Source organism: Pinus tabuliformis, chromosome 8 (genome assembly GCF_031772625.1).
Source record: "Pinus tabuliformis cultivar Carrire ecotype Pingquan chromosome 8, CPIR1, whole genome shotgun sequence".
Taxonomy (NCBI): Eukaryota; Viridiplantae; Streptophyta; class Pinopsida; order Pinales; family Pinaceae; genus Pinus; species Pinus tabuliformis.
The window spans coordinates 825,840,177-825,912,265 of record NC_142294.1 but is presented as its reverse complement, the minus strand read 5'-3'; the positions used below and the strand labels follow the sequence as shown (position 1 = coordinate 825,912,265).

Below are 72,089 nucleotides of genomic sequence, written 5' to 3'. Positions count from 1 at the left end.
CATTAGCTTTCCAATAGTGATGTCCTCCACAATCTCCCTTATGGAATTCATCATTTACTTTATCAGCTTCTTCTTCAAGGAGATAATTTAACAATATCCCTCCTGCATCTTTCCAAAACAAATTTTGGTCATACACAAAATATCTTAAAGATTTCAGCTTGACAAATTGGGCTTTGGATTTTGAAAGATTAGCAGGGGTTTTATTATGCTGCAAAATAAATGCTACATCCTTATACCATTCTAAAACCAAGAATTTTTCATTTATTTGGACCAAATCCTCTTCATTTTCAGAAATTTCTGAGATCTCTATACTCAAGTTAATGTCAAGACAGTCCAAATTTGATTGTGTCAGTAGCTTGGCTAAGCCTTGAACCTTTACCAACTTCGTGGGTTTAATCTCAATGTCATACTCTAACAATTTTTCTATCCACTTGCCCCTTTTTCCATCCAGATCAGTCTGTGTTAGAATATCCTTTATAACAGCATTTGGAACATAGGCAACAATGTGAGAATGCAAAACATAGATCCTGAAATCCTTTATTTCTTTCACCAAGGCATAGGCTTGCTTCTCTAGGATATTATACTTCAGTTCAACATCTGCTAATGTCTTGCTAAAGAAAGAAATAGGTTGTTCAGTACCTTGACTTCCCTTTTGCAGCAGATCTCCAGCAATTGTATCCTCAGAAGCAAATGTAAAAATAAGGAATTCTTTGGTAAAATCAGGGCTGATAAGTATTGGTGCTTGTGTGAGTGCCTTCTTGATCTCCTCAAATGATTTCTTTGCTTCAGCTGTCCACTTAAAGTCCACTCCCTTTTTCAACATCTTTGTTATATTCTTGATAACTTCAGCAAAGTTAGGAATGAATCGTCCAACAAAGTTGACTTTTCCAAGGAAGGATTGAATTTCTTTCGTACTTCTTGGCAGATCTAACTTTTGAATTGCACTAACTCTATTAGGATCAATTCTAATTCCTTCTTTAGAAATGACATGACCAAGAAGTTTGCCAGAGGTTAAAGAAAAAATACTTTTAGTTGGATTAAGAGAAATACCAAACCTTCTATATTTCAGCAAAACTCTTTCAAGGTGCTTCAAATGATCTTCTTCTCTCTTTGAAAAAACTGTGATGTCATCAAGATAAACCACCACTGATTTGTCCTTTTCTTCAGCAAAAGCAATATCCATTGCTCTCTGGAAAGTGGCTCCTGCATTCATGAGACCAAAAGGCATCTTAGTGTACATGAATGTTCCCCATGGTGTTGTGAAGGCTCTTTTCTCTTGATCATCTGGATGAACAAGGATCTGATTGTACCCTGAGAAACCATCAAGCATAGACATCCTTTGTGAACCAACAATGTTTTGCAGAATCAGATCCATCTTGGGAAGAGGATAATTATCTTTCAATGAAGCTTTACTCAGATTTCTGAAGTTTATACAAATCTTGATCTCTCCATTCTTTTTCCTAACTGGGACCAAATTAGCAAGCCAATTTGAGAATTTGATTGGAACAATAATCTTAGCATCAAAAAGTTTTTTCACTTCATTTTCAATCAATGGCATAAGAAGAGGATTAATTCTCCTTAACTTCTGATTGAAAGGCTTTTCATTTTCCTTAATAGGAATGGTATGCTGTATAATTGAGGAATCATATTGTTTCAAGTCAGCATAGCTCCATGCAAAAACATCAATGAACCTTTTCATCATCTCGACATATTTAGTCTTCATATCAGTTGAAATAAATTTTGAAATCTTGACCATCTTAGGCACAACTCAATCTCCTAAATTGCAGCTTTCCACCTCTTCCGTAATTTTGGTGCTTTGAATACATCGTTTTGATCAAACAATTTCTCAAGGGGAATGAGACCTTTTGGAATTAAGTTGTTCTTTAATTGTAAGACTTCAAACTTCTCCTTTGATTCCACAAACATATTTTGCTGATCCATTTGAGTGCTCTGAAATTATTCCTTTAACTCAATGAAATTCCTCACCTGTTGATCATCCTCAAAGAGCTTCCAATTAATGATGTTATCTGGTATAACTGGTCGGTGACGAACCTCCACGTCATATTTTTCAGAAGAGTGTATAGGAATAATAGAAAGGCTGGCAGAAACATCAAGAGGGTCTGCAATAGAGTTTTGGTCTCTGGTTTTGATACTAAAAGTATGAGCCTCCTTAGCCTGAGAGGGCTCTCTCAAAGGATTAAAGGTTTTTTATTATGATCAAGATGACTAACTCTTGTGAAACAAATAAAAATGAAAATGGTGGAAACAAAACTAACAAATATCCATTGGGCTTATGGAGTCATATATGATTCAGTATTAACAGTAGGGTTGGCTTTGCATAAAAGTCAAGGCATTCATATTTCAACATATGTAGAGCATACCAAACACATAGAGGGCAGTTTACGAGTATATGAAGGAAATTAGAACATTGTAAGTGATTTCTAAGTAATCAAATACTCATAACAATGTAGATAACACGAAAAGACAACAAAAGAAACTCATACATTGAACTCTCTATGATTCTTGAGAAGCATAAGCCAGCACTGTATTACCAAAAAAAATAGAGTCTTTACAGAAGCCAAATATCAGAGCTTTTTTTTATAAATTTCCAACCTTTATTACATTTCTCTTTCTCCTATATATAGAGCTCTTCTACCTAACTGAGATTCCTCCTCAAGCATGAGGGGAACTCGAAATCTACTTCTAATGACACCTATTCAAATTTTAACTGCCTATTAAATGTAACAAACTGCTACTAGACTTTCTAGAGATCTAATCAAATAGGAGTCTAACTCCATATTATGCTAATAATAGCCTTAATTACAATCATTCTTGTTCTTTGACAAGTGGTCTTTTTTGTTTGGCTTTGGTGGATGTTCAAAGCTCCATACTAGTCCTCAATGTCACATTTTCTTCATTGCCCTTGAAAAATAGAAAACTACCCTTGTTTATTGGCCTTTAGTTTTCCTCAAAGATGTTCAAATCCAATGAACCATGCCCTTCATTTTTTATTATACAAAATATATCAAAATGCCACATCCTTGATGTGTTGTCAACCTCTTCCATGTGTGAAGACAAAAGCTCGTCCAAGCTGTCTGACATATCTTGGACTGTAGTAAATGTGATCACTTTATAACAAAAAGTTTAGAGTTGGATTCGAATATATGTTTCCTCCACCTGTCTTGACCTTGTTGAAAGTTAATACCTTTAGATGATCCCTTGAAGATATTCCTTTTTCAAAAAAAAATTCCCTTTGTATTTCAAAATCGGTTGACTGAGTTTAGATTATGTAACTTCAACAGTTTCGTAGCGTGCTACAAAACTTTTGTGCGTTAGTCATCATCTTCAACAGTTTCGTAGCGCGCTACGAAACTGCTGTGTAATTCCAAAAAACATAGTTTCAACCAAATTTTGCTATTTTGAGACTCTTGATATTTAAATATCCTTTTCAATTTCTCCAAATCTTTTCAAAACTGAATGGAAAGGTATGATTCTTCAAGAAGGATTATAACAAGGAAAACCATCAAAATTTGAAACGTAACCTTACTTGATGTGTGACTGCTTTAAGGAAATTCTTTCTATTGGCTTAATTGTATCTTTAAGTCTTCAATTTGTTTCTTCATGACTCTGATCCCAGCTCTCAGGTTTGTATTGACCTTTCTGATAAACTGTGCTTCTTTTATTGCAGGGATAGTCCAGCTACGGAATTGAACATTACAATCCACCACCTCGGGTATTTGAAATGTTTTTTCCTCCCACCGAGCTTGCATTTGGTTAAAATAAGCCTCTTTAATTGCAAATTTCCTGGAGGCTTTCTTCAATCTAGCAATTTCAAAGTTTGCCAATTCCAATCTCCTTTTCAAGTCTTCCACACTATCTTCTTCTTGAATGGTAACTGCTTTGCCTTTATCCTTTCTTTCATGAGGCTGTGTCACCTCCCCTGTTTCATCTGCTCTTGGCAGTACCTCCTGTATTTGTTTAAACTTCCTCGTTATGGGTCTTCTGGGCTTAAAGACAAATTGATCAACCTGATCATCAAACTTGAGTTTTTTCGAGGCTTTGACTCTCTTAGCCTTGTCTTTTCCTGACTCTATCAAATCTGCTTGAACTAGGGGAGATTCTTCAATATCAATGGCTTGCAATAAGTCATTTAAGTCTCCCTTTGAAACAGGGCTTTCTTCAATAATCACTGACTTTCCTTTTTCTTTAGCTACCTTGCTCCTAGTCCTTCTTCTTTGAACTCCTTCACCTGTGCTTGATTCATGTGCACCTTCTTTGACCTGAGCTTTCTCTTTAAGGGACTGCTGGGGTGTATCCTGGATAGTCAGTGGCTTGGTGGATTCTCTTACTTGTTTCCTAGCCTTCAACTTTGAAAACCTCCTGGATCTTGTTTCTGCCTGATGACCAATTGTTGTTGGAAGATCTTTTGCAGCTTGAGGACTGAGACCGGTCTCGTTCTTGAAACCAGACATGAATATGAATGTGGGCCAGTCCCTACCTACTCTCTGGAGTTCATGCAAAACAATCAACTTAATTAAACCGTGGTGAAACAATGAAGTCTCGCAGGCTTCTTTTCTTAGCTGCACCTTATCACACATTTTACTTAAGCTACGAAATAAGTAAAAAGGTAGATCAATGGATATCTTTCCTGTGAAATGTAGCAGAAGCTTGAAATGATATGAATACACCTTGTTATATCTGCCTTCACAGGTAAGGTACCTCTGTATACAGGTAAGCAGATTGGCATATGAGTCTTTGACATAATTTCTAGGCACAGACTTGTTTAAATCTGAGTTAATGTATTCTGGCTTCAGAAACTCTTTGCAGGGAGTCATATCAAATTCGAAATTTTTAAACCAAGTTTTTTGTCCCCTTGGAATCTCAGTAACTGTGGATATTACCTCTGGTGAGACTTGCAATTCGAGCATCCCAACCTTTGAATTCAGCCCTGTGAAATTCAAAGCAAATTCCTTGGTGGTTTGTGCATGACCTCCCTGTAGTTTCTCACAAAAATTCTAACATCCAACCTGCTTGAATGCATGCTCAACTTCTTTGTGTTTCAAGATAATGTCTACACCTTCAGGTTCGTTTCTCAAACATCTTCCTGATTTGTGGTCTTTTCTTTCTGCCGATCCCTCCATGAAGGTTCAGTGTAATGGAGGTTTGAAATGCTAGCGCTGCTCAAACTTCAATCTCTGCCTCGCTTGATAACAATGCATTCAAATTGAAAACTTGTAGACTTGTTCCTCTTGCAACGAATACAATCATCATTAAGACTGTGAATACCTGACTTTTCTTGGAACTTGCAAACCGTGTATACCAATGTACCTAGCGGCTGTAATGATGGAGATAAGTGGTTGGACATGATATGTGGAGTGTGAAGCTGACAGTGAATGATGCAACCATAACTGAACTTGACAGATTTGACAGTTAGGAAAGATTCGCTGCGGATTGCATGAATCTCCGATTTCGTAGTGCAGTCAGTGTAAATTTTGAATTATGCGCTGCCAAAATCACCTCAAACATGTTGCGCTGCGAAACTGCTAAAAATGATTTATGTGCTGCGAAAACACTTCAAAATGATTATATGTGCTACGAAATCACCTAAAGAGCTTTGTGGCACATAGTAACCTTTGAACAAAACTAACACATGGTTATGAGACCGGTGATGAATGAGAATGACCGGTGATGAATGAGAATGAATAGTTGACTCAAGACACCTAAGACAAACAAAAATCAAACTTAGACTAGCACCGACCTTTACCATCAAAATAATGTAAGAAATTTGGCATTAGAATTCTTAAGTGATAACACTTTCCATTGTAATGTGCTCTTTTTTCTCAAATTCTCACATACACATGATCACCGACTTGATGCTCCTTAAACTTCCTTTTCTAGTCAGCAAAGTTCTTTTGCCTATCCTGAGCTACCTTTAGATTGGACCGTACCTTCTTAACCATTTCCTGCATCTCCGTAAGCATTTCATGACCTAACATCAATCTGTCTTCTGGTCCACCCCAGCTTGAGGGCGTGTGACACTTCCACCTGTACAATACTTCAAATGGGCTCATTTGCAATGATGTATGATAGCCATTATTGTATGCAAACTCGACCAAGTGTAGATAATCTTCCCACTTAGTTGGTTGCTGCATTACATATGCTCTTAACATGTCTTCCACCACCTAGTTCACCCATTCAGTTTGTCCGTCAGTTTGAAGGTGATAAGCTGTACTGAAATTCAGCTGAGTCCCCAATTCTTCAAACAATGTTTTCCAAAAGACAGATGTAAATTTTACATCATGGCAGAAATTATTGTTTTTGGTAACCCATGCAGCCTAAATATATTCTGCATAAAAACATGGGTGATCTGCACAGCTCTGTAAGTAGATTGCACAGGTATAAAATGTGCTGATTTACTTAACTTGTCCACCACCACCATGATGGAGTCGTTATTTCTCTTTGAGTTGGGAAAACCCGTTATGAAGTCCATAGAGATGGTTTCCCACTTCAATTTTGGAATGGGTAATGGTTTTAATAACCCCGTAGGGTGCTGGTGTTATGCTTTAATTTGTTGGCACTCCAGATAACATGCCAAGTATCCAGTCACATCTTTCTTCATACCTAGCCAATAATATTCTTTTCGGAGTGCAATGATCATTTTCTAATATCCTGGGTGTCCAGTGTAGTGACTTTTATGATATTTATGTAAAATCAAGTTTTTAATGTTGTTCTGATTGGGCACATACAGTTTTTCTTGTAATACAGCATTCCAGCAGCATCCAAAGCATAACTTGGCTATTTTTCCTTGCTGGTTGGGTGCTGAACTTGCTGTTTTATTTGCTGATATGCGGTATCTTGTTCTGTTGCCTTTTTAATCATTCATTCGAATGGGCTTTTCCCTTCACTGCAAGAAATCTCATATATACATTGTAATTTCCGACTTAAAGCGTTTGCCACCCACTTCTCTTTCCCTTTCAAATGCTTGATCTCAAAATCAAAACCACTTAGGAAATTCACCCACTGTGCTTGCCTAGCATTTAAGGTGCGCTGGCTAAAATAATTGGTCAGACTATGGTGGTCTGTCAGTAATAGAAATTTTCTTCCCATAAGATAATGTTGCCACATTTTTAAAGCGTGAATGACGACTGCCAACTCTAGATCATAAGCATAATATTTATGCTCATGCTCTTTTAATTTTCCTGACTCATAAGCAATTAACTTCCCTTCTTGCATTAACACGCCCTCTACCCCTTCCTTGCGTCCGTGCACACCACATAATCTTTACTAGGATCAACTATGCTTAAAATGAGTGCGTTGGTGAGAAAATGTTTATGTTTCTCAAAACTTTTTTGGCATTCTGGGGTCCACTTAAAGGTTCTTCCTTTTTTCTATAAGGAAGTGATTGGATATGCTACTTTCGAAAATCCTTCTACAAACCGTCTGCAATAACCTGCTAGTCCCATGAAGGATCTGATGTCTGCCACATCCTTTGTACTGGGCATTCCATTATGGTATTTATTTTTTTGGGATCCACCGCAATCCCTTCTTTAGTGATTATATGCCCCAAATATTATATTTGTTCCTTAAATAAATCACATTTGCTGAACTTGGTGTATAATTGGTGTTCTCAGAGGGTTTGCAGTACCAATCTGAGGTGCTCCTTATGCACCTCCATAGTTCAGGAATATATCAGTATATCATCCATAAAAATTAGTACAAACTTATTCAAATACTGATGAAATATGTTGTTTATTAAAGACATAAAGGTTGCAGGGGCGTTGGTTAACCCAAAGGGTAACACCACAAGGTCATAATGACCATACCGTGTTCTAAAGCAGTTTTAGCTATGTCTTCTTCTTTAATTCTGATTTGGTGATACCCTGATCGCAAATCAATCTTTGAGAATACCGTTGCTCCTTTTACTTGATCAAAAAGTTCATCAATACAGGGTAGAGGATACTTATTTTTTATTGTCAAGTTATTCAATTGACAATAATCCGTACACATGTGAAGGGTCTCGTCTTTCTTCTTAACGAACAACACCGGGGCTCCCCAAGGTGACACACTGGGGCGAATGTAGTTTTTGTCTAATAGCTCATGTAATTGCATTTTTAACTCTGTCAATTCTGGTGTGCTCATTCTGTAGGGTGCTCGGGACACCGAGACTGCTCTGGGCACCAATTTGATTGTAAAATCTATGTCTCACTTGGGTGGCTATCCGGGAATATCTTCGAGAAACACATCAGCAAATTCTGGTATCACAGGAATGTTTTCCAATGTGGCTGTTTTATTTTTCGAGTTGGCATAACCCACTTGGATAGCATAAATCTGACATCCTTTCCTAATGCATTTTTCCAACTGAGAGGCGGTTATTGGCCGAATCTGAACTCGCCGCTTAATTCCTTGCATCTCTTACTTTGCTCCAAGCTCATCTTTGTAACAGATAGTCATAGTTTTACAGTTAATTATGGACCATTTTTTTTCTAACCAGTCCATACCAATCAATACATCATACAAAACAAGGGGAAGCATGTTTAAATCTATCATCACTGGCTGTACTGCTACCTTTAAAGAGCAGTTATTGACTTTAGCAAGCACTCGTCTCTTTGCCCCTGTTGCCAGCTATACTAGCCAAGGGTCCTTAAATTTAATAGGTTGCAATTTACATTGCTCCACAACCTTAGAACTAATATAACTTAACGTAGCTCTAGGATCAATTAAACAGTTACAGCAAGGTCTAAGAGCTTACCTTCAAATTCCACCATGGTCAGCTGGTCCTTCACCTAACGATCTTCCAAGGCAGCATTAATCTTTGGTAAACTCCGTCCTATATCTCCAACTGTAGATGCTTCATAGATCTGGGAAACCTGTTCGGTTCCTTTTTTTTTAGGGCAGTTTTTTTACATAATGAGGTCCACCACAGCCCCAACATTGCACTGAGGGTCTTACTTTCCCTTCATTGTCTATTTTTCCAGGTTGTTCACTAGTTCTGAACTCAATGGGTGGCTTTAATCTGAGCGGATTATTCTATATATTTCTGTTGTTTTGCCCCTTGGCAAATCCTTTGTTACCACCACCTCAATTTCCTTTAGTATTTCCAACCAATTTGTTGCTTTTCCTATCAACCCACTTTTTACCCAGGATTTCTCCCTTCTGTTTTCTTTACTGGTAACAAATCTGGGCTTTACGTATCACCTCGTCCATCATCTTTGGGTTGTCAAACTCAATTCTTTACCTCATGTTCAAAGGTAAACTGTTGATAAACCTCTATACTTTAGCCTTTTCCTCTCGAATATAAGGCACATAACGGAGCAATGAAGTAAAACAAGTGATAAATTCTTCCATAGTTTGCTGTCCTAGTTGCAAGTCATGAAATTCTCTTGCTTTTTCATCATAAAAACATTCGTTCAGGTATCCTTCCTTAAAGTATTTTTGAAAATTTTCCCAAGTTATATTCCGTTCACTTACTCCCCTTACCATCTTAACTTCTTCCCACCACACGGTGGCTTTTCCCTATAATTGGAAAATGGCTTACCGTGCCTTGAGGTTGTGATCGTATTCATATCATTAGAAGTATTTATTCATATTAATCAACCACACCTCAGCTCTTTCCTCTAGTTCTCCATCAAAATGTTGCAGTTTGGTCTTACGAAATTCCCCTTGCAACTCTATCCGTTGCCTTTTTGATGTCTATTGTTCGGAAGAATTATCAGATCGTTCCTCCTCCCTTCCTTCTGACTCTTTTGGTTTTGTGTGGTGATTCTGCTCCTCCAACTCCCTTTGCTGCTCAGCGCTGGGATTCAGTGGTTGCTAATTCTGATTGTCAGATAGACTCTTTATGATCCTTTCTTATTCCATGGTTAACCTTGCGTTATCCTCCCACAATCGGGCCATTTCATTTTTCAACTCCTGTACTGTCTCTAATATTGCAAGATTCGTATCGCAAGCCTCCTCTCCAAGTTGTACCTATAATTCTGGGTTATTTTTAGGGCCGGTTGCGAGTCCCTGGCCCACCACAAACCTATGTGAAGCACTGTCTTCTCTTCTCATATTGACAGTTTTCTATTTTCTTGTACTTAACATAAGAAAAGTAACAAAAGAAGGGTCAACGCATTAACTGTTTTTCTTTAACTACTCAATAGAGATGAACATAAAATGAATACACTTATCTATTTTATTTCCCAAAGGCCACAGTTTTTGACACTTGGCTCTAATGCCACTTGTAATGTACCCACCTACTTCATATAATCTTACCATGTTTAATTTTTTTTTTACATATAAGTCAAATGTTCAAGCCCAACTTGCATATTAAATTTTACATATTAACTTTACATAACTACTAAATATCAAATATGACATTCATGTAATATCAGAGAATTTGTGTGTGTTGATGGAAAAACTTTCCGGTAGAAGTTTTGACGATGGCATTAATGCTGGGTACTCTCACCCCTTTGCCGTCAGCTACTGGCGCTGTCTGCTCTTAACATCTGGCTTGGAAATTTATTTTTCACTGGCTCTGTCACGTGATCGGGTATGGCCAGCGTACACTCTGACTTTGCACCACTCGGGCTTCTCCCATCATCGACGATGTGGATGCATCTACGCCCATCCGAGGGTTGTGCTTAGTTCAATGTACTCCACCCTTGTTTATCCGGCAACGTGGAGACTCTCTATCCATTTGCATTGGGTTTTGTTTCAGCTCTGCCTCTTCCTCTTCGCGCCAAATGGTCTAGAAATCCTTCGCGTTGAATGAACCATAAAGTCTATGGACACTGCTGAGCTCAGGACTATAATCAAACTGGTTCTTGCGACAGTAGTGTTCTGGTAAGGATTTATAAATGCAGAGTTCTTAAATTCTTCGAATTTTTCTTTCTCTTAGGTTATCATTATATTTTATATCCAAATCTCTAACAGTTTCTTTGTTTTCCTTTGTCCTATGGTTGATGGGACATGTTTCCAGCCTCCAGAAGTCACCGAAGGTCCTATACAATGCTACCCAGGTTCTACCCCTTTAGTGCTGGCTATCGGGTATGCTTCCTAAAATTTTTCTCTTGAGGGTTTCGATTTCTAGATCTGTTGAGAGCTGCAAATTCTGGGTCGTTGAAAAGAAGGGGTTCTTCCAATTTTTCCAGAACCCTTCAACCCGTGTGTTTATGATTTCTACTTCTTTTATTTTATCAAATTGCTGGCGAATTATATAATGCCAGTCAGGGTTTTCTCTACGGCCCTTTCCAGGGCTAATGGAATTTGTTTCCTAGTTATTTATCAGAACCGTGGCCTTAGTTATCCTGGCACACCGTCCAACATGACATGCCCTCGGGCTTGTTCCTAAATTTTGCTGCTACACTGTATATTTCATCCATTATAAATAGGAATTGCTATGGATTTAATTTCTGGGTTGAACCCATTATAGCTTACTCTAGTTTCCCTTTTTCGCTTTGTACATTCTTGTATTTTCCAGCTTTTAATAGGGTCCTTGAGACCCAGGGCGTATGATAAATTTTTAAATGCAGGCCGAGATATAAGAGAACCCTAAGGCTTCTCTTTATGCTAAGTAATGATCCGGACTCCATCAGGACTCTTTAAGTTTAAATTTTCTAAAGTTTACTGTATATTCAAATGCATAGTTCATTTCCAAGAAATATTGTCTTGTATATTCTGTGTGTTTTATGAGGTTTTTGGGTACGCAGTCTTTAGCACGGTTAACGATGGTTTTGGTTTAATAGCCCTTGTTAAATATGGTATATGCTTTTGAGTCTGAGCCTTATGGTACTGCTAATCCTCTTGAGCGTACAACTTTCACGTAACCTCTTATGCTTTAATCCGCTCCTCGGAGCTCTGGTTATGTTATTTTTTTTTATTCTAACTTTTCTCATAACTTGCTTCACTACAGAATGTTAATATAGCTGCATGATTTACTTCGTTGTCAAATGTTAATATAGCTACAGGATTTGCTTCTCTACTGAATGTTTAATCTAGCACCTGATTTACTTCGCTATCGAATGATAAAATAGCTATAGGATTTTCTTCTTTGCAATTTCCTTAAAATCTTTCATAATTGACTCTCTGTTGATTGTGCTTCGAGGGTTTGGATCTTCCCTCTAGATTTTTCTTGCATTTCTTTGTGTTTTGGCATAGTTAAAGAAAGAGCTCTTATATGGTCATTCTGTTAATTAACTATATGGATTCTTGTCTTCTACGAGGACAGTCTCTTGCTAAACCTGAGTCTTCTATATTCTTTGAACTCTCTACAAATAGTTTATGGTTAGTTATCTACAGACTTCTCTTGCAGTTGTTTCCAGTTCATAAATAAAAAGAAAACTGTTACACAGACTACTAACTCATACATTTTTAAAGATATACAGAAGAGGACACCCATCTCTCCTCTCGAATTCCTCTACTATTCACTATAGAGAAAGCCTTCCACACCTCTTTTAATAGAAGTATGATACATAATAAAGTTCACACAATAGTTTCCCTCAGAGGTTTCTTTACTTACCTAGTTCTTCCAGCTGGTAAAGATCTCCTTGAAGGTTCACCCGAGGTTGGGACTCCTACTGCCTCTCAACTGCCCGACCATGAGATTCGTCTTCCAGGACCAGAATCTCCCCCCTAGCTTACTTGCTAGACAACAGTCTTCCGCAAGTTACTTGCACATTGTGCAAGGCTATCTGATCATCACCAGACTTAGCCTCTTTTCTCTTTCTCCGCCTGTCCCTACAGCGCAGATTTTCGTCCCCTCCCCTCCTTTTCTCTGGAAACTCTTCCAATTAGAGGAGGTAGTTAAGGTTGCAATCACAACAACTTTCTTTTCCCAAGAGAAAACTTCCTTCTTGAGAAGTTACTAGCTTTTTAAAAGAAAACATTTGTTATCTCTCATAATAAAAACAAATATTATTAAATTTCAAATAGATAATAATATCATATTCAATTTGTATTTACCATATTAAACCAAATATTTACATTTTTCCCGGGGCATTACATCTCCCCCTCTTGAAATTGGACATCGTCCCAATGTCTTTTGGCCATGAACAGGCTTGGATAAGCTATTTTCATGAGCTCTTCATCTTCCCAGGTGGCCTCATCAGGCCCAAAGTGCTACCACTGCACTTTAACTTTGATAATAGCTCGTTTCCGCAACATTACTTCTCTCCGGTCGAGGATGTTCAGCGGCTTGACCAAGAATTCTCCTTCCGGCTCGACCTAAAACATGCAACATCTTAAATCAGTTAAAAAAAAAAAAAAACTCATTGAGATTGATCTATCAGAGCTATTCCTTACCTGTATATCCTGCCAGTTGATTACATGCTTAGGATCATAAACATATTTTTTAACACTGAAACATGAAAGACATTGTGGACCCATATATGACTCGGCAGAGCAAGCTGGTATGCTACCGGCCCAATTCTTGCTAAGACCTGAAAGTGTCCACAAAATCGGGGTACAAACTTAGTGCACCCGCTCCATTGTAATGTGCTCTTTTTTGCTCAAATTCTCACATACACATGATCATCGACTTGACACTCCTTAAAATTCCTTTTCCGGTAAACAAAGTTCTTTTGCCTATCTTGAGCTACCTTTAGATTGTACCATACCTTCTTAACCATTTTCTCCATTTCCTTAAGCATTTCGGGACTTAACATCAATCTGTCTTCCAGTCCACCCCAGCTTGAGAGCGTGCGACACTTCCGCCCGTACAATACTTCAAATGGGCTCATTTGCAATGATGTATGATAGTCATTACTGTATGCAAACTCGACCAAGTGTAGATAATCTTCCCACTTGGTTGATTTCTGCATTACATATGCTCTTAACATGTCTTCCACCACTTGGTTCACCCGTTCAATTTGTCCGTCAGTTTGAAGGTGATAAGCTGTACTGAAATTCAGCTGAGTCCCCAATTCTTCAAACAATGTTTTCCAAAAGACCGATGTAAATTTTACGTCACGGTCTAAAATTATTGTTTTTAGTAACCCATGCAACCTAAATATATTCTGCATAAAGACATGGGTGATCTACACAGCTCTGTAAGTAGATTGCACAGGTATAAAATGTGCTGATTTACTTAACTTGTCCACCACCACGATGATGGAGTCGTTATTTCTCTTTGAGTAGGGAAAACCCGTTATGAAGTCCATAGAGATGGTTTCGCACTTCAATTTTGGAATGGGTAATGGTTGTAATAACCCCATAGGGTGTTGATGTTCTACTTTAATTTGTTGGCACTCCAGACAACGTGCCAAGTATCCAGCCACATATTTCTTCATACCTAGCCAATAATAGTATTTTTGGAGTGCAATGATCATTTTCTGATATCCTGGGTGTTCAGCATAGTGAATTTTATGATATTCATCTAAAATCAAGTTTTTAATGCTGTTCTGATTGGGCACATACAACCTTTTCTTGTAATACAACGTTCCAGCAGCGTCCAAATCATAACCTGGTTGTTTTTCCTTGCTGGTTTGGAGCTGAACATGCTGTTTTATTTGCTAATATGCGGTATCTTGTTTTGTTGCCTTTTTAATCATTCCTTCGAAGGGGATTTTCCCTTCACTGCAAGAAATCTCATATAGACATTGTAATTTCCGACTTAAAGCGTCCGCCACCCAGTTCTCTTTCCTTTTCAAATGCTTGATCTTGAAATCAAAACCACTTAATAAATCCACCCACCGTGCTTGCCTAGCATTTAAGGTGGGCTGGCTAAAATAATTGATCAGACTATGGTGGTCTGTCAATAATAGAAATTTTCTTCCCATAAGATAATATCACCACATTTTTAAAGCGTGAATGATGGCTGCCAACTCTAGATCATAAGCAGAATATTTCTGCTCATGCTCTTTTAATTTTCTTGACTCGTAAGCAATTACCTTCCCTTCTTGCATTAACACGCCTCCTACCCCTTCCTTACTTGCATTCGTGCACACCACATAATCTTTACTAGGATCGGCTATGCTTAAAATGGGTGCAGTGGTGGGCAAATGTTTAAGTTGCTCAAAACTTTTTTGGTATTCTGGGGTCCACTTAAAGGTTCTTCCCTTTTTCCCTAAGGAAGTGATTGGATAAGCTACTCTCAAAAATCCTTCTACAAACCGTCTGTAATAACCTGCTAGTCCCATGAAGGATCTGATGTCTGCCACATATTTTGGTATTGGGCATTCCATTATGGTATTTATTTTTTCGAGATCCACCGCAATCCCTTCTTTATGATTATATGCCCCAAATATTGTATTTGTTCCTTAAATAAATCACATTTGCTGAACTTGGGGTATAATTGGTGTTCTCAGAGGGTTTGCAGTACTAATCTGAGGTGCTCTTTATGCTCCTCCGTAGTTCGGGAATATATCAGTATATCATCAATAAAAATCAGTACAAACTTATCCAAATACTGATGAAATATGTTGTTTATTAAACACATAAAGGTTGCAGGGGCATTGGTTAACCCAAAGGGTAACACCACAAACTCATGATGACCATACCATGTTCTAAAAGCAGTTTTAGCTATGTCTTCTTCTTTAATTCTGATTTGGTGATACTCTGATCGCAAATCAATCTTTGAGAATACCGTTGCTCCTTTTACTTGATCAAAAAGTTCATCAATACGGGGTATAGGATACTTATTTTTTATTGTCAATTTATTCAATTGACGATAATCCATAGACATGCGAAGGGTCCCGTCTTTCTTCTTAACGAACAACACCGGGGCTCCCGAGGGTGACACACCGGGAAGAATGTAGTTTTTGTCTAACATCGCATGTAATTGCATTTTTAACTCTGTCAATTCTGGTGTGCTCATTTTGTAGGGTGCTCAGGACACCGGGGCTGCTTTGGGCAAAATTATATGAAGATGGGTTACACTTTTGGGCCAAATGTGGCGATGAAATTTCAAGTTTTTGATGCCCTCAAAATTCATATCAGCTCAGTGAATTTTGATTCATAGTAAAAAGACAAATTGTCAAGAATTATGTTGTTTTCCTAAAGATATTTAGTGTGGTATAATATGCCAATTTTCTATTAAATGAAATGTGTGTCCTTGCAAATTTTCACACATTTTCAGAAGTATTTGCGTATTCACGAAGGCATGGATATATATATATATATATATATATATATATATGGAAATAGCTAAGTTTTTCATGTTAAATTTTTATTTTTTCATGCAAAATTATATTTTATTATATATATATATATATATAGAGAGAGAGAGAGAGAGAGAGAGATAACTAAATTTTCATATTATTATTATTTTTTTTTTATGCAAAATTATATTTTTTATTATTTTTTGAAGTTGGCAAGTAATATTTTAATTGCATGAGATTCATCTTTCAAGACCACAATCTCCCCCCAGCGTACTTTCTAGACAACAGTGTTTCGCAAGTTACTTGCACATTGTGCAGGGCTATCTAATCATCACCAGACTTAGCCTCTTTTCTCTTTCTTTGCTTGTCCCTACAGCACAGATTTTCTTTCCCTCCCCTCCTTTTCTCTGGAAACTCTTCCAATTAGAAGAGGTAGTTAGGGTTGAAATCACAGCAACTATCTTTTCCCAAGAGAAAACTTCCTTTTTGAGAAACTTTTTAAAAGAAAACATTTCTTATCTCTCATAATAAAAACAAATATTATTAAATTTCAAATAAATAATAATATCAGACTCAATTTGTATTTACCATAGTAAACCAAATATTTACATTTTTTCTGGGGCATTACACCGCAACGTTGGACTTGGAAAATGAAAGTTTGGAAATAATCATTTGATTTAAATTGATTTTTTTTTATTTTTGACAGACTGCCACAGCCGCCGGCTGAAAACTTGCTTTGTATGGGGAGCAATATTTAATTTGCCAAGGAAAGTTTGATCTTGTGAAGTCTTCTTTGGTTGCTTTGCCAATTACGCAGACATCATCTCGTGGTTTTGCCATTGATCAAACATATTTATGTAAACAGTTCTTTCAGATGGATTGATAAACATATTTATACTTCTTTCAAATGGATATATAAACCGGTTCGTTGACCACAACGGTTACCACCAATCTCTCAATGTACCAAATGGTATTAAATAAAAGCTGGTTGTTTGTAGTTGAATGCTTTTGATCCATTCAGGTTCGGAATAAATTATGAATTATTACCCATATATATGTTCAATAAAAGTGTGAATGGTCAAAATCCTAAATATATTCGAAAATAAATATGTTGAAATAAATGATGAATTATTACCCATATATGTTCCATAAAAGTGTGAATGGTCAAAATCCTAAATATATTCAAAAGAATGTGTGGAAATAAAATAGGAAGGTTTTATCAGCAAAATAATTTACTATGTGATTTTTAGGGAAAACTTTTTTACTTAATTTTAATGTTATATTCAATATATTTAACGTACGTGTTATGAGGATTTTTCATAAAAGGTTTCGTTAGTTTCAATGTTTTGTGTTTATTTTATGTTTACGTTTTATTTATTAATAGATAATTCAAAAAATAATACAAATAATTTAGTAAATTTTGAAGATATTAATTATTTGGTGTGTATTATAATTTTTTATATGAATGTGGAAATATTGTTTCAAAAAAATTGAGTTTTGAGTGTTTAATATTTTTTTAATGGTGAAAATAGAATCAATCTTTTCGAAATATCGAAAAAAACAAAAACAAACCAACTTTTTACTATATTTCAAGAAAATCATTGAAGAAAAATATGGTTATTAAAATTAACTATTAAATTTGAATATATATATTTAAACTAAATTCAATATTGTAAAATATTTTTTAATATTATTAGACATATTATATGTAATATATGGAAATTGAGAGGTTGGTTTTTCTAAAAGTTAATCTTTATATGAAAAAGCTATTAATAGCAATTTATAATACTTTTGTGGAGGTACTAGAAATTATTATGCATTTCTATTTCAAACAAGGGCAGCATGACAGTGTAGTTACTGCCACACTAGTTTAGAAAAAAGATATGGACAAATCGTTAGCATAAAACCAAATGATTACAAAAGTATTTAATTCAATTTCATATATGGATTTATGTGAATTCAATATTTATGATTTTGTGTAGTTGATTTACAAAGAGTTAAATGAACTTGAACTATGAGTGATATAAGCACTGCTCATAACATTATCAAGATTATTATGTAAATCTATGGAAAAAGATATTACTTAATCATCAGCATAAACCAAATGATTAGAAAAGTATTTAATTCAATTTTATAAATGGATTTATATGAATTCAACCTTTATGATTTTGTGTAGTTGATTTACAAAGAACTAAACGAACTTGAACTATGAGTGATATAAAAACTACTCATAAGATTATCAAGATTATTATGTAAATCTAGTGAACCATGCAATCCAAATTCTTACACCTAAATCCATGTATGAAAAGTGCTTATAAGATTATTATGATAGTCTAGTGAACCATGCAATCCAAATCCTTGCACCTAGATCCATATATGACAAGTATTATGCAAAAATGATTACTCTGTTGTGTCATTGAAAAGTTTATTTGTTGCATATTTCTTTCTTACATTCCACTCATATTTCTTGCAAATTTAAAACTAAAAAATCAATTATATTTCTTGTGAATTAAGAACTTTAGTATCAACTATGCTATTATGTTACCTATGCTTCCATGATATGTAATTTGACTAATTTTGACTTAGCTCCATCAAATGATAAAAGAGTTTGTATTTTTTTTATTAATTAAACAAAAGATTGATTAAAATAAGGAATATGTTTTACGAATAATTATTTTACTTTTTGATAAGTTATTATTTACATTTTGTAGATCCTTGAAAGCATATGCAATTAATAAAATTAAGATGATGGTGAAGGTGGGTGATTTCAGATAATGGCTACATAATTGGAAACCACTGAAAGCATGAAGATGGGTTACACTCTTGGGCCAAATGTGGCGATGAAATTTCAAGTTTTTGATGCCCTCAAAATTCATATCAGCTCAGTGAATTTTGATTCATAGTAAAAAGACAAATTGTCAAGAATTATGTTGTTTTCCTAAAAATATTTAGTGTGGTATAATATGCCAATTTTCTATTAAATGAAATGTGTGTCCTTGCAAATTTTCACACATTTTAAGAGGTATTTGTGTATTCACGGAGGCATGGATATATATATATATGGAAATAGCTAAGTTTTTCATGTTAAATTTTTATTTTTTCATGCAAAATTATATTTTATTATATATATATATATATATATATATATAGAGAGAGAGAGAGAGAGAGAGAGAGATAACTAAGTTTTCATATTATTAATTTTTTTTTTTATGCAAAATTATATTTTTTATTATTTTTTGAAGTTGGCAAGTAATATTTTAATTTCATTTTGCAAATACTTTTTCAAGTAAGATTTTTTTCGACTATTTAAACAAATTGAAAAACTAAGAGTAACATTTTGAAGAGGACTCATAAACAAAGATAGTGGTATTTTTTGAAAAAAAATTGTTTTGTACACTTTATAATATTATTTTTTTATTCAACCTCTTTAAAATTGCTCACAAAAATTTCAAGCATTATGTTTAAAATAAATTAGATGAAAAATATCATATGAATTCCAAAATGTCCAACTCAAATGTCATTGGACAGAGGATTTGTAATATCCCTATAAATTGCATTTACCTTGACCTTCACAATGGAAAATATTATTTTTACCATGTTTAACGAAATGGTTGAAAACAAGAACCATTATGATTTAGTTGGCAATTAATTTGAATCAAATAAAGAAAATGATAACTCATTGAGAAAAAAAGGTTTTATTTTCATCATGTGAAGTCTAGAGGCGTTTATCATCACAACTGAACATGAGGTATGCACATGAGACTTCGTGGTTATTGCACACAAAAGATAAGTAACATTGACTTCTTTGGAAAGAAATTGAATGTGTTTTGTGTAAAGAATGATATGTTATTTTATTAATTCAAAATATTTCTCTAGACTCTTGAAAGTGGCAGGGATTTTTGTGTAAAGGAGTTAATTATTTTATTGGAAGGTTCTGCATGGTTTCTACGCAATAATTTTCTAAAAGCATGCATGAGAAATTTACATATTAAAAACAAAGAAACCATGTTGTTTTATTAAAAAAATATATTGCAGGGATGTTGTTACTATTGTAAAGAGAATGCATGTGAATCCTGCAAACAAAAATTTATAAGAAGTCACACTACTTTTCATAAAGAATGCATGTGAACTTTCCATGATAAAATATAAACAAATTATATTACTTTTTTGAAATAAAATTACATGGTAAAAGATAAAGGAATCATATTACTTTAGTAAAAGAAAAATTGCATGATAAAAGATAAGTTAGGGATGTTGTTTTCTTCGAAAGAAAACACACATGAAACCTGCACACAATGAGATTAAATAAATCATGATATGTTTTCATGAAAAAAATGTATGTAAACTTTGCTTATGAAAAGAGAAAGAAAATGAGTTATTTCATTAAAGGAAAAAAAAATGTATGTAAACTTTTCTTATGAAAAGAGAAAGAAAATAAGTTATTTCATTAAAGAAAATATTGCAGATAAAATTTGATTATTAATTTTCTTGGAGATACTAGCATGATTCCAATAGAATCTTAATATGAATATGGGCACAATGATAATATCCACTATATTGGAATTCTTGAAATAAATTCCTATCTTAATTTTTGATAAACAAATATATATTACTTGCATGCATAATTGTATTAGATTTCGAAGTGAAATGTCTTTGCATACAAGAAAAGTTAATTAAATTAATTTTCTTGGAAGGGTTTTGATGAATCTATATGCATATGTTACCCATGTTGTTTATTTAAAGACTGCAAGGATTTGAGTGCAAAAAGACATGCATAGAAGTTTTGTGAATGAATTGATGAAAAGTAAAGATTGTTTTATTAAAACACGCATATGAATCTCATTCATACAAGAACAAGAACTCATTCATACAAGAACAAGAACAGATGCTGGATTATGGAAAATGTTATGTGCATTGAAGTAAGGGTCATTGTGTTAAAAAAAAATGCATGTTGCATGTACAAAAGGGTAGTCATTGCGATATAGAAAATATTTGTTTGCATGTATATACTGAAAGTTATTATGTAAATATTCTTGAAAAGAATATTCTCTTGAAAGTATTGTCTAGCCAGATGAATTGTGTTGGTTTCTTGATTTAGGTGCATAAAAGTGTTTTAAGCATAAAAAATGGTTAGTTGTGGTAATTTATTGAAAGGGAAACATGAGAAACTTGCATGTAGAAAGATAGAGAAATCAATTTATATTAACTTCTTTTTGAAAAATATGTATTTGTTTACATGAAAATAATAGTTAATGACGGTATAATTTGATGAGCCTCAATATTACATCAAAAACGATGCAACTCCCAAGGCTACCAACTTTAATTATCAACTTAGAGTTCTTAAAACCTTAAGAGGTATCGACACTATGTGTGCAGCATACATTGTGTCATTCCATCGTTGTCATGATGTAATAGAGTGAATGTAATGAAATCAAATCCTAAACTAATTTTAGAAAATGAAATGATCGAAATGGAAACCTTAACATATTGCAAGAAATAAAATGCAAGGAAAAAAACCGATTCTAATTGCATAAAGTAAATATCATGAACTAAATGTCAACCATTACATTCCAAAGAGTTTAGATCCATTAACGAAGTTCATTGGATATGGCAATCAAGAAAATCATCATTGTATTATCCAATTCATAAATTTGTCCATTAACCCAAATCGATGAGATTTTTTGCATGGGTAAAAAGGCAAGTCCTAAGTAGTGTTTATCCCTCTTAAACCATTTATTTAGAACCGAAGGGTCATGATTCAACCCTAAGGGACAAAAACCAATATTTTTGAGGAAATATGGGCAAGTATATACACATTGGAAGAGTACTACAAGAAATTACAAGATGTTACAGATTTACAACAGGAAGTTATAATTCATCAAATGACCAATAAAATCAAATCCAAATGGGATGGGACAATTTTTTTTTGTTGAATAGGATGTATTATGTCTACATTCCAATTTTAATCACTCACAAATACCTTTGTTAACATATGCTAAAAAATAATAGAAAATTACTAGTCTAAAATCTAGAAATTCGAGAACTAGTGAGTTAGTAAATCTATCAAATGCCTAACCTAATCAAGTGAAAATGAAATGGGGTAATTGTTTTTAATAAATAGAATTATTTCTTAATATAATGCAAGTGGAATCAACTTAATTGAAGCTCGTTAGAATTTTTTTTTAAATAGCATAAATTTATTGTTATTTACCACAAGGGACTTCAAGAAATCTAGATTTGGGAATAAGAAAACTAATCCAAGTAGCTCAATGATTACTGCGACCTTACAAATTTGTTCCAATGATGAAATGATGTTTTTGATCCTGCAAAATATCTTACTTCAACTGTTTAACCCAATCCTGCAACAAGAAATCATCAATACTAAATGCATAAATAGTAAAAAACAATAACAAGATATGCATGTGAATAAGAAGTGGAAGGAAGAAGAGTAAAAGATACAAAATGGATCTGAGGCTCTTGGATGGCCAAGCCCAAGGAAAATCAAAATCCTATGAAGGAGACCAAGATTTAGACGCTACACATGGCACCAATCTTCGTTATTTCCATCAATACAATTACATCCCTGCAAGAAATGAAAGTGGAACTGCAAAAATATGAGTTCTCTCAACAAGAAGACCAATAAAAATTGACCCCTAGAGGAAAATTCGACTTAGTACTTATAAAAAATGGTTAGGAATCATACCCCATGAAAGGAGGAAGCATTCCCCACCAAAATTCCTCAAATAGTGGATCTGGTTCCCAATACTAAGAATCTGTATTAAATGACAGGGAACACATTCCTAGATTTTCTCAATCATTGGAGCTCCAGAATCTATCCAATAATTTTAGAATATCTTCTTGATTTATTATCTAATATTGATCCTCCTGTAGGAGGTTGTAAATCCATCAATTATCTCTTCCTTCAAATCTTCATAATTTTCCCAATATTCTCACTATATTCCACAAAAATAAATAATATTAGGCACAAATATGCACTTATCCATAAAACTTCCTAATGAACATATTAAAGTTAAAAATGCTTTATCTAATGCAAAAATAGAGGTTTAATGTTCTTAAGGATGGTCAGATGGGCCTTAATTTATGTCTAATTTGGAAGCCCATCATACCCCCTACTAAAAGTGTTACTCATCCTCTAAGAAACTTAGTGACCTCATTATGCCTCATTCATGGCCCTGGTGGCATCTTTGATTTGTTAATTCCTGTCTTTTTTCCCTTATGCAATATGGGTTTTGTAAGATTTTTCGGCTTGCAAAAGTATTCCACATGCTTTTCCAATCTCCTACTACCTTTTTCCACCATTTGGACACCTCTGGAACCCTCAAAATTCCCTTAGATGAGATCTTGTAATAAACTAGGACATCTTGCAGTAATTCTTGTAGTAACTACAGTAAACCCTATACCAACCTGTTTAAACCTATTTTGAGTAGAAATGATAGTATGAGCCTAAGGTAGGCCCTCAACAAGACTTATATGCCCCTCAATGCCATTTGGGACCAACTTTTCCATTCTTTTCTCCCCTTTTTATAACATCTTTTAGGCCTTGGACAAAAGCTAGGAAGAGATTAGAAACCCCTTGGAAAGCCTCTTTTCATCATTTCAATTTGAGTTCTATTTTGATGGTGAATGCCTTCTTGCCTTTTGTTGCCTTCTTCTTCTCTTTTTTGGCCTAAATGATTACTTAATGGGATTTAGAGTTCTTTTTTTTGAATGGGTCTCTCTTATGCCATGCCATTTTGGTTTTTAGCACAATTTTTTTATTTCTTTCTTCTTGTACTAGCATTATGCCTTCCTGTAGCAGTCATTCCTTCTCTTTCAAGGTCTTATAACTGTATGGCAGTGATGAGAAATGATCTAGAGGGCTTGGAGGATGATGCTAGGGCTCAAAGGAAGTAGTGTAGGTCTGTGAAAATGGAGAGGATGTGCCCTGTGTGTTTTTTCAAGAAATTTTCAGGGTGAGATAGAGTGTAGGGTTTGTTCTTGAAAAATGTTAATTTATTTCTTATGAAATGAAATGGATGAATGATGGATAGATAGTGGATATGAAGTGGATGGAGGGCTTGGAGTTCTTTGGTGATTTGGCCTTTACACAAATTTCGTCTTCTAAATATTGTCCTCACTCCTCAAAATCATCGCCCTTCCTAATTTGGTTTTTCCACATTGCATGAATGAGGGAGTTAGTTGCAATTAACTATTTAAGGGTGGCCGAGATTGCTAACCCATCCTTATCTTTATAAAACCTCACCTCTCATGTATTGAAAACAAATTTCTAGCTATAATATGCTCAAACGAAGAGGTCAAGAATATTGCATACTTGTACCTACCTGATGGTTGTTGGAGATGCATGCATGTTGCTGCTGAGTTAATGATTGATCCATGCTTCCCTAGAGGTGCTAATTTTATTTTGTTGCTTCTACACAGGTCTTCATAGTTTTCTAATTCTTTGACTTATAAGGTTGTTGCGTGCAAGTTTCTTTCCAGTGCCTAATCTGTTGGTGGTGGAGCTTTAGACAGGAGTCACAATACTTGCAGGGATGCTGGAGCTCACTATTTTCATGGGTGGTGAAGGATAATGTAGAAATGGTCTATTATTGTTATAACACATGTACAGGGGATCTTGTAGTTAGTACAAGAAACCCTGTAGTTGCATTTACTTCATTATTTTTTTTCTTTTTTCACTTAAAGGGAGGCTGGGTGGAGGTGTAGGAGTTGAGAAATGGTGATGAAGGAGATGGAGTGATGGATGGATGAGGTCCATGATGACGTGTCCTCTATATTCTCCATTTTTTCTATATTTTTTCATATTTTCCTGTGTTTTTTCTATTGATGGACACAAGCGTAGGTACGAACATGAGTGGATGTGGGAAAGATATGGTGAGATATAGAGTCCTCTTTTTCATCCTAGAATATTCATGCATAATTCTTTTCCAATCAGAAATCCTTTCCTATAGGATTTTAGGACATCATGTAGTAATACATGATCTTTTTGTAGTAGTTAAAGGAAATCTTGTAGAAATATTGTTTTATGCATATCTCTCAAACAATAGACTAGATTGACCTAAAATTTTCTTATCATGTTGACATCATCCTTATGCACCTCCCCATAAAAACACTTGGCCAATGGATGCAAGAATCTCGAGAAAAAATAAAAATGGTTGTAGGTGACGGAGGTTGATTTCTCAGAAACTGTGCACTGGAATTTGCTGAAATTTCTTGGGCAGGTTACCATCATCCATATGCATCTCCCCATAAAATAGATTGGCAAATATATATGCGTTTAGAAAATTTAAAAATGGATGTAAGTGATGGAGGTCAATTTTTGGAAAAGTGTGCACCGAAATTTGCTGAAATTGCTTAGGCATGTTACTATCATCTATATGCATCTCCCCATGAAACAACTTGGAAAATAGATGCATGGTTTTTAGGATATCACAAGAATAATTTTCTACTCTATGTATTTTTGTTTCCTGTAGTAACTACAAGATCTTCTTGTAACATTTTAGTACATCAAGGAAAATCAGTGGTAAAAGCTTAGGAATGATGAGTGGATGGTGGAAATAGATTAGGGTGATGGATTGGCATGGCCATGGTCCTCCTGGAGTATCTGAGAAAATGAGGAGAAATTCCATGTTTGACTTCTTTTGATTGGGCTTTTGATCCAATTTTCTTTTGGTGGCTAACTTATTTTTGTTGCTTGCAGAGGTTGGAGAGAACCTACATTCATGAAAGAGAGATACATGGAGAAAATATTTTTTATTTTTTCTCTTTTTTTTTTCTTCTATGCCTACTAGCCACCCCAATTAGGTTTTCAACTAGTAGGTCTGCCTACTAGCCTCAAAGGAGGTTTTTAACTAGGACCTTTTCTTTTTCTCGTTTTCCTCTTTCTTCCAACCCATTAATTGCTTCATGGAGGTTTTCAATAAATGAGCCAATCTGAGGCACCTAAAAGGAGGTTTTCGCCCAAGATTTTAGTTTTTCTTTTTATTTTTCATTTTTTTTTCTACCCTATTCTACTTGAAAAAAAAAATCTCTTTCAAGTATAAGAATACTTCCAATGGATCCATCTGCACATCAAGATGACAAATGAACTGATGTGTAGGCTTGAAATGAATTCTTTGACATGTACCTGAATGTAAGAGCCCAAATGCTTTCACTGAAAAGAGATTAGGAATTGTTGAAGAAGAGTGTGTTGATGCAACTTAACACTTTTCTGGAACCATATTTCAATATAGTTGTGATGCCCCTGGTCCACTTGCTGATTTGGATCATCTTGGATGTCTTCTTCTTCCATGAAATTTAGATCTTCTTCTTTTTGTTGATTATTCTCTTAAAAACATAGAGGATCTAATGGTGAACATGAGGGAACTTTCTCAATCTTTGATTCTGATGTCTAATCTTCATCAAGTGCAGCCCATGATCCTTTGGTCTTCTCATTTGAATCTTCTTCTTCTGGATGTGGTCCTTCAATGACATCAATAGAATATCTTTTTTGCAATACCTTTCCTGATATAAGATGAATACCATTTAGATCAAGAGGAGATGTTTGGAATTTTTGTGACTCAACATTGTAAGTAGGTTGAGCTATTTCCTTGTGTGGGTTTGGAAATGGTAGCACAGGTAGTTGAGTGGGAGTGGATATTTGAGATGGATATGGTTGGGGTTGTGGTTGTGGTGGAGGTGGATGGTAGGGATAAGAGCTGAGTATGGAGGATATTGAATAAAATATCGAGGATATTGTGGATGGCTACCATATCCTGGACAACATTGCTTCTAAGATTGTTTTTGGGGTTGATATGGCCAAAGTTTCCAAGGAAATGGTGGTTTCCAATTACTTTGAAACATATGTGTCATATCAGGTTGAATAGGCTGCCATGGTCCTCTTGGAGCCATATAACATAGCTGCATTGGCAACTGACTTGCTCCATTATTCTATTGGTAAACTTCCTTCAACCTTGGTAATGAGGGGCAATATTTAACATTATGTGATTCTACATGGAAAACAAAAATATCAACATCTTCTTTTTGCTCATTTTTTATTCTTAACATTTTTACTTGTTCACTTAGATTGCTATGAATTTATGTTTTAAAGTTAACAAGCATGTTTCCAAGTTTAGCTTGAATTACCGATATTGATGTTGATTGACTTACACTTTCCCTTCCTCTTGATATGTGTTTTCATGTTTCACAAATTTCTTCCAATGATAATTGGTATACATCACCTCTACTCATGAGATCAAGGAGATCAATCCACTCATCCCTAATTGTTCTAAGTAGGATGGTTTTTAGTGTGTCAGATCCTAAATAATGTAATTTTTCCCTCTTAACATCATACATGAAGCTCTCTATTAGATCCTTAAGACTCATCTTATTTTTCATTCATTCGAAAGATTTCTTCTTTAAGATCATGATTTTTATATTTTTCTAGAAATATCTTTTGTATACCATTCCATGATCTTATTGAATTAGTCCTTAAACTCAAGAACAATATAATATCTCTATCCTTAAATGTTGTCGGAAACAATATCAAATTTTGGGTCTTTAATAAGTAGCCATAATATCTACAAAGGATTTCAAATTCAAAGAGAAAGGTTTCCAGATCCTCTGACCTTAGACCATGAAAGTTTGGAAGAAAAGATGGAGGGATGTTCTTCATATGCACACTGACATCAATATCTTGAATGGGAAATCCAAGAAGATCTTCTTCATTGTAATCATTTCCATCCATTTATTCTTCCTTCTTTGCCACCTCTTCTTCTTCTACCTACAAAAATGAATGGTGATGTGACTCTTACTGCACCACATGATCAAATACGCGGGGGTTGGTGTTGGAGAAGTATTTTTTTTAATAAGAATGTTAATGCAATGCAATTTTCTATTTTTGAAATGAAATATACCTAATGAAATTTTTTTGTTTATGCAGAAAGTAAAAGAAATGAATCAACTAGGGAAGAAAACAATGCATAATTTGACACCTCCCCAGTAACGATGCCAAAAAGTGATGAACTTTAGTATTGCAGCAAAAATGCTACAACTCGCAAGGCTACCAACTTTAATTATAGACCCAGGGTTCGTACAAACTTAAGAGGTATCGACACTTTGCGTGCAACATACATTGTGTCATTCCTTTGTTTTAATGATATAATGGGGTGAATGTAAAGAAATCAAATCCTAAACTAATTGCAGAAAATGAAATGCTCAAAATGGAAACCTTAACGTATTGGAAAAAACGAAAATGCAAAGAAAGAAACCTATTCTAATTTCATAAAGTAAAGATTGTGAACTAAATGTCAACCATTAAATTTCAAAGATTTTATATCCATTAACAGAGTTCATTGGATGTGGCAATCAAGAAAATCATCATTGTATTATCCAATTCATAAATTTGTCTATTAACCCAAATCGATGAGATGTTTTGCATGGGTAAAAAGGCAAGTCCTAAGTAGTGTTTATCCCTCATCAACCATTTATTTAGAGCCTAGGGGTCATGATTCAACCCTAAGGGACCAAAACCAATATTTTCGAGCAAATTTGGGCAAGTATATACATGCTGGAAGAGTATTGTAGGAAACTACAAGATGTTATAGACTTACTACATGAAGTTATAATTCATCAAATGACCAAACAAATCAAATCCAAATGGGTTGGGATGATTTTTGTTATTGACTAGGATGCATTAGGTCTTCATTTTAAGTGGAATCACTCAAAAATACCTCTGTTAACCTGTGCTAAAAAATAGGAAAAAATTACTAGTCTAAAATCTAGAAATTCTAGAATTAATGAGCTAGTAAATCTATCAAATGCCTAACTTAATCAAGTGAAAATGTAATGAGGTAAATTTTGTTATTAAATAATTTTTTTTTAATCTAATTCAAGCGGAATCAACATGACTGAAGCTCGTTAGAATGTTCTAAAAAATAGCAGAAATTTATTGTTATTTGCCACAAGGGACTTCTAGAAATCTAGGTTTGGGAATAAACAAACTAATCCAAGTAGTTCAATTATTACTATGACCTTCCAAAGTTGTTCCAATTATGAAATGTTTTTTTTGATCCTGCAAAATAACTTACTTCAACCATTTAACTCAATCCTACAACAAAAAATCATCAATACTAAATGTAGAAATAGAAAAAAAAACAAGAGATGCATGTGAATTAGAAGTGAAAGGAAGAAGAGTAAATGATACAAAATGGGTCTGAGGCTCCTGGGATGGCCAAGCCCAAGGAAACTCAGAGTCCTATGAAGGAGACCAATATTTAGAAGACGAACATGGCACCAATCTTCATTATTTCCATCAATACAATTACATCCCTACAAGAAATGAAAGTGGGGCTGCAAAAATATGAGTTTTCTCCACAAGAAGACTAACAAAAGTCAATCCCTAGAGGAAAAATTGACTTGGTACTTATACAAAATTATTAGGAATCATTCCTCGTGAAAGAAGGAATTTTTCCCCACCAAAATCCCTCAAATAGTGGATCTGGTTCCCAATATTACGAATTTGCATTAAATGACAGGGAACACATTCCTAGATTTACTCAATCATTAGAGCTCCGAAATATATGAAATAATTTCATAATATCTTCTTGATTTATTATTTAATATTGATCCTCCTGTAGTAGGGAGGAAGTCCCTAATTTATGTCCTCCTTCAAATCTTTATAATCTGCGAAATATTCTCATAATATTATACAAAAATTAATAATATTAGGCACAAATATGCAATTAGCCATTAAACTTCCTAATGAGCATATTAAAGTTATAAATACATTACCTAATGCAAAAAGAGAGGTTTAATGTGTTGAAGGATGGTCAGATGGGCCTTAATTTATATCCATTTTGAGGCCCATCAGAATTCTAGAGAAGGGAATATGTGTTGTGTACATTAAAGAAGGGTTATAATGATAAACTCTTGTATACACAAAGAATAGTCATTGTGTTATAGAGATACATTTTTTTCATGGATAGAAGAACTATTGAGCTATGTTTTTTTTTTTTTTTTCTTAATTATATGTGATTATTTTTATGCTATCAGAACTATTATGTTAGTTTCTTTTGGAATAAGATCACATATATGCATGCAATATTTTTATTAGATTTTGTTGGAAAGAATATACATTTGTATGTGGGAAATGATAGCATGTTGTGTTATCCTACATTGGAAAAGATTCTTTGGGAAAGAAGATGAATTACATGCTCAAAAACCATAGTAATGTATTGGTTTCCTTGGAATATATATATGGGTAATGTTGGTATAATCTTTGGAACATAAGACATGTATTTGTATGATTTATTGCACTAGTTTTATTGAAAATAAAACATGTTTTTGCATGCCCTGTTATGATATATTTTCTCAAAAAGGAAACATGTGTTGCATGCTCTATTGTGTTAAGCATTTTTTTGCAAATTATATGCAATTGCATGCATATGAACACCATTCGTTGTGTTAGATTACTTTACGTATTTGCATGCAACAAAAGTAATAGTTGAAGGGCTAGTTATTTTAACTAAATTTATGTAATTCACGTGCACAAATATTATCACTGATATTGTAGATTCCTTTCAAAGAATGTCTGGACAGTTGTAGCGATTTGCCTTGTAGGAATGTGGCCTTATGTGAGGGGAATATTAGTTAATGTGGTATTTTTTTATAGAAATGCATTAATGGTTATATGCTTATAACTAATTCATATGCAGTGTTAAAGGAAGCATGTTGCGCTATTTTGTTTGAATTTCATGAATGTACATGAATAGATGATGAAGCACCACTTATGAATTGGTTTGATTGATAATTGGTTTAATCATGATATCAAAGGTTGTTGGCAATAACAGTTGCAAGAAAAGGTTGCAACATATAGAAATGGATTAAGTTATCATTATGGCGGGAAATAAGTTAGTGAAATTGAAGGAATGTCGGATGTAGGATAATCCACTAAGCAAGAACTAGGCCCTAAAGACACAATGCTCAAGGGTTTGTGGGTAAATTATTTCATGATGATTGTAATATCTTATAACAAGTTATGATGCTTTTGACATGATATTCTTTGTAAAATTTTATAACAATGGTCAAGGGATGGAATCCCTTATAACCATTAAGTGAGGGGTGAACACCCTCATGAGTGTTTAATAATAAAATTAAACATTTGTTGGTTTTCACCCTATGGGATTTCTAGGGTATATTGGTGTTCAATGATGTGATGGCTCATTGTGTCGGTTTGATAATGATGGCTCCTTGGATGATGTGACGTTTATATTATTAAGAATATGATTAACCAACTGAATTAAAAGAATCATGGAATTAATGCAAGGTTACATCAGAAAGTTTATGTTAATATGCTACAACAGTGGTTGTTAATGGTTATATAATCTACTATTTCATTACTAAATTTACTCTATTTAATGATGAAGATTATATCTAATGATTAATGAAGAATCTGGAATTGTAATTTGGATAGCTACCTGTGGGTAAATTGTGTACAAATTTCTAACTCCAAACATTCTCATGCGAGGTTACCCGGTAATGTCACATGATTCCTTCATGAACCCAACATGATCAAGTAAACCACCTAAGCATAATTTTTTCCCTATGTATGCTAGGGTACAAAATGGTGTTGCAGAGAAATCTGCAGAAGAGGAGCTAAAACTCTATTTTTTAGGTCCTTAACACCTCAATGAAGCACTTAAAACACTCGCTATAGTGTTTGAAATTCAAATTTCAAATAGTTAATTCAAGGATTTAAGGTTAAACAGAGGATCAATCGCTCCATCGAGCCTATAGATTGATCAAAATATCATAGTAATCTTTAAGATAAAGAAAAAATAAAAAATGAAGCCTCTCGATATGAAAATTTATTTATTCAACAAATATTTTTTATAAATATTCAAATATATTCCAAACTCCAAATTTCAAATTTTATTATATTTTACCAAGAAAATAATTATAATATAAAGATAACTTTCTATAAAATATTTTAGCTTTGTTTTTTCAAATTTGAAATTCTTTGTTTATTGTTTTGATTTTAAATATAAAATATTTTATTTATGTAGACATATTCAATAAAAATAAATCAAATTATAATAAATAAATAAAACTAAATTAAATGAATTTTTATAAGATTATTATTTTAAAAACAATTTCATACGTATATTTAAATCTAGATTACTCAATTTCAAATTAGTAAAATAATGTTTAAAAATTTATGAATTCCTTATGTTTTTAGTATTTTAAAAATATATACTGCAAAATCAAGTCAGGAGTAAAAATTTCTATATATACTTCACACTTTTGCACACTGAGGACAAAATTGAGTGCAATCACATTTTACAGGTTGAGAGAGATTATATTTATAACGGCGGATTCCATTGCAACTATTCCAACTATATTAATTATAACTTACAACTCATTTGATGGGACCATCCCTAAACACCTACAGTTTAATTATTAAATGTTGATTGTGTTTTTGATAGTTGTGTGGTTGGTTGACTTAATGGCGCGGTACTATGTTTTAATTGTTCTAAGGACAAGTGTCCTGGTCTTGGGGCTCGCTCCTCCCGCCTCTTACTATGCCCACGAAACCCTAAAATTGGTCATTTTGATGCTGTTTCACTCTGTTGCTTCGCGAGGTGAGGTCTCTAGTTCTAGTTCGGGTTGTTTCACAAAGGTTTCACTTCGTCGGTTTTGGGCATGAACTCCCGTGAGGGTTTCCACTTGCACGCGTTGGCGATGCTTCTTGTTCTGAGTGCGATGTTAAGGTTCTGGGTATGGAACCCCTGGTCTTTGTCTTTGATCTCAGTCTTGTTCGGCCCTGGTTATGATTTTGGTTGTGGGCTTTTGTTGTTTTTTGGCTTAATTTATGTTGTTGTTCTCACTATGCTTTCTCCACTAATTGGTTATCTGCTTGGCATTTATCACAGGTCATGGTTGCGTGGTGGCTCAGCTCTCCGCTCTCTTTCAGCGTTCAACCAGGGGTGAGTTTACTTTCTTTGCTATTTGTTTCTGCCTCGTTTTCTTCTGTCACTAACTGTGTTTGCTCCTTGTGGGCAATGAGCACTCTGTGGCCATGACCTTGGAGCGTGGCTTCCTCCCTAGTGCGCACGGGCTCAGTTCCTACGGTAAGTCTCTTCGGTAACCCTTACTTCTATTTGCAGTTCTTGTTTTTGTGGTCCTATTTGCTAGCTCTAATGGCCTGTTGGTTGGCCGTGCAGGTATGCGATTGGGCTCTCAATTCACTAGCCTCGTACCCTGACTCCTATGCTCTTAACGGGTAGGGTCGATCCTTATTATTCCTCTGTCTGTCTATCCGAGGTGTTAGCTGTTGGTGGTGTTCTATGGGTCTGTAGTTAAGGGTTTGGCTTCGGCCTTGGTGTGTCTTGGCCTTACTATGGATTCAACCTCACTGTATATTTATGACTCTAGCTATTTAACTTATGAATTGTAAGGTTATGGTCCTATGGTGACCTCGCAGTTGTTCTTAGCACTGTCAACTCTGTTCTCATGGTTTGTTTGTAACTAGCAATTATATCTTGGCCTGTTGATATTCAATTTTGATATATATGTATATACAGTGATTTTTGTTGACAATTAAATAGTATAAAGGAATTTATATGAGTTTTGTTTGGTACGTGTAACTATGCGTTCATTCCTTCGACAATGATTTATTTGATTTGTCCGGAAGTTCACTCCTCTGTTTGTCGGAATTTGTCATCGTACTCTGTTTGCTCATGTATTATCTAATCATTCCCTATCTTCGTTATAAAATAAATCAATGGTCTTTTTAAGTTAGAGAGGAAATATTCAAGCTGTAGTATATGGATTTAGATTGTCAAGACAATTTCTTGCTTGTTTCTATTCAATGCTATGATGGTCAAAGATTACAGTAACTATTTCCTTCCTCTGTTTTGTAAAGATTCACTGTATAGTTATTAAACTATTAGTAGTTACATTTAGTTATTCTTTGACAACTGTTATTTCTTAACTGTAGTCTAAAAGTAAATTTTAAATAAAAATAAGAAAAAAGAAGAATGTAAACAAAAACTAACAGTGGGCTGAGACAACCATTCCTACAAATTTAAATGAAAATAAAAACTAATTGAAACTCAATCTGTTTGCAAAGACAAACTCTCCAACCATGACCTCCCTGAGCTAGATGCTCCTGCATCAGGCTCCCAGGGTAGATGAAAATTCATGTCTTCGGTCCATGAGCTCCTCGATAGAATAACCTGCCCGTTGTATCTGTCCTGCATCAAGCCACGAATTGTCCTCAATAGGGTGGTTCTTCCACTTGATGAGGTACTATAGGTACTCCTTTCTTCGAGTCTGCCTGGCCACCTGTGTATTGAGGATTCCTTCGATTTCAAGTGGCTGAGCTGAAGGAATTTGTCTCATCCATGAACTACTCTCTTCCTGGGTATCCCGCTTTCGCTGCACTGAATTGTCCTCTTTCGGACTGGTAGTGTATGGGAATAAATACGCCACATTAAATATGGGCGATATTCCTATACCTGGAGGCAATTGCAGCTCATAGGCATTTGCAGAAAACTTGCGCAGAATTTTGTAAGGTCTAATTTTTTTGAATTTCAGCTTATTGTATTCGCCCTTAGGAAATCTTTCTTTACGCAAATGCGCTAGAACTTGATCCCCTACATTAAATTGTACCTCCCATCATTTCATATCTACTTTCTGTTTGTACCTTTGACTGTTGTCCTATAATTTTGACTTCACCTGCTCATGTAGGTCGTTAATTGCTCTTGCAAAATCTTCCCCATCAGTACTTCTTCTTTCTAACTGTCCCAGATCTCGTAACTCATGCACTCATCGGGGATGCATTCCATACAAGATTTGGAAAGGACTACTTCCTGTGCTTCGATTTGGTGAATCGTTGTAAGAAAATTCTGCTTGGGAAAGTACACGATCCCACATTCGTGAATTTTCCCCAACTAGACTCCGTAGCAGGTTTCCTAAGCTTTTGTTCACCACCTCCATTTGCCCATCAGTCTGTGGGTGATAAGCGGAGCTGAAATTTAACTTTGTATCAAGATTTTTTCACAGGGTGTGCCAGAATTGTCCTGTGAATTTCACATCCCTGTCTGAAACAATGGACTTGGGTAAGTCGTGCAGTCTGACGACTTCAGTGAAAAATAAGTGTGCTTCATGGGTAGCATCACTGGTTTTCCTGCAAGGGATGAATTGTTTTTCGGCAGACCCAGGACAAAGTCCAGACTGACTAAGTCACACGATCTGTTTGGAATAGGCAAGGATGTATACAACCCCATGTTCTGACTGTGCCCTTTCGCCAACTGACATATCTTACACCTGGTCACATATCGTTGCATGTCTCTTCGCATCTTCGGCCAATAATAGAAATGACTGAGCTGATCCAAGGTCTTATCAATGCCGAAATGTCCAGCTAGACCTCCACTATGTCTTTCGCAGATGATTTTCTCCCTCATCGAACATTCTGGAACACACCACTATCCTCCCTTGAATAACAACTCGTCCTGTAAGTTATAGGCCAGCCATGGACTATTGTTCCTCAACAAAGGATTTTGGCAAGCCTCATAAGCCTCCTTGAAATTTGCATCTATTTGATATAAGTCCTTCAGGTGTTCAAAACCCAACACTTGTATCATGCTTTCCTGCAAGAGTAAAACTCTTCTACTTAGTGCATCTGCTACCTTGTTGGCTCGGCCACTGATATGCTTCAATACGAATATAAAACTCTGCAAGTACTCAACCCATTTTGCGTGTTTATGATTCAATTTATGTTGCTGCATAACATACTGCAACACAGAATTATCCAAAAACAAGACAAACTCATTACCAAACAAATATTGTCTCCAATACTTGAATGCTTGGATGAAGGCATAAAAATCCTTGTCATAAGATGTATACTTTTGCCTGGTTTCATTTAATTTTTTAATGAAATAAGCTACTGGTTTGTCTTCTTGGCTGAGTATGGCTCCAATGGCTGTACCAATGGCATCATAATGAACTTGGAAAAGTTTGTTAAAATCAGGCAACCTCAAAATTCGTCTTTCCATGATCTTCTTCTTCAATATCTGGAAGCTCTTTTTTGTAGCTTCAATCCAATGGAAAGGCTGACGTACCTTTTTTATGGTATCCAACATGGGTGCACAGATTCCACTAAAATTCTTTATAAACTTACGATAGAAACTTTCCAACCCATGAAAACTCCAAACTTCGAACAGACTCTTAGGGGATGGCCAAGTAAGTATAGCAGCAACTTTTTCTGGGTCCATTTTCAGCTCATTATCTGCAATCACAAAAACCAAATAGACTAACTCCTTCTGAAAGAAAGAACATTTTTTTAAATTTATCAACAACTTGTTTTTTTGCAACTTCTCTAGAACATATCTAACGTGTCGAAAATGTTCTTCCTTGGTCTTGCTGAAAATCAGAATATCGTCAAGATACACAATCATGAATTTCCCAATGAACTCCTTCAACATCTCGTTCATCAGGCGCATGAAAGTACTAGGGGCGTTACTCAACCCAAATGGCATCACTAGCCATTCATACAGTGCTTCATTAGTTTTGAAAGTTGTTTTCCATTCCTCACCTTCCCTTATTCTAATATGGTGGTATCTGCTCTTCAGATCTATCTTCGAAAAATATGCTGCTCCACTCAAGCAGTCCATCATGTCATCCATTCGTGGCAATGGAAACCTATACCTGATAGTAATTTTATTTATTGCTCTTGAATCTGTACACATCCGCCACTTGCCTCCTTTCTTGGGAGCTAAAACTGTCGGAACTGCACAGGGACTTAAACTTTCTCGTATCAAGCCTTTGTCCAACAATTCCTGTACTTGCTTCCTAATCTCTTCGTTGTCCTTAGGACTCATCCAGTAAGCAGCTTTGTTTGGTAAACTAGCTCCAGGGATGAAATCTATGTGATGACTGATACTCCGCTTTGGTGGTAACTTATCCAGTAAATCATCCACCACAATGTCATTGAATTCCTGCAACAAATCCTGGATTTCTTCAGGTAAGTCAGAAATTTCAGTGTGCAACAGCACTGCTCTCGGTCTCCTTACAACAACATACTTTACCTCGTCATCTTCAATCTGTTTTAAAAATTCTTTTCCACCCACCAGCAACACTTTTGTCCCACTAGTTTTTGTCGTTTCTTCTTCCTTGTTGGGTACTAGTGTATTCTTAATCCCATCCTTGACAAACTTGTAACAGTTTGTTTTTCCGTCATGAACAACTTTTCAGTCATACTTCCATGGTCTACCTAGCAGAATATGACACACGTCCATGGGCATGATGTCATAAATCACCTTGTCCCTATACTTGCCAATATGGAACTCCACCTCACACTGCTCATCAACTAGCAGGTGGTGACCTTTCTGTAACCAAGACACCTTATAGGGAGTCGCGTGCCTCAACCTTTTCAAACCCAATTTCTCCACCGTATTTGTTGCAACCAGATTATCAGTGCTTCCACTGTCTATAATTAGTTTGTAGCATTTTCCATGTGACTTGCACACAATCCGGAATAATGTCTTTCTCTCGGTTTGTTCAGCTGTCTCCTTTGCCTTTTTTAGCAGTGCCTTATTCAAGACTAAGGCCTCTCCTGTTTCCGATAAGTTCTCTACCTCTTGGGGTGGTGCCTCCGCTTCCTCTGTTTGAGCAACATATGCTCCTCTTTGTCCAGCCTGTTCACCTTCAAGGCACTCAAAGGACCTGTGCCCCCACTTGTGGCACTTGTAACAGTAGTAAGCAGTCCCTCTGCCTCTGCCATTACCCCTTCCTCTCTGGTATGGCCTTGCCCCCCTAGTGCTACCTTCCTTTTCTGCTATCCCTAAGGTCTTTGAACTTCTGCCCTCTTCATTGTTGTTGGCAGTCCTTCCTCTGCCAAAGGATTGTCCTTTCCCTCTGCCAGTTCCACGTCCTCTTCTGGAATTCTACTTCCTTGCGATATTTTCTTCTGCCTCTAAGGCACTCTGGTATGCTTCCTCTATGGTTTTTGGAGAAAGAATACTTATCTCGTCTAATATCTCTAGCCTTAGGCCATTCACAAACCTTGTTGTCTTTTCTGGGGTGTCTTGAATGTAACCAGCTCTCAGATTCACTTGATAAAACTCTTTGGTATATTCTTTCACCATCATTCCTCTTTTCTTCAAATTCTGCACCTACTGATACAAAGCAATATGGTAATCTTTGGGTAAAAACTTACCATTAATCTTGGCAACCATTCTGGTCCAATTTTTAATAGGTAACTTATTTGATCTTCTCCTTTTTGCTTGGACGTTTTCCCTCCATAAGGCTGCATGTCCTTTTAACTTGGTGGCAAAGAATTTAACTTTCCTATCTTCGTTGATCTCCTCACATTCAAAATATTTGTCTGGCTCACTAATCCAGTCCAACAGAACTTCTGTGGACAAACTACCATCATAGTTTGAAATATCAGCTTTTGGCTTACTGCTAGCCAATAAAACTAACCTTAATAATATGATTTCAAGTCCTTCCTCATCTGATCCATCTGTCATAACTATAGCTTCTTCATCACTGTCATCTCCTCCTTCAGGATCCCTTCCTCTACTTGCTTCTACGGCTGCCAAACAAGAATTCAAGATCTTAATCTCTTCCCTCAATCCTTCATCTACTACCCTTCAAATAGCTCTGCCATGTCCTCTTCTTCCAACTTCCATTTTGTAAAAACAAAATAAAAAAAAAATTAACTCTGACTTGCTCTCATACCAAAATTTGATGGGACCAACCCTAAACACCTACGGTTTAATTATTAAATGCTAATTGCATTTTTGATAGTTGTGTGGTTGGTTGACTTAATGGCCACGAAACCCTAAACTTGGTCATTTTGACGTTGTTTCACTATGCTGCTCTACAAAGTGAGGTCTCTAGTTCTGGTTCGGGTTGTTTCACAAAGGTTTCACTTCGCCTGTTTTGGGTGTGAACTCCCGTGAGGGTTTCCACCTTCATGCATTGGCGATGCTTCCTGTTCTGAGTGCGATATCGAGGTTCCGGGTCTGGAACCCCTGGTCTCAATCTCTGATCTCAGTCTTGTTCGGACCTGGTTATGTTTTTGGTTGTGGGATTTTGTTGTTTGCTGGCTTCGTTTATGTTGTTGTTCTCACTGTGCTTGCTCCACTATTTGATTATCTGCTTAGCATTTGTCACAGGTCATGGTTGCAAGGTGGCTCAGCTCTCAGCTCTCTTTCAGGGTTTAATCAGAGGTGAGTTTACTTTCTTTGCTATTTGTTTCTACCTCATTTTCTTATGTCACTAACTATGTTTGCTCCTTGTGGGCAGTGAGCACTCTGCGGCCGTGACCTTGGAGCATGGCTTCCTCCCTAGTGCGCATGGGCTCGGCTCCTACAGTAAGTCTCTCCGGTAACACTTACTTCTGTTTGTAGTTCTCGTTTTTGTGGTCCTATTTGCTGGCTCTAATCGCCTGTTGGTTGGCTATGCAGGTATGCGGCTAGGATCTCCATTCACTAGCCTTGTACCCTGACTCCTATGCTCTTAATGGGTAGGGTTGATCCTTATTATTCCTCTGTCTGTTTGTCCGAGGTGTTAGCTGTTGGTGGTGTTCTATGGGTCTGTAGTTAAGGGTCTAGCTTCGGCCTTGGTGTGTCTTGGCCTTACTGTGGCTTTAACCTCACTGTATATTTATGCTTCCGGCTATTTAACTTATGAGTTGTAAGGTTATGGTCCTATGGTGTCCTTGTAGTTATTCTTGGCACTGTCAACTTTGTTCTCATTGTTTATTTGTAACTAGAAACTATATCTTGGACTGTTGATATTCAATTTTGATATATATGTATATACAATGATTTTTGTTGACAATTAAATAGTATAAAGGAATTTATATGAGTTATGTTTGGTACCTGTAACTATGCGTTCATCCCTTCGACAGTGATTTATTTGATTTGTATGCAAGTTCACACCTTTGTTTGTCGGAATTTGTTCGCGTACTTTGTTTGCTCTTGTATTAGCTAATCATTCCCTATCTTCGTTATAAAATAAATCAATGGTCTTGTTAAGTTAGAAAGGAAATATTCAAGCTGTAGTATATGGAATCAGATTGTCAAAACAATTTCTCGCTTGTTTCTATTCAATGATATGATGGTCAAAGATTACAATAACTGTTTCCTTCCTCTGTTTTGTAAAGATTCACTATACAGTTATTAAACTGTCAGTAGTTACATTTAGTTATTCTTTGACAACTGTTCTTTCTTAACAGTGGTCTAAAAGTAAATTTAAAAAAAAAAAAAAAAGTAAACAAAAACTAACAGTGGGCTAAGACAGTCGTTCCTAGAAATTTAAATGAAAATAAAAACTAACTGAAACTCAATCTGTTTGCAAAGACAAACTCTCCAGCCATGACCTCCCTGAGCTGGATGCTCCTGCATCATCATTTCTTTTCCTAGACAAGCATATATATATATATATATATATATATATATATATATATATATATATATATATATATGTATATATATATATATGTATATGTATGTATGTATATATATATATATATATATATACATACATACATACATATATATATATATATATATATATATATATATATATGTATATATATATATGTATATATATGTATATATATATATATATATATATATATATGTATGTATGTATGTATATATATATATATATATATATACATATATATACATACATACATATACATATATATATATATATATATATATATATATATATATATATATATGACTGAGGGAATCGTGTTTATTAACTCTTCAGTGAATTTTATAAAATATACATTTCCAACAGCATCAAATTCACATTTTTGAGCTACACTTATTTATATAAAAAACTAGAATATTTATTCAAATCAAATTGATAATTTGTTTTTATGTTTAATCAATTTATTATTTAAAATATATTTATCATAAATTTATTATTTACATTATAACATATTGAAAACTAAATTTTAAGTTACTCAATTATAAATATAAGAATATTACAAGGTCTTAGATAGACGGTGATCAGGTGTTCTGTTAAGACATTTATGTGAATTCGCCATTTCAATTCCCACGCATGATAAGGTGGTATATTGGACATGATGAAGATGTATTCATGCCAAGCTTACAAAAAAATATAAGAATATTACAATTTTAATTGCAAGAGGAATAGAATCTGTTTTCAAAACTATACACCAAAAATCTAGAAATGTGATGAGAAATTATTCCACACCCTAGATTTGGTTTTTTTTTTAACTATCCAATACTTACAATTTTAAAGTTTACATATCATTATTGATATTTACATAAATTTTAAAATTTCCAGCTTTAGGGCTCAATCGAGCCATGATGAAACTCCATCTAGCTCCTAACCTGGGGTTTGTTTAAATTCTCAATCGAGCTATTTTTAAGGGTCTCAACAACTCATTGAGTGCTTAAAAATTGCTTGATTGGTCGATCCAGTTATTTTTAAGGGCCTCAACAACTCGATTGAGCACTTAAAAATTGCTTGATTGAGCACTTAAAATTGCTTGATGGAGCATCCTTTTTCACCAAAACGCGTCCTGGTTTTGCCAAAAAGTGTAACTCAACACCATGCTATCACCCGCTTCTCAAAAACAATTCAACAATAACCTATAAATAATTGTCCATAAAACTTTTGTAGAGTCTATATGCTACTATAAGAAATCAAAAGTTCATTTTATAAACCAATCATATTTTAATAAAATAATTTTTTATCCAAGAGGTTGGTTAAAACATTTTATCAGTAAAATATTTGTTTATCTAGGAGGTTGGTTAAGACATTTTATCAGTGTATTACTTAAAATGAATAAGATGTGTAATTCTTTCCATATTTAAATCTCTCAAATTATAAATCCTTTTTCAAAGTTTGCAAAGTTTACATTATTAAAAAAAAAAAATGTAGATGTGTTATGTAAATTTTTGAAATCTTTTTCTTTCAAAACCTTATTCATAAAATTTCTTATTCTTCTAATTTTTTATTTCCATAAACTAAATGGTATAAAAGTTTTCTTCTCCATAAATTAAATATCTCTTTATATGTTAAATATCTCTTCATAAATCAACTACTTCAATTTTTTATTTTATTTAACCTCATTCAATATATGAGTAAATTATTCAGTTTATTTTCACTTTCAAAACCTTTTGGACAAAATATCTCATTCTATTTTTTTATTTCCATAAAATAAATGGTATTAAAATTTCCATTTCCATAAAATGTCTCTTTATAAGTTAAATATCTCTTTATATACCAAAGACTTCAATTTTTATTTCATTGAACCTCATTCAAAATATGCTTAAATTATTCATAAACTAGTACAACCACATCAAAGAATATTAATGTGGTTGATATAGTTGAAGGCTTCATTTGTATCTACCATTGATAAATATATATAAATATAAAATATATTTCAACAAAAACATTATTATTAACTTTGATTTTACTTAACACTTAAGAATCTCATGCCTCCATAAAAAATGGAAGTGTTGAAGAGTCTCTATCCTTTAAAACCAAGCTATAAGTTTTTTTTTTTTTTTCTAAAAGTAGGTATGCTTTGAAAATCCCTAAGAAATTGGTGGCCTTTCAGAAATAATTTTTTTTAAACTTATTAAAAGTCAATGCAACCTCACAAACTCTCTAACGCACTACTGTTATTGATTATATTCCCTTAAGAATCAATCTACACCGTAATTTAAAAAATAAAATAAAAGTCAAGAGATCCTCATCCACCTTAAGTTGAAATAGGAAGTCTTCGACTAACAAGATATAAGGTAGTTTTTCATAAATTAAAAAATAAAATAAAAGTCAAGAGATCCTCATCCACCTTAAGTTGAAATAGGAAGTCTTTGACTAACAAGATATAAGGCAGTTTTTGTAAAATTATGTATGCTTTGAAAATCCCTAAGAAATTGGTGGGCGTTCAGAGATCAATTTTTTTTTAATTTATTAAAAGTTAATGCAAGCTAACAAACTCTCTAACACAATGCAGTGGTTGATAAGCATTCAAACAAAGAGCATATTCCCTTGAGAATCAATCTAGGCCTCAATTAAAAAACATTCCCTTGAGAATCAATTTAGACCTCAATTAAAAAAAAAAGTCAACAGATCCACATCCACCTTAAGTTAAAATAGGAAACCTTTAGCTAATTGATTGAAATTGTTGATTGAGTTGCATAGGTTTTATAACGCTGCTACTAAATATAGGTTTTATAACACTGCTACTAAATATTAACATCGAGTTCCATGAAAGGATCCCCAACCTGAAACTCTCATGAAGCAAATCATTGGTTGTTTAAACAACAGTTTGATGAAGAAAATATAAATATAATTGAGTCATTATATCACTTTAGGTTTTTTTTTTTTTTAATATGATAGCAAAGTTTCATGGATTGAATTGTGATTTTCTCTTATAATTAAAATATATTTTTCTTGTACCATTTAGATTAAAAACTTTTGATTGCAACTAATGGTTGTTAAAATTAATGAAATATATATCAAATCAATGTATTATATATGTAGATGTTTTTTTGTCTATTTAAAAAGGATTTCTTAAAATGATAAGTTTGAATTTTATAATCTGCATAATATGTATTCAAAAACACATTCTAAATAATGCAAATCCATAATCTCATAAAAAAATTAGAAATCACATTCCAAAAAAAACACAATTTAAAATATACAAAATAAAATATAACACCTATACTAATAATAAAATATACAACTTAGAAGTCTAGATTACACCATAAAAATCTAATGACCATGCATCCATATTTAAGAAACACGATTATTATTTGATGTCATATATCATTGTTTAGAATATTGTACTTCATTATCACATTTTATTTTAAAACAAAAATAACACCTCTAATTCATTGGAGGGGATACACATATTTATATGTATAGTATTCTCTGTATACTAAATTTTAAATTATTTTGTTCTTCATATGAAAATAATAATTCGTTTTAACTCATAAATATTCAAAAACTAAAATAAATTAATTTTTCAAATTGAAATTTAATTCAAAAACTAAAATAAATTAATTTTTCAAATTGAAATTTAATCCTTTATTTTTCCTGTTATCTTTATTGGTTTATAAATTTAAAAATATTATGAATACGTTTGAAGAATTCTAAAATATTTAGAAACAATCAAATTTCACTAGAATCATTAATAATTTAATTACGAAATTTTCATTTTTAACATTCATGAGAACCTCATTACGAAATTTATTTCTACACGTTACACAAAATGCCAATCCAACTACTAAAAAACCCCTTAAATTGAACTACAAATCCATATAAAGGTGAATTCTAAATTTAGCCTCCTAAACTTAACAGCAAAGCCGTGTAGAACTTCTTCTCTTCATTGTCGATAAGCAAGTTAACATTATTAGGACGAACAAAATTTCAATTCAGTGCAAAGCTGTGTAGACCTTTTCTTCATTATCGATTATCAAGTTGACATTATTAGGATAAACAAAAATTCAATTCAATACAACAGAGATATCATCTCCATGAGAATAAATGTGGTTAGAATCAAATACTACTATTTTTTTCCTAAGAGGACAGAGACGTCTGTGGGGTTGGACCATGGAGATATATATTTGTTTCTCGGTCTTTATAATCTACATTGAATGTGACACTTTATTCTGCAAACGTTACTGGACTAGTTGTATTCCAAAATGCTTACTTATTTTGAGCGGTTTTCTCAGATTCCGCAAACACCTACGAAGTAATTAATAACAACAACGGTAATTAATAGACTACACATTGTTAATTTACTACTTGAGACTTCCCAAATTATTTTCATCCCTTGTTGGCTTACATTCTATTCCGACTATTTAAGCTCCTTTTCTAAGTCTTTTCTTATAGTCAGACGATTATGTTAATTCTTTTATGCTGGGGTGGACGAAAGAGCGTAGGGGAGCAAGGGAGGTGTGTTATCGCCCTAATTTCTCTCGCCTACAAAATTTAAGTGGTCTTAACCTCAAACACAAAAAAATCATCAAATAACTTAACAGTTGAAAACATGGTACATAGGCTAAAACATTGTTCATAGGCTAATTACATGCCACTCATCATAAAGATGCAATTTCCAAAAACATTGTTCATAGGTTAATTACTTGCCACTCACCATAAAGATGCAATTTCTCACCATAAAGATGAGAAATTGTTCATGTGAAGAAATTGTTCATGTGAGCTTTTTTATTAGTCCCTGCCATGGACTATAGCAATCAAAATGAAGAGATAGTATTATTTGAGCTGTGAGATAGTATTATTTGAGCTGTTTTTAATTTGGATTCATTAGCTATAAACAAAGTTTTTCAAGACATTAATTTATCGTGTTATTTTGCCTTAGTCCTGATATTTTCAAACTTATAAATAGTACAACCTAAACTATCAAATTTATAAATATTTTCAAACTTATAAATAGTACAACCTAAACTATCAAATTTATAAATAGTACAACCTAAGCATTAATTCAAAACATTAAATGTTATGTGAATGTTTTGCAAAGTCGAGCAGAGTGTTTAGTTGATTGGGTTGGGTAGGTGTCTAAATCATTTAGAGTGGTTGTCGCCACCTTTGAATGCATGTTGCTTCCGTGTCATGTTGCTTCCGTGTCGGGAGACGGAAATTGAAGCTGGTGAGAACAACACGGGGATTGAAGCTGGTGAGAACTAGAGGATTCTTTTCTTGTTTCTCTTCGGAGCTTCAAAGCAATCTTTTTTCATTTTCTCTTCAGATATTCAAAGTGATCTTTTAAACGAGAAATCTGTGCGATCGATCAAAGATCCTTTCTTGTCCAGCGCTACGGCTTCTGCACAGTAAATAACTCTTCCGCAGCTTTTAATTTTGGTTTGCTATGAGTGTTTGGACTGAAGCTTCAGCAGAAAAATCTTGATATTCTTGCTCTCGTCCTGACAACATTTCAATGTTCAATTGAAAACCTTAGACTTGAAGTCCAGCGCTGTAAATGTTGCAAATATGGCAGTGTTCTTCATGAAATCCTAAGATTGAAAGGATTAAATATTTACATGCTGACGCTGTATATATTGTCTTAATCTTTTGTATTAGACGTGTGTGTTTACGGTGGAAGAGAGGAAATCCAAAGAACAAAAGATCTCTGCAAATTATTAGTGAGCTAGATTTCAAGTTAAACTGTATAGTTTGGTTAAATAACAAAAATACAGATCTGCCTATTGCGATTTCAATTGAAATTGCAAATTTCAGGTTACGTTGTCATGTAAAACTGTATAGTTCAGGTCAAGTTCTTATAATTCTTGCCTCTAGGGAACATTGTTGCAATTTTAGATTAAAATCATCATTTGAGGATAAATTAGGTCAATACAGACTTAACTTATAGAGCTCCAGGTTGAATAGTTCCAATTCGGTTTAAACCGAGAAGTTTTAGGTTATATGGCAACTCTGGGGACAAAATTGTACAAATAGGAGTCCAAGATAAGTTTTGTGAATATTGATGACGTACAATAAATTGTGTAGACAGGGCCAGAGAACGACCAAATTTCGGTTCTGTTCAACCCAAATTGTGGGCATTGCTGAGACAATACTTGAATTGATAGCTTCTATGTTATTCTGGACATTGCTGAGACAGAAAACTTGCTACATTATAAAGATTTTTTTGTCAAGGAAAGACTGGTGAAATATAGGAGCTTACCTGCAACATCTGCACATCTCTTGGCCTCCGAATCATACTTCTTGGAACATGCATGGTTCCAGAAGGAGCTAGACCACTGACAGGCAACCCAAGACCATTAGAAGAAAGCATGTTACTAATTCCTGAAGAAACCATCCCAGGAATTCCTGCTGATCCTAATCCTGGAAATCCTGGCCTTGGCAATGCCATTCCTCTGCCAAGTCCACACATCATTCCAGTGCCATTTCCTGCGGTTGGCACTGCACAATCATTTGAATTGGGTAAGATAATAATTGGAAAACCAGTAGAAACAGTGACAGCAGATGGCTGCAGGCTTCTTCCTGCAACCAATCGATTATAATGTTGCAACCATTGTTGTTGCTCATCAATGGAGACAGAGAGGGACCTTCCTGAAGCAAATCTCTGCACATCCCTGCCACAAAACAAAGCAAAAATAAGTGTGCATCCAGAATGTATGAAAGCAATTAAATCTAGCCATATTAGGCACGTAATGATACATTACCTTGCAGTGGCTCCAACGTTTAGACCTACCGTTGAAGCTACCAAACCAGAATCCAGCTGCACACTATCAAAATCCTTAGCGCATGCACAGCGTTAACAGAGCGTATAAATGTGCACAGAAATGGCTTATTCATGGTGGCTCCGTTGTTCGACAAATTCAAGGTGGCTTGTTGTTCTGCTCGCGAGCGTAATGATTTGAATGCCCGCCCCTTCCTCAACTTTCCCGGCTACCTGATTCTGATTGTTACATCAACGCGTGTAATACACGCAGGTGGGTCCGGCTACCTGATTCTGATTGTTACATCAACGCGTGTAATACACGCAGGTGGGTCCATAGTCGCTGGGTGCACGCGGGTCCTCCGAATGGTCGCCATGGGTGCCAAGTGATATTTATTTTTCCCTTGGGCATGGTTTAAACCATGCATGCTATGTTATGGAGGAGGCAAGGCATGTGGCCGTTATGGAGGAGGCAAGGCATGTGGCCCTCATGGGAGGGCCCACATGGTCCATGGACGTCTTTTCATTTTTATGTTTTTTAAAGCACTTTATGGACGAGGCAAGGGATGTGGCCCTCATGGGAGGGCCCACATGGTCCATGGACGTCTTTTCATTTCTATGTTTTTTAAAGCACTTTACAGACCACCACTGGTCTGAATTAGTGGAATATTTGTAGGTGGGTGCGAAATATATCCTCCCTTCGTGCCAACCTCTAAAGACACGCCCAGCTTCATGCTCAATCCTAAGCTGCTAAAATATATGTTGGTTTTAGTCCTTCCCTTGAAATCATTTGCAGGGATTTCCAATTGAAATAGCAAAGTGCAATTCCAGTAACTGAGTAACGCCTTCCCGTCATTTTCCATATCACTTAATGAGTCCTAATACAAAGTAATAACTTCAACTTCATATCAGTACCTGATCACTTTCCAGCAGTGCCTCCCAATCATTTCTTTCCACAAGTTGTTTTGTATAGGAATAGCAAAGTGCAATTCGATAATTCAAATCTCCAAGCCAAATAACTCGACTGCAAATTTTATCCACAATATCAGAATGGACTCAAGAAATAAGCAAAGTAGAACATAAATCCTTCAGAAACAATTTAAAATATTAAAGTTCAACTCAATGATGTGGGACCAAAAAGATGATCCCTGTAAAGTATTCAATTCAGACTTACTCGTGCTCCAAAATAGTTTCAGGTGAATCCTCTCCAGCAAATCTACAAAACCGTGGAAAGCGAGTCTTTTTTATGATTTCCATGACATCAGAATTCCTCCGGAGCTCATCGCCATCTTTCTGGCCAGAAGTCAAATGGCTACAAATAAAGCAGAAGCTTGTTTGATGGACAGTCATGCTAACTGATATTAAGCCCTGCAAAAGTATGGTTGAATCAGTATGTTTAATTGGAGAAATTGCTCTAAACCCCTGTTAACTCAGAGACGTCTTGTGCATTCAGCAATTACTAGGGTAAAAATCAAACATTCTTAGGGGTACAAAACTGAAAACGTCATTGTCCATGTTTGGAACAACAAATGCAACATCATAAAACATGAGAATCACTTGTTGACAGAAATGTGCCTCACCTTGTTGCCAAGGTAACCCATCAGACCCCTTCCAACACATGACACTTTGAGATTGCATATATAATGCCTCAAATCGCTTCTCACCCAAACGAAGAGGAATATACCAACCATTTGCTTGCTGGCAGCTAAACAGTAATTCATCGGCCATAGCTAGATCTATCGTCCACTGTAGGGCTATCTGGCAGCGGAGAGAAAAACATAGTAGAAGCTGAAGGCGAATCTGCTCCACATGCAACATATTCATCATCTGAGTGCAAAGATCTGATAGTATTATTAGAATCTGTCCTTCCTATAGATCTGCCCATCAACATTTGATCAAAAACACTGAAATTCCTCTGCAATTTTGGCTACCTATTGGGAGAATCGTCATCCATTTTGGAACCCCAGCTTAGGACCTGAAATGATCTCCTATGGTAAAAAGGGTCGTTCCTCTATGACCTTGAACCCTCAAAATCAGAATCCAAACTTATAATTGTGTCTCTGTGACCTTGAACCCTCAAAATCAGAATCCAAACTTATAATTGTGTCTACCATGTCTATGGACTTTGCACAACCTGGTGATAAAGAGCTTCTAGAATTGGTACTGCCTTCACGCTGTGACTTATTGAGTGTTTTCCGAATAAGGCTAAACCATTTAGCAGCAGGACCATTATTCTCTGCCCCCAGCACATTCCCTGCATTTAAAGGAACAATTTCCTGAAACCTGTAAAAAAGGCTTCTCCTGGTTACTAGTTGAAATATGGTTATATGACTATCACAATCAAGAGCGTGAATTGAAAAATTCCTCGAACATAACTTGCCCATCAAAAATCGGAAATTTTATATCTATATAGGCTTTCCAGAAGCTCCTTAAATGTCAAACAACAGTATCATTTGTCCATACGCCAAGACATAGATATCGGCTGGAGGTGAGTTATTCAACCATTCTTCGTTGAGCAGTCTGTTGAGGTTGAACTGACCTCTGTTGTAGCTGTGATGATGAAGCTAACAACGTGGAGCCAGATGATGTTTGTTGTTCAGATGTTAGCAACTGCTGCTGCTGGAGAGAGGATGGAGAAGATATTAGAACTTGATGGTTTGTTCCTGACACAGAAGGTATTTGTTGCTGAGGAACCACTTGAGAAGTTTGCTGCTTTGACAATGATTGCTGTGAAAATCCTTGACTGTGCAACTGACCTTGTTTTGCTGCCGATTGTGGCGTTTGCTTTCCCAACTGAAGGAAACCTGAACCAGACAATGTCCTTGGTCCAGAAACAGGATGCATTCCCTGTTGTGCTTGCAGTTGTATCGGGAGAGCATTTCCAGGCACTGACAGGGCCAAACGGAGAAAATGCGAAGTTCGCAAAATTATATGTCAAATGCTTTTAGCAATGGCAGGCTGCCATTTGTTCGCGAAAAGCTGATCGTGGGTTTTGAGAAACTCGGTGGAACCGAGGCGAAGAGAAATAAGAGGCCCGTGTTTCATAAACAGACCTGTCAGCGCTCTTGGGGAAGTGTAATACATGCAGATGAGGTCACAGCTGGCAAACTGCGTGATCCACCCTCGCCACAATTAAAAAAACATAATTGAAAACCTCGTTTGGGGTGGGTCCGAGCAGGTATGCTCCATCTGGGTTCTATCAACAGTCACTCCCGTCAATAACAAGTCTTTCATGGCAGGGACTTGCTGCCTCCGCAGCCCATCTTGTTAAAATTGTGTCATCGTCTTGGTTATCTCGCTTACAAGTGTAATTCCTACTAATATGGGAAATGAAATGAAGAATTCCGTGACCCATAAATGCCCAAGGAGATTATTGAATGTAGGGTTAGTTTAGATTCCCATCATCTAAATATTTAGGTATTTGGTCCTCCTTTTAGTTAAGTCAAGGGCCCATCATCTAAATATTTGGGTATTTGGTCCTCTTTTTGGTTAAGTCAAGGGCCTATGCAAAATCCATAAGCATTTTGAATTTGAACTATAAATAAAAGGTCATATTTATACATTTCAAAACAATTTTAAATATAAATTTATATTAGAAGACTGGGTCTATAAATAAAAGGTCATATTCATACATTTCAAAACAATTTTAAATATAAATTTATATTAGAAGACTAAAAATAGATCATTTCTTCTCTCACTTATAATACTTACTTTTAAACGGTTCATTGAAAGTTCAAGAAATCCTACTAAGGAAAAAGTTAAAATCCACAAAATACATGCTTCGGAACCCCGCATAAAACACTCCATGAACCATACATTTCTTGTTATGATGCTTCTCTATTTGATTATAAAGAACTCCTCCTCTTCCTCTAAACTAATTTTGAAGCTGACTTATTTGGTTGTGGATGACAATGGGGTATTCTTGTATTCAAAATTTCACAATGTTTATGGATACAAATTTACTATGATCCAACATTATGGTAGCTCTATGAATCTGACCCGGCTTTGTTGCAACTAACTCAGACTTTTACCAAGAGAGGATTGAAGGGATGAGAACAGCCCCTTAAGTTGAATTGAATTTTGATGAGGTTAGACAGAAAACAGTGACAACCAAATCCCAGTAACTCAGAGCAATGAAGGGATGAATTTTGATGGAGGTTAGACAGAAAACAGTGACAACCAAAGCCCAGTAACTCAGAGCAATGAAGGGATGAGCATAGTCACTTAAGTTGAATTGAATTTTGATGGTGGTTACGCAGAACACAGTGACAGCCAAACTCCAAAGCCGCTTGGGATTCAAAAGGGACGTGCTCGGGGACAATAGGCTCCGAGTCGCAGACTCTAATTGCCATAACTTCCCCGCTATCTTTTAATGACGATTGAAGAAAATAGTTTAAAAAACTATTTTTATCACTTTGGACTCAGTTATATTTTTTTTTCTGAAAAGTGCCGTATTTGACTTTGATGACTTCACTTTTATAAAAGGCAAAAAGTGAAAAAGATGCCCAATGAGTTTACAGATTATATAACGTTTGTTTATTTATTTTTATTTTTTTTCAAAATACATAGACAAGAAATTCAATTAAGAATATTCGGCTTCATCTTCATTCATCTATTTTTTTAATTCTATTTGCATCTTTATTTATTTTTTATTTTAGATGAATATAAATTTGTTATTTTAATAATTTAAAAAAAGTTTTAAAATTTTATTGTAATTATTAGACAAATGATAAAGATTACTAGAGATTTTTCGGCGTAAATCACATGATATATCATTTGTCCACGCATTTTGAACCAACCAGTGTGGTTAATTTGCATGTTAAATAGTTTGCGCAGAGCCTCCAACGACTAATTTGACCAACGACTAAATTTGACTTTGGACCAAGGTCATAAAAATCAATTATTTAATAAATTAAATGGAAGTTAGTTATATTAAGAGACCTTACCTTTAAATATAGGAGTAGTCTACCCAGGCAGTAGAATGGACCTTTTTCCGGCACTGGCCGGAAAATCGTCCGGCTCCGGCTACCGGAAAACTCCCCCTCTTCCGCCACCATCTCTCAGCGCCACCACCACCTTCCTCGGCCACCCTCCCTCACCGCCCTGACATCCCTGACCGATCGCCTGACATCCCTGACCGATCAGGAGTAATTCCTGGGGGGAGTAATTAGCTGGAATTCATGGGAGAGTAATTCCCTCCATTCGAAATTTCCACCCGCGCCCATTCAAGCTCTGATGCTCTGCGCTTCCGGCTCTGCGAACTCACCCGCGCCTGATGCTCTGCGCTTACCCCTCTGCGAACTCCTTATTTTACCATGCTCGTATTCTCTATGAATGGAATGGGGTTTGGGTGAGGTCGATTCCCCTGGAGAATCACCCCGAGCGGGGCTGAGTAAAACAGATGGAAAAGATGACTATATTGTCAGATTGGCCGAGGGGGTTGGTTACGCTATGTCGGGTGATGATGAAAACGGTCAACAAGTGATCATCTGTGTTCATGCCGCCATGAATTGGGCTTCTTCGAAGCAACGAGCTTTTGTGGACAACAGTAACGAGAAGGTATGTTCATGGTGTTAGTTTTTCTTGCTTTCGATTTTATGGTTGAATGGATTTATGATGTTTTTGGTTTTCATTGGACTTTGTTTCAATATCAAATGTTGAGGTCGTTGCATTCTACATTAAGCGGTGGGCCGAGGAGGAATCGTTGTTTGCCTAGGAGGGCTCGAGACTTTCGAGCAACGCTGCGGACCAAGATGCATGGAAATTATTCCATATGGCTGCAGACCAAGTTGTTCGACTCAATATGCTGGTTCCTAAGAACTCTGATCAGTATGAGCCACCGGTGAAGGGCTTCACCGTAGTGCTTCAAGGGGGCAGCTCAATTGCAGTGGAGTCAAAAACATTTCGGACTTTCAGAACGACGGCTCAGCCTTTTCCGGCTTCGACTGCAATCGCAATGGGCTCTGCAACCTGCAAGTTTGGTTTTCATGGCAAAGGTTGAGGTAAGCATTTGGTTTTCATGGCAAAGGTTAATGTAACCAATTCTCTATCTGGTTCCGAAAACGAGATTCATTCAGTCATTTTGCGGATTAAGGGCTCTGCGCAGGTTTGGTTTCCATGGCAAAAAAGCGGATTAAAGGCTCTGCGCAGGTTTGGTTTCCATGGCAAAAAAGGGAGGGTTTGTTAGGGGCTCTGCAACCTGCAAGTTTGGTTTACATGGCAAAGGAGGGTTTCGTTTGTTGGAGTGTCTAATTTACAGGGATACTGAGCATGTTATCTGCTGTGTATTTTGAAGAGATTAGGCTCCCTGCTATTTTCTTCATTGATAATTATATCTATATAGGAGCCCTAATTTCACACTGTCGATGTAAGTGGTTCCTATAGACTTCGGCCTTGCATCCACAGGTGAAGGAAAGACTTATGGTCAGGATCCTTAGTTAATTGTTGGAAACCATTTCCTCTGGAAGCAGTCTCGAGTCCTTTGCATGAGAATAAAAATGCTAAACACTTATAGTATTTAATTACAGAGTCTTGTTTTCACTGACTCAGGTGTGCATTGTGACCCCCACGCCACTCTACAGGTACTATATTATTACAGGCCTGTTAATTCTTTTCTTTTTTCCGGAACAGTTCTCTAACTCGACTCTTAAATCTGATGGCAGGTTAAGTATTGCCCTCCTCAACAGTTCAGAACTCTGCAGTGGCATCCACTTATGGTTTTCTCTTCAATGTTCCATGTTGGTTAGGCTAGGCACTGAGGGTTTTTCTTCGCTTCCAGACAACTCAAGGTCACCTTTTGACCTTCTGGAGATGATTGAGTGAGTAGGGTTAATCTACGGCCGGTCATGCCGGCATTTCACTTGTTAATTTTGTTCTTCTTCTAGCTTAGCGTTATAACATCGTGATTATATGAACTGGGACCCGTAGTAATTATATGAACTGGGACCGGAACAGGTGATTCGGCTGCCATATTACTCTCATTACTGGAATGAGAAATCATGTTTGCAATGTCTACTACACAATACAAATTAATCTATGTTTACCCTTCTCTGGGGTTTATATGGTAATTTTCTGGGTTTAATCCCAATTCATTCTTACGGGTTTCCGTTGTAGCATGCATTAAAGTTGTTCATGCATCTAAACACGAGAGCTGATTCTTGAATTGTTGAGAGTTTAATCTACTTATGTTCAACTATTTGGATGTATAAAGTTTCTTAGTTATCAAACCACTGTCGTGAAATTTACATAAAGCACCATTGTTATTCATGGAACTTAGTTGATAAGTTTACCTATACGTCTGTAACAGTTTTGAACTTCATTTCTGAGAATTTCTAGCTACCGTCATGTGTTTTCTCATATCGAGAGACTATCATTATCTCCTGTCACTTTGTTATTATACATCCATTGACTTGGTAATAGATTCTCATTAATAGGTTGTACTCAAAATATCCGGCCTTTCACATGGCCCATAGTTTTACCAAGACTTTGCCATAAAACATAATATTTACCACTTTATTCGAGGGGTATCACAACATGTTAGTAAATAAAATGTATTAACCAATGCAAATAAATAAATGAGTGAATTAAAAAATTTACAAGTTACTAAGTAAAATGTATTTAAAAATTTTACAAGTTAGTAAATAAGATGTATTCACCACTGAATGGCAATGGTCGTAACAGTTTTGCCCTTTTAAATTAAAAAGTATAGTAGTTGGTTGTTAAATATAGATAAAATATTTAAACGTTGATATTTATAATATGTACATTGATATAAATAAATGAGTGAATTAAAAAAATTTCAAAGTTACTAAATAAAATGTATTCACCACTTAATGGTAATGGTCGTAACAATTTTTCCCTTTTAAATTAAAAAGTACAGTAGTTGGTTATTAAATATAGATAAAATATTTAAACGTTTATATTTATAATATGTATATTGATTTAGTGAAAGTTAATATATTTAGAAAATGTTTAGTTAAATAAATTTTACTTTATAAAAATTATTTAGTATGTTTATGATATTTATGAAAAAATGTATTTGATATGGGATGAAATATATATATATATATATATATTAAAAATAATATAATATTTAAAAAGTTATAGATTAATTACATTATTTTAATTATTATATATATATATATATATTTTTAAATTATGGTATTATAACTACTGTAATAATAATTATTACGAAATGATTATTTGTTTTATATATAAGACATGAAGATACATTATTAAATAAAATATTGAAAGATATATGATTAAGTAAAATATTGAAACAAAATTCAAGAGAAAAGAACAAGTTACTTATAAGGTAAATTGGTATATTTTTATTGAAATATCTTTTCATTTGCTAATTTTCTTTTTACGTTTTCTAGGGTATAATTTATATGTTTTTATGAGACATTTGCTAAGGTATAATTGATAATGTTTGTGTTTTATTTATTTAACTAATTAAGGTTTTGTATGAGATTTGTTAATACATAATTTCATATTATGGGAGATTTGATTAATTAGTAATATCTTTATATAAGATTTATTAAGATATAATTTAGTGAAATGGCCTTAACAATTTCTTAAAGCTAGAGAATTACCAATGACAATTCACGACTACAACTCATACATACTGAAAAACAACTTCTAGATTGACACTTGGGAACTCATAATGACAATTTACAACAACATATGGAACCTTCCTTCCTATACCCTCTGTTAATGCTAAGGATAATCTATGTTTAACTGGTCTTCATCAACACTTACATTCACTCTGGAATCTCACAAACATTTCTCTTTCACCACCACATCTTCGAGTTGTCACTTGACCTCCATTTAAAACATAACCGCCTCTGACCATTGTTGATGAACATTGCAAGATCAACAATATTAAAAATCCCTTCATTTTTGTGAGTCATGTTGCTCATTACAACGCTCATATATCATATCAAGTGATTTATACAAAAAGAATGGGAGGCCATCTGTAGTGGTTGACCTTTTGCAATTTTCTGAGCAACAGCCTTCTAGAGGTGAGCAGGAGACAACATTTGTCTGAGAGCAAAATTTTGTTGCCCTTTCGATCTCACTGTGACATAGAAAGTACCTTGTCATCTGTCTCTGTCAAGAACAACAAACTCTGTGTCATATCTGTGGCTATCAACAAGATTTTATGCCACTCCCTGTGTCACATGCAATGATAGGCAACACTTTAAGAAAAACTATAGACACCATAACAACCTCAATGTCTAGCAGAATTAAAACGCAAGAAATAACGAGTGCAGTGATTTGCACTGTGGTGGAAGATTGGCCCAATTCATTCATCTTGCAAAACAATGACATGGTGGGACACCACTCCAATGATACTGGCTTCATCCGCAACGATCCCCTGAAGAATTGTCCCTGGGATTCAAGCTAAAACATTCTTGCCTTTCTCTCGGTTGCTAAGCATGATCTCTCCAAAGCGGAAGCCCAAACATTTGTTGCATCACTTTGATCCATGAAAAATAGTGGAATTTTAGTGCACATTCACCATCACCTCTAAATGGAACAAACGTGTAGGAACAAGGACCAACTACTTTGAATCTAGATGGATTGGGCCATCGCTATGGACGCTGCTATTGACAAGTTTTCATAAGCTACGGGGAAACACAACACCAAGTATTCTTTTTCTACCCTGAGATCCAATCTCACTCAAACATGCATTGAAAAAATTTACAAACAAAAATAAATTTTACTCACACATGACAATATATCAAATACTCTCTTACACTATCTATTTACATAGAAAAAATCTCAAGGCTTTCTCACATTTTCTTGGCCCTCCTATGAAAGAGTTAAGCCAATACCTGCTTGATACCATGTTAGAAAATAGAGAGAGATCAGATAGTGATTACACACAACACCAAACACACTCTGATATCTTTATTGATCACAACAATTACACATGTATAGGATATAAATCATTGATTTCGACACATCTAGATAATGACTACAACTCATACATAGGGAAAAAAAAACTTCTAGATTGACGCTTGGGAACTCACAATGACAACTTACAACAACACATGGAAGGATTACTTCCAACACCTAACTCATAATTAATAGTTATTGGATTGCCTTGCTTTGAGGACATTATAGCTTGAAGATGAAAAGAATGGTGATAAAAGTCTCACTATGGACATTAAGAAAATACCATAAGATATGAAGTAACATACAATCACATAATATGCTAAATTTGTAGATGTAAAATGTGAAAGTAAAGAAGACACTACCCATTTAGGCAAGATGTGGAGATGATCAATAAATTGTCATGGACATTCCATTGGAGTAATTCATCACAATAAATCTAATAAAATATTGAAACCTTTATTATGAATGTTAATTCCTTTTAGATATTACATTATTTATTTGTCGTTTGTGTGCTTAAAAAAAATTAGCTGAAATGCGAGCAATATAGAATGAAAATAAATACACACACCAACCAAAATAGGCACAATATTTTCCCTCAGAAACTATTATGGCAGAAAATGTAGTTAAAAGGTGAGGTTGTTTTGCTCTCTATTCTCTAGTATGAAAAAACATGTAGATACAAAGAAAGAGGTACCCTCTATTGAATTACCTAAAACCTATGGCTTGTAAAGTTTCTACAAATTATTAACCCCCTTTGTTTTTCTCTTTAACTTCACACACCTAGTTGCTTTGCTAAAATATGAAAAAAAATACAATAGCATCGAGTGGAACCCCTACTCCTCCTAGTGTCCCGATATTTAACATAACCCAATAACTAACTATGGGTAAGCCTTGACTCCCTCAACCCTCAACTAGAGTTACAATTTTCAACCTTTTAGTGTCTTTTTGAAAGTCCACTCACGGCTAGCCCCATATTCATGAGCAATAGGGCTGAAGTGAAATCCACTTGTACCATAGTGAAATCCACCTTCCGCATATGGTGGGCCCAAAAATATTTAATACTTTGTTGTCTAATTTTTTATAAAACATGTGGTTACCTACATGCAAAAAGATATGATCATTAGTTTGAAAAGGATAACATAGATGACTTATGTTTGAGATAGACAACATGAAACAATTAATACATAAAAAATACAAGGAATTTTTTTGTGCTTTTATTGGAATTCCTTTGTCATTCACCAACATAATTTTCCCCATGCTCTTAACATGTGACGTTTTGGGAAATGAACCCATAGTTTCATTAGTACTAGGGTCATCTCTATCACCACATAATCCACAACCTGGTTGTAAGTCTGGCTTGAGGGGCATGTGCTCACGGGTCACAAGTAATGGTGAAAATCTAGTGTCACTAGTAGGAGTATGACCACTCGAAGGTGGATCGAAGAATAACTGCCTCACGGATATATGCAGGGTGTTATTGCTGGACGAACGCTCATGTCATGTCTTGGAAATCCCACTAGTACCAACACCATACTCAGGATTAACTGATTGATACAGGAAACAAAATGTCTCCAAATAAGGCTACATAAGAAAGTTTTTTTTTTTTTTTTTTTTTTTTTAAATTAGATAATGTAAATGTTAAAAAACAAACTTTCATAATTGAACTAATGACATTATAAAAATCACTTTAAAATATGGTTATTTCCTTATATATCTTAAGATCTTTTCTCAATTCCTAGATACTAGCCTTAGTCGTAGAACTTTGATCCCTACTACGAATTAAATCCATCATTTATTTGTTCGTTTCCTTCACATATTTTGAAATTGTGACCTCAAGGTTGGGGGATGACCACAAGTATTCCTCATCAAGGACATCATCATCAACATGGGGCTCAAAATACATATTTCAACAAAATAAAAGTTATTATTTTGATTATATAAATAAATAAACAAAATTGTTAATAATTTACTAATGATTGTTCAAATGCTTTTCCACGTGGATCAGATTTCCACATAAAAATATAATTAGAGCCATGAAGTATTTTAAAAAAATGTTAAAGAATAGGTATCAACATAAACATTTAATTGATGGACATAATTAACGCATACAAACATGAGGAATAAAGGATTAGTGCTATAGCTGTGTGATAGCCCCAATTATTTTGCACTCATGTATGCAATGTAAATATTTTTACAAAAAAATTGGGTTGAGTTATGGGAAAAAGATTTCAAATACCGGGGAGGTTACTAGCTGGGAAAATATTTAAATTGTTCCTTACATCAGAAAAAAGTAGAGCTGGTACATAACAACGGATAGCTGCAAAAAAGGGGAAAAATCAAATTTTCTTATCACTTGTGCTTTTTACAACAGTGAACAAGAAAAATAGGACAAGAGATTTTAAAAAGGAAAAAGAGTGAGTTGCCAGATGGTGTTGTGTGCTAGCCACCCACTACAACCAATTAAATAACATTTAACAACCTTAGAATTTGTTGGAAGGTAGCATTCCCTAATTGGCTGACAAGCATCTGTTGGTAAGAGTCACTATATGAAAGGAGAAAAACCCAACAATAAGAAAAATATCAATAGACAGTTGGGGGACAAGACATCATCCAAGGAAAAGACAATTCCCATTGGCTAGGACATGTAGGATGAGGTAAGAGTGTGGTTCAATTTTCCAAGGAGAAAGGTATAAGACAAGGGGGAAGTCAAATTTATAAAGGCAATGAACATAGAAAAAGAGCGACTAAACTTTGAACTGCAGAGAACAAGTAATCAAATATAATAAGAGAAACATAACCATAATGAGAAAAACATAGAGAAAAGAAGTGGTAAGTCAAGAAAAACATAGAGTAGTAGATCTATTTTTGCCTTTCATGTACTAAAATATGCTCTTTAATTCCACTTCGAAGCCCAAACCCTTTTAATCGCGATCCAATTCTGTAGCCATCGCTCTTCACCCTCCTCACTAGGCCAAGGCATATTTTCTCTCTGCATCTTATCTTTCAGTTCACCCACCAATTGCAGAACAATTTCCCGAATTTTGTGGAGTTTGCTTAAGTCTCCTTTTCCTACACAAGTTTGTCTAGAGCTTCTATTTTTTCAGCAACACCCTTTTTCGTATCTTCTCATAGAAACTTATCATACTTATCAAAAACACAACACTGTAAGGCAATTGACACTAGAAACTTATCAAACTTACCAAAAACACCAAACTGTAAGGCAATTGACCCAGGAATTCACACCCATGAAGGCACTTTCCCTCTCAAATAAGCAATATTGCGAAATTTAGCCCCCAACCAGTTCATTAGAAAATTCATCAGCTGAGATTGCATATTTTCCATTGAATTTTATTTTTTTTCTTTAATGTTTTTTTGTGAGATACTCGATGCCCTTGATGGCCGTGTCAAAGATTTTCTGAGTCATCCAAAACTTCATTAACCTTGATTTCATTATAGACTAGGTCTGATGAAGTAGGCTGTATCGATAATGCTTTTCCTTCCTTTGCTCGAAGGTCATCGAGAATGTTTGGATCAAGGCAGGTTGCAAAGCACACCTTGCTATTCCTTTGCCCGCACCAACACATGAGATAAAACATCAGGCATGTCAGGCGTCAAAATGGCAACTACACCATCCGTCATTTCTTCCTCTCCCTTTACTCTGTTTGTGATAAAGATTGTTTTCTGACCATAGGCTTCATTTTGAACTTTAGCTAATTCATCGATCGTAATTCCACTCACTTTAACTGGACTGATCATCTTCCAGGTGCCAAGATGTGCTCGTAAGTGGTACTTTTTCATTCTCCAGCCCTTGGACGAGGGTTCCAAAGCCGCAGTGAAAACCATTGCAATTGCAGTCGAAGCCGGAAAAGGCTGAGCCGTCGTTCTGAAAGTCCGAAATGTTTTTGACTCCACTGCAATTGAGCTGCCCCCTTGAAGCACTACGGTGAAGCCCTTCACCGGTGGCTCATACTGATCAGAGCTCTTAGGAACCAGCATATTGAGTCGAACAACTTGGTTTGCAGCCATATGGAATAATTTCCATGCATCTTGGTCCGCAGCGTTGCTCGAAAGTCTCGAGCCCTCCTAGGCAAACAACGATTCCTCCTCGGCCCACTGCTTAATGTAGAATGCAACGACCTCAACATTTGATATTGAAACAAGGTCCAATGAAAACCAAAAACATCATAAATCCATTCAAGCATAAAATCGAAAGCAAGAAAAACTAACACCATGAACATACCTTCTCGTTACTGTTGTCCACAAAAGCTCGTTGCTTCGAAGAAGCCCAATTCATGGCGGCATGAACACAGATGATCACTTGTTGACCGTTTTCATCATCACCCGACATAGCGTAACTAACCCCCTCGGCCAATCTGACAATATAGTCATCTTTTCCATCTGTTTTACTCAGCTCGGGGTGATTCTCCAGGGGAATCGACCTCACCCAAACCCCATTCCATTCATAGAGAATACGAGCATGGTAAAATAAGGAGTTCGCAGAGGGGTAAGCGCAGAGCATCAGGCGCGGGTGAGTTCGCAGAGCCGGAAGCGCAGAGCATCAGAGCTTGAATGGGCGCGGGTGGAAATTTCGAATGGAGGGAATTACTCTCCCATGAATTCCAGCTAATTACTCCCCCCAGGAATTACTCCCGATCGGTCAGGGATGTCAGGCGATCGGTCAGGGATGTCAGGGCGGTGAGGGAGGGTGGCCGAGGAAGGTGGTGGTGGAGCTGAGAGATGGTGGCGGAAGAGGGAGAGTTTTCCGGTAGCCGGAGCCGGACGATTTTCCGGCCAGTGCCGGAAAAAGGTCCATTCTACTGCCTAGGTAGACTACTCCTTAAATATATATATATATATATATATATATAGATAAAGTAATTTTAATTTTAATTGGTTGTTAAGTTAATAGATTATTGAATTTAGGCTTCTGTGATCCATATCAATTTTGAGAAGATATTTGGGCGAAAATCACATAGAGATACTTTTGTCAACGCGTTTCGAACCAACCAGTGTGATTCATCGTCAGGACAAGTTGAATGAGATCTTGCTTTGCACTTGTCCTGACGATGAACCACACTGGTTGGTTCACAAAAGTATCTCTATGTGATTTTCGCCAAAGTATCTTCTCAAAATTAATAGATAATTAAAGGTATTAACTATTTAATAAATACATAGAAAATATAAATATTAGAATAAAACGTATAAATAAATAGCTATAAAAAGTATAACTAACTAGTTATATATATATATATATATATATATATATATATATATATATATATATATATATATAGTAATTTTAATTTTAAATTGGTTGTTAAAATAATAGTTAGTTAAAAATATTAACTATTTAATAAATACATAAAAATATTATAATAAAATAATATTAAGTTAATTGAATATCTAAATGTTAAGTTAACCTCTATATATATATATATATATATATATTAACTATATATATGAATATACCTAAAGGATTAAACTACTTTATAAAAATTAAACTTATATATATATATATATATATATATATATATATATATATATATATATATATATAATAAATTAATTAAGATAATAGTTAGTTATAAAAGCTACTAAAAAAATAAACCAAGGGGTAGAAAGAATAAAAATATTTTAGTTACTCAGATAAAATAATTGTATATGTTAAATTAACTTATTATTATAATTATCTAACAACTCAAAAAATTAGATTAGTAAAAAAAACAAGGGGAGGGGTAGAGGCGGAAAGGGAGAAAGCGACTAGGAAGAGATAGCTGGGACCCAACACCTACTAATTTTCCAACCATCCTCTTTATTGAGATTGCTCGGCCTCTTTTCAATCTCAAGAGCTTCCCTAAATTTCCGATGATGGAATTGCAAAACTCTAGCAATAATACTAGCCTCCTCAATACAAACATGATGATTGGTTTTTTCCGCATGCTCAGCTAAAGTAGAAGACTTTGATCTTCTATGCTTAAGGTCAGCTGCATGCTCAATAATCCTTTGATGAATGGAGCGACCAGTGTCATCAATATAGGGGCTCCCAAAAGTACAAGGGATAATATATACCCCTTTCATATCTTTAGGGTCGATAGGATCCTTCGCCGATTTGAGGGACATACAAATGGTGTAAGGTCACAGGGACACTATGCATCTTGAGAATCCTCACAATCTTATCAGTGGTCCCCTGAACAAACAAAAGATTGACACCTGGAATCCGTTCCTTCGGTTCCCTTTTAGCAAGAGAATTCTTGCCAGCTTTTAGGAAAGCCTTCTGACCCATGTATCTACTATAACATTCTCAACAAAGACATCCAAGAAATGGGATTTTTCTTTCTCAAAACTCTTTTTATCCGAGATCCTTAGGGCCCGAGTAGCAAGGGTATTGAGAACCCCCATCTCCTGAGCAGGGAAATGGTTGGAACTGGCATGAAGATACTGCTCTGTATGCGTTTTCTTTCGAAAAACTTGGTGGGAGAAGGAACCATCACTACTCTTAGAAAGAAGAATATCAAGGAAAGGGAGGCAACCATCAACTTCCTGCTCTTTAGTGAACTTAATGGCCGAGGATTGATTGTTGAGATAATCAAAGAAGAGATCTAATTCCTCTTGGTCGTGAGACCTAATGACATTGGTGTCATCCACATACCTTTTCCAAAGCTTGGGCAGGAGTCGGGATGAGTTTAGAGCCTTGGACTCAAAATCTTCCATAAAAAGATTAGCAACGGCAGGGGATAGGGGTGAGCCCATGGCAACCCCACATGTTTGCTCAAAGAACTCTCCCTCAAAACTAAAATAGGTGGAGGTGAGGCATATCTGAACTAACTGAGCGGTGTCAGGATCTGTTAGATGGTTGATAACCTCCAAGGCCTCATTAATAGGGATGCAAGTGAACAAGGAAACTACATCAAAACTAACAAGAATGTCCCGAGGGTCAAGCTTAATGTCCTTGAGTTCATCAATAAAGGAAGTAGAGTCCTTTACGAAAGACTCCGTATGAACAATTAAGGGCTTAAGCCTTAACGCAAGGAACTTAGCAAGAAGGTAGGTAGGACCTCCAATGGTGTTGACAATGGGCCTTAAGGGAGCTCCTTCCTTATGAATTTTGAGTCCAAGGCTCTAAACTCATCCCGACTCCTGCCCAAGCTTTGGAAAAGGTATGTGGATGACACCAATGTCATCTGGTCTCATAGCTAAGAGGAATTAGATCTCTTCTTTGATCATCTCAATAATCAATCCTCGTCCATTAAGTTCACTAAAGAGCAGGAAGTTGATGGTTGCCTCCCTTTCCTTGATATTATTCTTTCTAAGAATAGTGATGGTTCCCTCTCCCACTAAGTTTTTTGAAAGAAAACGCATATGGAGCAGTATCTTCATACCAGTTCCCACCATTTCCCAGCTCTGAAGATGGGGGTTCTCAATACCCTTGCTACTCGGGCTCTAAAGATCTCGGATAAAAATAGTTTTGAGAAATAAAAATCCCATCTCCTAGATGTTTTTGTTGAGAATGGTTATAGTAGATACATGGGTCAGAAGGCTTTCCTAAAAGCTGCCAAGAATTCTCTTGCTAAAAGGGAACCAAAGGAACGAATTCCAGGTGTCAATCTTCCATTTTTTCAGGGGACCACTGATAAGATTGCGAGGATTTTCAAGATGCATAGTGTCCCTATGACCTTTAGGCCCCTTAACACCATTCGTATGTCCCTCAGATCAGCGAAGGATCCTATCGACCCTAAAGATATGAAAGGGGTATATATTATCCCTTGTTCTTGTGGGACCCCCTATATTGGTGAGACTGGTCATTCCATTAATCAAAGGATTAGTGAGCACGCAGCTGACCTTAAGCATAAGAGATCAAAGTCTTCTGCTTTAGCTGAGCATGCGGAAAAAACCAATCATCATGTTTGTATTGAGGAGGCTAGTGTTATTGCTAGAGTTTCACAGTTCCATCATCGGAAATTTAGGGAAGCTCTTGAGATTGAAAAGAGGCCGAGCAATCTCAATAGAGAGGATGGCTGGAAAATCAGTAGGTGTTGGGTCCCAGCTCTCTCTTCCTAGTCGCTTTCTTCCTTTCCGCCCCTCCCACTCCCCTTCCCCTTGCTTTTTTGACTCATCTAATTTTTTGAGCTATTAGATAATTATAATAATAAGTTAATTTAACATATACATTTATTTTATCTGATTAGTTAAAATATTTTTATTATTTCCACCCCTTGGCTTATTTTTTTAGTACCTTTTATAACTAACTATTATCTTAATTAATTAATTATATATATATATATATATATTATTTTTATAAAGTAGTTTAATTCTTTAGGTATATTCATATATACAGTTAATTTAAATCTGGATAATTAATATATATATATATATATATATATATATATATATATATAGAGGTTAATTTAACATTTAGATATTCAATTAACTTAATATTATTTTATTCTAATATTTATATTTTCTATGTATTTGTTAAATAGTTAATACTTTTAACTGTCTATTAACTTAACAACCACTTAAAAGTAAAATTACCATATATATATATATATATATTTATTTAAAGGTAAGGTCTCTTAATGTAACTAACTTTCATTTAATTTATTAAATAATTGATTTTTATGATCCTGGTCCAAAGTCAAATTTAGCCGTTGGTCAAGTTAACCATTGGAGGCTCTGCTCAAACTATTTAACGTGCAACGCTGGATCTGTTTCTTCAACTTGTCCTGACGATGAACCACATTGGTTGGTTCGAAACGCGTCGACAAATAATATATGTGATTTATGTAGAAAAATCTCTCGTAAACTTAATATGATCACAAAAGCTTCAATTCAACAAATGATAAAGATTTGAATTTTTTTAAAATATTTTATTAATTATTAAAATTGAAATTTTAAATTTATTTTAAAAATAATGTTGTCCTTTTTTTTTTTTCTTACTTCTTCGCATTCATCCTGGACAAGCAGGCATTCACTTTCTTTTTTTACTTGGCCTCGACTGCTTCTTTACTTGGCCTTCTTCCTTGCACAGGGAAATCAAAAAAGTCGTTGAGCATTCTGTTTATTCCGTTTTACACTATTTGCGGCCAGACCGGATGCCTATCATTTTCTATATTCCCACTCACCCTTAGAACACGGAAAACCAAGCTTACTTACTAGCTACATAAAACCATCATTTTGATCTGCCCAACTAGGAGTGACAACATATCCTCTTGCATCAATAGCAAAATATGGAATGGAATTTCTTCAGGGGTAGTCAAAATAATGCTTGCGGGAGACGGTCACGAATAATGCTTGTTGCAATGGCTTTTGATGAACGACCAAACTATAAGCTTGCAAGGCGAGAAGGTGGACGACAGCTAATGGGCTAGCTCAAATGAAGCAACTAGTTCATTCGGTATCCCCCTTATTCCATTCGGAACAAATCTATCTCACCGTTTTCCCTTATTTCTACGTCGGCACGAACTAACTAATCACTCTAATGCGGTCGGGCCATGCATGCTCGAAACGAATGAAAACGGGATTGGGAGCCCTGGAATGAGAGAATTGAAACGGACCCAAACTAAAAAAAGATCGGGGACTTACTATAAGGTTTGGATGAAGCTAGGTTCAGATGGATCAGCTCATTCTCTGAATAAGCTTGTTTACCTGTTTACCAGCACTGATAGAGTCTAGGCCATTCATGGTTTACTTGTTTACCATCACTGATAGAGTCTAGGGTATTCATGGAATCGTCCTCGACTTCCTAAACCCCCTCTCCCTCGACCTATGTAAGCCTTCTATGTTGGTTAAAGTCGTCCGTGCTTTCTTTCTTTATAGGCCTTCCTTCCTTTTCCCCTTGGTCGAGCATTCAAACCCTCACCCACAGGATGGGTGGGTGAGGGACACCGTTTGGATGCTGACTACATTTATTGTTGTTGTTTTTTTCTTTATAAATAATTTGATTAATTAAAAAAATTTCATATGAACATGTGCCATATGAAATGAGTGTTCAAACCCTCATCCACGGGTGGGTGGGTGGGTGGATGGGTGGGTGAGCGACACCGTTTGGATGTTGACTATGTTTATTGCTAGGATTTTTTTTATTTTTTTTTAATTAATTTTATTAATTAAAAAAATGTCATATGAACATGTGTGATATGAAATGAGTTATGGTTTTTTGGACATATGATATTAGTAAATCATGATATTGTAACAAAACGTATTTAGAAATTAATAATTTCTATGCCAAAATAGACATAGATCTCGACTAAAAATCTTGTTACATATTTTTTTTAAATATATATGTTTAATTTTGTATATTATTTCTTTTTAATAATAATATAATTTAGAAAAAAAAATTATGTTATTTTAATTTTGACAATGTGAGATATATCATAAATTAAGTGTTCTGATGCCTATTATTAAATGTATAAATTTAATCCACATTAAAATTTAACATCAATAAAATTTTTAAATACAATTTATTTTTGTCTAAAAATTTAACTTCCTTACTCTTCATTTCTTATTCTTCTTAGTAATCCAAGAGGGGCGAATTCTCCTTTATCCATAAATACAATATCCATTTAAATTTAGATTTTGATAATTGACAAGCTAATTCATAATCCATTTTCTTAGAGATATAGGAAACACGTGTTTGCTTCAATAATTGAATGTCCACTTAAATTGTAATATACTTAATGAATTAGTCTTAGGATTAACTTAAAGTATTTATCTATATGGACAAACATCATACTTCTTGGTTGCGCTTCTCTGTTGATCCTACTCAGATTTTGATAAGGGTGAATGTATGAAGATGGGTTACACTTTTGGGTGAAATGCAAAAATGAAATTCATGTTTTTCCTCTTTTATCGAATTGAAACCCTCAAAATTCATATATGCATAGTGAATTTTGATTCAGAGTAGAAAGACAATAAATGGAGAATTATGTTGTTGTTCTAATGATATTTTTTGCAAAAAAATTTAGTGCAGTATAATCTCTCATTTTTTCATTAAATGTAATACTTGTCCTTACAAATTTTAGCCAATCTTAGGAGATATGTGTGTGTTTACATAGCATAACTTAGTCTAAAGTATATATATATATATATATATATATATATATATATATATATATATAATCTAGAAACTAAGTTTTTCATATTAAAATTTTACTTTTTAAGCAAAATTATATTTTTAGTATTTTTCAAAGTTGGAGAAGTAATATTTCAATTGCATTTTGGAAACACGTGTTCGCATCAAATTTTCTTCAACTCTTTAAATAAATTGAAAAACCAAGAGTACACTTTAGAAGAGGACCTGTAAACAAAGATAGTGGTATTATTTGAAGTTTTTAGTTGTGTATATTTTATATTATTGATTTTAATTTAGCCCCTTTGAAATTGTCCAAAAAAGAATTTAAGCGTTATGTTTAAAATAAATTAGATGAAAAATATCATATGAATTCAAAAGTGTCAAACTCATATGTCGTTGGAAATAAGATTCTTCTATGAATCCAAAATGATCAACTTCATCACTTACGGACAAATTTTGTCCGAATTATGTTATGGTACAAAATGGGGTTGGAGAAAAATATGTAGAATGGGTGCTGAAATTGTGATTTTTAGGACTTCAGGGGCTCGATCGAGCGTACAAAATGGGGTTGGAGAAATATATGTAGAAGGGGTGAAATTGTGATTTTTAGAACTTCAGGAGCTTGATCGAGTGCTTCTTAATCGTGCCTTAAAGAAACCCTTGAGGTGTACAGATAGTTAACCAACAACTTAATCTAGTCATTAAAAGACAACCACCACTAACCACCTATCCATTATATATATATGACAGTTATATATATATATATATATATATTAGTTATGTTATATATAACTTTATATATATAATATAAAAGCAAACAAAAAAAATGGTTTTTGGACTTTTCATTTAGTTAATATTTTATTTAGTTACCATTAATTTTTTAAATTAAATTACTATATTTATTATTAAAAATATAAATTTATTTAAATTTAAAATAAAAAATTAAATAAATATTTTTATTTGATTTCATTATGTAAATTTAAAGCTTTTAATTTATTTATTGGTTGGTTATATTTTAATGGTTATTTATTTATTGATTATAGTTTAATTTTTTGTGTTTTGGAATTTTTGGGAAACATGCTACCATCGCACATAAATTATACAATGAAATAAAATAAAATAAAAAATTAAAACCTAAATTATAGTTTTTTTTTGCTAGTTTTCAAAGGTTTTGTTTTTGGTCTTCAAGGGTTTTATTGGCTGTTTTTTTTTGCTTTTTTGTGGTTTTCATGGTGGTTTTCGTGATTATTTTTGTGTAATTTTTGTGCGACAAGTTTTTTTTTTTTCGAATCAATTTATTTTATTTTTGCAAAAAAATTAAATAAAAGAAACAAAAATGATAGGAAACCTCTCTTAGCTTGAGCGTTTGGGTAGTTGGTAGGGTTGATGGGTAGTTGGATTGAGTTCATCTCTGTTGCACTTAGAAATCTTCTATCGAACTCTTTTTTTTATCTCACAGTCTGAGCAAAATGGGGACTTTTAATAAGAAATAATACTTGATCGAACGATCGAACAATATAACTCGATTCTGAGCAAAATGGGGGCTTTTAATAAGAAATAATACTTGATCGAACAATATAACTCGATCAAGCCTCTAACTCAACTTAGAAAATGACTCGATCGAGAGTTTGTTTAAACCCCCTTAATAAGAAATAATACTTCATCGAAGGATCAAACAATATAACTCAATCCTCTAACTCAAATTAGAAAATGACTCGATCGAGAGTTTGTTTAAACCCCCGAACTTAAACAACTCGATCGAGTGCTTAAAAATGGCTTGATCAAGCATCATTTTTTCACCTAAACATGCCCTTGCTTTACCAAAAAGTATAAACCAACTCTATACACTCACCCATAAAAGGTGAAAATATAACTTAATAAACTCAAAATAACATAAAAATTGTATACTTTTATCTTAAAATAACAAAAATAAATCAATCAATGAGTAACAACTTTGAAATTTTTTTTTTTTAAAACACTGATTTTAAACCTATTCATCTACCTTTTATATTTAAAAAACAATGAAAATCATTAAATATATAAATAACCATCCTGCATACCTTCTTGCCTACAAAATCACTTTGCAATAATTTGAGGCCTCATCCAATTTCAAGTTAGCAGTTACAACGAATAGAGAATGCCCATGTAATGATTTGAGGCTCCCCATCCAATTTCAACTTAGCAATTACAATGAATAGAGAATGCCTATGTGGATAAGAATTTCTTACAAGAAGCTTGTACATGGATTTCACAAAACAGTCCACTATGTTTACATTTGTTTACATAATGAAGTAAAATGACAATGAATCTCAATGAGATTCTATTTATTAACATAGACCATTCAACACCGTGGAGATTGTTTACTTGGATATGTATAACTATAAGACACTTCCTTATTATGTGGATTTTCATTATAATTACAAGACACTTCCTTATTATGTTGATTTTCATTATAATTAAAAGACACCTCCTTTATTTTCATTATAATAATTCGCTTCCTTCCCTTTTTCAAATGTTGTTTCTTAACTTATTGTATCATGGGTTTTTTTTTAGAGCTTTTGCAATGAAACAAAAATATGATTCCCATGTGTATAGTGATATTTTGATATTCATGTTTAGAATGATTAACTAGATTATGATTACCGGGTATAGTGATGTTTTGATATTTATATTCATGTTTAGGAATATTAAATAGATAGTTGTTTTGATCACTTTTTAATTGTATAAAAAATAATATGTGATATATGAGAAGTCATGACAATTTTTTTAAAATTATTAAGAAAAAATATTTTAAATTTAAATATGGATGTACTTGCAGTAATAAAATATTACTCTTTAAATAATTTTATATTAATTTTTTCTACATTAAAACTGATATATATTAATAAATTTATAAATGGACAAAAAAGATTGATATATATTACTAAATTTATAAATGGACAGAAAAGAGTAAATAAAAGAGAGTTAAACCTACTAAATACCAGTCAACTACTATCCCTTAAAAAAATTTATTTTAAAAATTAATATATATATATATATATATATAGATAAAACATTTGTTAATTATTTTTTCTATTACTTTATTTAATTATTATATAAACTATTACAAATTTTTATTAAATAAATTAAATAAATAAATATTTAAATTTAATTAATTAAAAAATTTATTTAAATTATAATATTTTAAAATGAAATTCAAATTTGTTACCCACTTTCATAAAATAATAATGATAATTAATAAATATTTTTATATTGAATACATGATTCTAAATAATAAATTAATAATTTTATTGAAAATTTTTAAATTTATGAGAGATTTTTCGGCGTACATCACAAGATATTTCATTTGTCGACCTTTTCGAACCAACTAGTGTGGTTCATCTTCAGGACAAGTTGAATGAGTAGATCAGGCTTTGCATGTTAAATAGATAGAGCAGAAACTCCAACGGCTCGATTTGACTGGATTAGTTAAGACTTGATTAGGGTTATAACCATTATTTAATTAAAAAGTAACCTTGGTTCATTAGATTCTTATTAGAAAAAGGTAAATTTTCCATTTTAATAATAAATATATATTAGAAAATAAATTATAACGAAAGCTAATATACATTAATAGTCATTTAGTTAAAAATTATTAAATATATAAATATACCTAAATATCTAGATTCAAACATAAGTCAAAAGGGTTGTTCCATATATTAATATATAAATAAATATTAAATCAATTAAGAACTAACTTAATATTAAATAATAGTTATTTATAGAAGTTCACCAAATAGATATAAATAATAGGGTAATTTAAGGTTATGATAATAGAGTAATCAAATGATAT

General features: G+C 34.5%; 2 long non-coding RNA genes and 1 pseudogene across 3 annotated transcripts; 2 read left to right on the top strand and 1 right to left on the bottom strand.

Annotated features, from left to right (window-relative positions):
* Positions 1-46,045: 46,045 nt before the first annotated feature.
* Positions 46,046-52,340, bottom strand: LOC149238140 (type IV inositol polyphosphate 5-phosphatase 7-like; annotated as a pseudogene).
* A 241-nt stretch (positions 52,341-52,581) lies between these two features.
* On the top strand, positions 52,582-53,711 carry LOC149238138 (uncharacterized). 2 transcript variants are annotated; one of them, XR_016245344.1, is made up of 2 exons: positions 52,582-53,285; positions 53,390-53,711. It is a non-coding gene; the product is annotated as an uncharacterized LOC149238138 (long non-coding RNA). The 2 variants fall into 2 exon arrangements; XR_016245343.1 differs by having other exon boundaries at positions 53,378-53,711.
* On the top strand, positions 52,618-53,076 carry LOC149238139 (uncharacterized). Its single transcript, XR_016245342.1, has 2 exons — positions 52,618-52,842; positions 52,946-53,076. It is a non-coding gene; the product is annotated as an uncharacterized LOC149238139 (long non-coding RNA).
* Positions 53,712-72,089: the final 18,378 nt, after the last annotated feature.